Here is a 72,089-nt window from a genome sequence, read left to right as displayed (position 1 = left end):
GAGAAAAGAAGTCAGACACAATTTGGGGACACCGGACCAATAAAGCGGTATGGAAAGACCAAGTCAGGAAAGAACCACATAACACGAAGAGACTTCAGAGCGTGCAAGCTAACCAATATGGTGAGATCACAAAAAGCCAAACACGAAATAACATGAGAGTTTAGCCAGGTATGACTTATCACTCTGATTTTGCGTATGTCCTGTTGACACGTCACATCATGACAACACACACTGAGGCAAGTTGTTTGTTTAGCCAGGGCCTTTCTAGCCATCCATTTTATTCATCGTAAACCCCATGTTAACTTTTAAGCATTATTCATCATAAACCCCATGTTAACTTTTAATCATTCATTTCCTTTTGTGTCATAACTCGGTATGATTGTGTGAATTGCAAGATGTGCAATAAAATTAAGTTTGGGGTGGAAATCTTGAAAGAGAAGGCAAGTGCATAATATGAGATCATACAAAAAGAAAAATGGTATGTTTTTTTCTTTAAAAGAAAAAAAAAGAAAAAAAAAGAGAAAAGAAAAACAAAAGAGAAAAATGCACTTGCCGAGACTTAAGACTCTAACAGATATAAAATGCTCGGAAAATTTGAGTAGAAAAAGAGTCAAAAGAGTGAAATTAACCTCCAGAGTATACGTGATGCACGAGATAAAAAAAGAGAAAGAAAAATCACACAACATGACTACCGAGTTCAAAACCCGTTGTTATCCAATTATTTTTTGTGTATCCCACCGTACCCAAGCCCCGTTACAACCTAAAAAGACCTCAAAAAGTGTGTGGAATCTGCTGTGGTATGACATTAGAATGTATTCAAAGTTAAGAGTTTGGTATTGCATATTGTGCTGTGAGTGTACACACCTAACCTTGAGAGATATTGTGAGTGTGTGAAAAGCTTGCAGGTGAAGAGGTTTCTGATGTGGAAATGTGGTAAACTGCCTGAATCGGAGAGACCTGAAACTCGATTGGAAAGGAAGAACCCAAATGGTGAAAGACTAGGTTGCATTATGGAAAATGAAGTCGGGGGTGACCTTTGTTTGGACTCAATACATCACTTGAGGACAAGCAATCAGACAAGTTTGGGGTTGTGATCGGTCACCATTTCCATTGAATTCCCGCCGTTAATCCGACATATTTTCATCACTTTGGTAAGATTTAAGTTTGTTTTTAGTTGCTTTGGAGTCATTTATCATGTTTTGTTGGTTTGGTATCACATTGCATTCGATTACAAGTTTATGTCAAAAAGATCTCGTTTATGCTTCGTTTGGTAGTGTCATTGTTACAGGCCATTGCACAGGTTTAAAAGCAAAAATGGTGAAGTTATGGATACTCAGAAAGGCAAAAATATGAAGAAACAGCAGGTCAACACGGGCACCCGTGTGCCACAACACTGCTCGTGTTGTTGATCAGGCAGAGCAGAATGGGAGCAGAAAAAAAGAGATCAACACGGGCACCCGTGTGCCACCACACGGCCGTGTTGATTAAAACAGTGCATCAACACAGGCGCCCGTGTGTAGGATCACGGCCCGTGTTGTTGCCTCTGTAGCTGATGCTGAAAATAATTAATTATGGTGATCAACACGGCCACCCGTGTGGTGACACACGGCCGTGTTGATTGGACGCAACATGGAAAACCTAATTTTTGCTTTGTGAACCGATTCCGCTCATTAAGGGTAGTTTGGACCTTTTGCTTGGAAGAAAGTGATCTGAAACTATAAGAAGGCCTGGAAGAGAAAGAGGAAGACACCTTTTTACAGACGAATGAAAGCATTGCATTGGAGAAGATAGCGAATACGACGGATTTGAAGACGGAGAGATTCAAGGGTATCAACCATTGAAGATCAAACTCTCCTAATTTTTTGTAATGTCTAATCTTTACTTTATGAGTTCTTTAAGTACTATGAGAGGCTAAACCCCCTGATGCTAGGGGGTGGTCCTGATGTTATCGCATGCTATGAATTTGAACCAATGATTTCTTGATTACTATGTTACGTACTTCAATTCAATTGTGTGATGTTATAATGCTTTTGTATCGGACAAATACAAATTGATTTATGACTTCCAATAACAGGATTGTGATTGGTAGGGTTTTCACACAATTGGGTTTATGAATGCATCATCTAGGACTAGTAACTTTCGTAAATCACCGTAAACCTTGATATTTTGTATGATTAAAACCAATGATTAATTGAATGGACATTTGAGTAAGAATTGGTAGTTTAATAGTTTCTTCCTTAAGGACTTAAGTAAGAACATTCTGAGGTTAGGTGATTGAATGTTTCATATGTATTAAGGAAATCGGGACTGAATCCATAACCGGTTAACTCAACCACTCACCCTAGCATCTTTTATCTTAATCAATTATTTTTACTATTTTTGTGTTTACTATTATAAATTCCAAAACAACCAAACCGATATCTTTTTGTTCTGATAGAATCAAATTAAAATAAGTATTTCCTACGCAATCCTTGAGATCGATACTTGGAAATAAAACTCCTTATTACTACATCGGTAAAAATAGTACATTGCTATTTTTCCGATCAAGTTTTTGGCGCCGTTGCCGGGGATTGCCAAAATACCTATTTTAATTTTTATTCTATTGAAATTTTGTTGCTCGTCAACCAAAATTTTACATGTGACAATCTTGTTATTCAAGTCTAATATTTGTCTAACTAGTTTATGCGAGGTAAGACCTCAGCGGATTTTTCTTTTGATGCAGATCCAGAAAGAACTCTTCGCGCTAGACTGAGACAAGCCAAGCGAGAAAAACTGGAATTAGCAGAGAAAACAGACGAGGAAGTTATTTCAGTGCATTCAGAGAATTCAGATTCAGACGCGGAAACAGTTCCTGAAATCATGGTTGCAAACCCACCACCACCACCACCAGAGAGACTTCTCGGTGACTATGGTGGAACCAACACTCCGGGTGGTCGTATGACAATTGTAAACCAACCGGTTAATGTCGACCAATTTCAGCTGCATCCCAGCACCATTAATCAACTCGAAAGACGGTCCTTCTCTGGAAGAGTGAATGAAGATGCCAACAAGCATCTGCAAAGATTTTTAACCATGAGCACAACACTGAAAATGCCTGGACATAGTGAAGAAGCAATCCGACTTCGTATGTTCCCATTCACTTTAGCAGATGAGGCTGAAGAGTGGTTCTATTCCTTACTTGCTGGTAGTATCACTACATGGGAGCACATGGAAACAACATTCTTGCAGGAGTATTTTCCCGCATCTGTGTCATTGCAAAAAAGATATGAGATCCTAAACTTCAAACAGAAAGAGGGTGAGTCACTAGGAGATGCCTACAAATGATTCAAGAGAATCCTAGTGGCTTGTCCTACTCACAACATGGAAGAAACTGAACAAATGCAAATGTTTGTCAATGGTCTTCGAATTCAAACAAGACAAATCCTTGATTCAGTAGTTGGTGGCTCAGCCAACTTTGCAACAGCCACCGGTATGAAGAAGATAATTGAAGCTATTGCCTCAAACGAGCATTTAGAGTTATATGACAGGGTATCAAGCAAATCTGCAGTTATTGACTTGAAGCTTGAAACAAATAAACAGGTGAAAATTGAAGAAGCTGTTGCTGCGGAGGTAGAGAAAAGGTTGAAAGCACTAAACATAGGTGCTCAGAAGGTGGCTCAAGTGCAACAGGCACCAAACGATGTGTGTGGCATTTGTAATGGACCACACAATATTGTTCATTGTTTTGCAACACCACAGCAGATAGACGAGATCAAGTTTTTAAAGCAAAACAATCCCTATTCCAACACATATAACCCGGGGTTGAAGAATCATCCCAACTTTGCATGGGGGGATCAGAAAGGGAATGTGCAACAGCAAGTGCAAGGCCAATATCAAAACCAATATCAGCAACAGCAATAACAGGTACCTAAGAAGGCAGATTGGGAGATTGCAATTGAAAAGATGGCAGCTCAAAATATGCAATTTGAAGAAGAGACTAGAAACAATTAGAAAAATACCACCGTCTCCCTAAGGAATCTCGAAGTTCAGCTGGGACAGATAGCACAACAACTGGCAAGTTCTCGAACACCAGGTTCCCTACCAAGTGAAACAGTTCAAAATCCGAGAGGTCAGGAGAATGTTAATACTGTCACGACGACAGAGAAAAAGGCGGCTAAAAAGAAAAAATTATATCACCGAGCGAACCGATTAGAGAAGAAACTACAAAAGGAATTAAACTAGTGATTAAGTTGCCCTACCCTCAGAGAATAACAAAGAAGGAACCTAGTGAATCAGACTTGGAGAAATTCATGACAATGTTTAAAAGGATTGAGGGTCATATGGCCTTGTTTGAAGAACTTGAAAGGATGCCCATGTACAAGAAATTCATGGAAGAGGTAATGGCTGAAAAGAAACCAACCACTGAAGAACAGGTATCCGGTAAGGAACAATATAATGCAAACTCCCTGGAGCAGAACATTCCTAACAAATAGAAGGATCCAGGAACCGTCACAGTACCGTGCACAATCAAAGAAAGAACCTTCAAAAAGGTACTAATAGATTCGGGAGCTAGTGTGAATCTGATGCCATTATCGGTCTATCACAGGCTGGGTATTAAAAATATCAGTGATATAAAGACCAATCTGAAGTTTGCGGATCACTCAAGAAAAGATGCATATGGTATAGCTGAAGATGTGCTGGTAACAATAGCGGACTTGACTTTCCCAGTCGATTTTGTAATCCTAGACATACCTGAAGACAATGAGGCACCCATCATTCTGGGTCGACCTTTCATGAAGACGAGTCGATGCAAGCTCGACATGGATGAGTGCACGTTAACCTTGAAAGTTCACAACAAGGAAATAACATTGAATGCTATTGAAAACCAGGAGACGGAGGAAGATACAAAATCTCAGTATCAAGTAGGCTTAATCAGGACATTGAATACTATCAAAGGCTCACCACTGCCAGTAGCCACCTGAAATGGAAAGATTCCAAACACTGAAAGGATAGTTAAAAAGGAATCGTGGCACAAAGGAGTCCACACTGATAAAAGAGACAACGTTCGTGTTGTAGACAAGAGGTGCAACAAGGTTTTGAACCTGAAATACCCCCCATGATAAGGGAAATGAACCGTCGAGCCATGCGACGTTAAACGAAGCGCTTCGTGGGAGGCAACCCACGCGTTTGATTTCTAATTTATTTCGTTTTTATTTTTATTTGTGTGTGCTAAAATTTTGTGTAGGGGAGGAGGAGAATTAAAAGGGCAAAGTCACAAACACCTCCAAATGGAAGGAAACCACACAAGTGCAGTAAACCAACAGTAGTCGCTGTGAGTCCCCTTTGTATCTGGATTTAAACATTGAGGTCAATGTTTAGTTCAGGTGTGGGAGGGTTTTTCCTTTCATGTTTTATTTCCATCGCTTTTGTTTTTGTTGTCGTCGTATTGTTTTTGTTTGTTTTCGTTGTTTACTTGTGTGTACAGAGTGATGAGAAATGGTTGGACGAATCCGGGATCAATGGTAGTGGATGAAAGACACCCCTCATACTTATTCTGATAAGGCACCCCAGAAGTTGATGCAACCTTGAGAAAAGAAGTCGGACACAATTTGGGGACACCGGACCAATAAAGCGGTATGGAAAGACCAAGTCAGGAAAGAACCACATAACACGAAGAGACTTCAGAGCGTGCAAGCTAACCAACATGGTGAGATCACAAAAAGCCAAACACGAAATATCAACATGAGAGTTCAGCCAGGTATGACTTTATCACTCTGATTTTGCGTATGTCCTATTGACACGTCACAGCATGACAACACACACTGAGGCAAGTTGTTTGTTTAGCCAGGGCCTTTCTAGCCATCCCTATATGTATGTTTCCCTTCGTAAACCCCGTTGAGCCTTAGCCATTTTATTCATCGTAAACCCCATGTTAACTTTTAAGCATTATTCATCATAAACCCCTTGTTAACTTTTAATCATTCATTTCCTTTTGTGTCATAACTCGGTATGATTGTGTGAATTGCAAGATGTGCAATAAAATTAAGTTTGGGGTGGAAATCTTGAAAGAGAAGGCAAGTGCACAATATGAGATCATACAAAAAGAAAAATGGTATGTTTTTTTCTTTAAAAGAAAAAAAAGAAAAAAAAAAGAGAAAAGAAAAACAAAAGAGAAAAATGCACTTGCCGAGACTTAAGACTCTAACAGATATAAAATGCTCGGAAAATTTGAGTAGAAAAAGAGTCAAAAGAGTGAAATTAACCCCCAGAGTATACGTGATGCACGAGATAAAAAAAGAGAAAGAAAAATCACACAACATGACTACCGAGTTCAAAACCCGTTGTTATCCAATTATTTTTTGTGTATCCCACCGTACCCAAGCCCCGTTACAACCTAAAAAGACCTCAAAAAGTGTGTGGAATCTGCTGTGGTATGACATTAGAATGTATTCAAAGTTAAGAGTTTGGTATTGCATACTGTGCTGTGACTGTACACACCTAACCCTGAGAGATATTGTGAGTGTGTGAAAAGCTTGTAGGTGAAGAGGTTTCTGACGTGGAAATGTGGTAAATTGCCTGAATCGGAGAGACCTGAAACTCGGTTGGAAAGGAAGAACCCAAATGGTGAAAGACTAGGTTGCATTGTGGAAAATGAAGTCGGGGGTGACCTTTGTTTGGACTCAATACATCACTTGAGGACAAGCAATCAGACAAGTTTGGGGCTGTGATCGGTCACCATTTCCATTGAAGTCCCGCCGTTAATCCGACATATTTTCATCACTTTGGTAAGATTTAAGTTTGTTTTTAGTTGCTTTGGAGTCATTTATCATGTTTTGTTGGTTTGGTATCGCATTGCATTCGATTACAAGTTTATGTCAAAAAGATCTCGTTTATGCTTCGTTTGGTAGTGTCATTGTTACAGGCCATTGCACAGGTTTAAAAGCAAAAATGGTGAAGTTATGGATACTCAGAAAGGCAAAAATATGAAGAAACAACAGGTCAACACGGGCACCCGTGTGCCACAACACTGCCCGTGTTGTTGATCAGGCAGAGCAGAATGGGAGCAGAAAAACAGAGATCAACACGGGCACCCGTGTGCCACCACACGGCCGTGTTGATTAAAACAGTGCATCAACACGGGCGTGTAGGAACACGGCCCGTGTTGTTGCCTATGTAGCTGATGCTGAAAATAATTAATTATGGTGATCAACACGGCCACCCGTGTGGTGACACACGGCCGTGTTGATTGGACGCAGCATGGAAAACCTAATTTTTGCTTTGTGAACCGATTCCGCTCATTAAGGGTAGTTTGGACCTTTTGCTTGGAAGAAAGTGATCTGAAACTATAAGAAGGCCTGGAAGAGAAAGAGGAAGACACCTTTTTACAGACGAATAAAAGCATTGCATTGGAGAAGATAGCGAATACGACGGATTTGAAGACGGCGAGATTCAAGGGTATCAACCATTGAAGATCAAACTCTCCTAATTCTTTGTAATGTCTAATCTTTACTTTATGAGTTCTTTAAGTACTATGAGAGGCTAAATGTAACACCCTTCTAAAATACCCCAAAAATTAATTAAAATAATAAACATATAATCAGAGTAATAGTGCACCAAGGGTGTCACACAAACATTCCACACCATTTAAACAATATAACAATCATGCTCTTTTATTTAATTTAAATATAAAGTATTTGCACAATTACGCAGCGGATAGAGATCAACTCAATCATGCAAAACATGTAACATCACATGTAATTTAGTTCAACCACAACAACAATAATAATCAAAGTGTTCCCGCCCGATGTTACATCTATCAGAGCATGACCCACTAGGGAGACTACACTAGACTCCAAGCATTTGCTTCTACTCAACTCATTTCTCGTTACCTGAAAAATAGTTGTAAGGGTGAGTTCCTCAATCAATATAATAAGCATTATAAAACAACATGTAATGCCAAGTAATTAACACATCAATCACCCTAATTGCAATACACATTCAGTAATAGCTCATTGGCTTAAACATCATACTCAACATCAATATACAATACCAGTATAATCTCAAATCATACTTAACAACAACACAACACACGTATAATATTGGAACACATCCATTCATATTATACGCCTTACATATTTTTATGCAATGAGACTCTACACATGCGGTACCGACTATCCTTGAACATATAGTTCAAGCTCACCGATCCCTCCGGATACGGCTACTAAGCTCACTAGTCCCACTCATTGAGACCTAATGACTCACTCACTAATTCCTCACCATGGGAATTAGCTACAGCCCCAAAGGCTAGACTATGCAAGCTAATCATCTAGCATGCAAACATCAACAACAATTCACAACGATTCACTCACCAATTCCTCACAATGGGAATTAGCTACAGCCCCACAGGCTATGCCATGCACACTAATCATCTAGCAATGCAGCATCAACAACAACTCACAATGGACACATGCTCACCCTCTAAGCCATACAACAGTCCATTCACAAATACATGCATAATATATACATTCACAACATTTTGCATATCATCATACATCATCAATACATGTATCAACACATCATCAACACATGTATAAAACACTTCCTCAACACATGTATGAAACACCTCAGCAACACATGTATAAACACTTCTTCTGCCTTGCTCGCTAGGCGAGGCAGTGGCGAAGCTCTGGTTTGCTAGGCGAGCTCAAGGCGAACAACTCCAGGAAATTGGTAAATTAATTCGCTAGGCGAGCTCAAGGCGAAGGTAATAGCAAACTCATTCTGTTTTGGTGAAAAACACAGCTAGCACTCACTCGCTAGGCGAAGCTCCAGCGAGTCCACAGCGAACATTACATTAGCAAAACCTCTCAATCTCGTTGGGGCGAGGTTGAGGCGCGTTCCTTCGCTAGGCGAAGGTTATGTTCGCTAGGCGAACATGACAGTTCACCAGACGCGTTTTCTTTGGGCAGGGATCTCATGTGCCCATTCCAGACCCTTCCCACTCAAACTTACTCGTCGCCATTCATCACCAATCTATCGGTTTGATTACACACACAATTATCAATTTGATTACGGTTTTCACTCAACCCATTCATCACAAATTTTCAGCATTCCAAATCCCAATTAGGGTCGATTCAACGGTTTCTCACTACCCATTACATATTATCCCATAATACCCATTAATCGACGATAAACCCCCCTTACCTTAACAATCCGGCGAATCTTTGAGCTTCAAGCCTTTCCGCTCTTCAACCTTTGCTCTTCAGCTCCTTTCTCCTCTTCTCTGCCTTTTTCCTTTTTCACGATCCTCTCTGTTTCTCACGTAGAAACCTTTTTACTCCAAATGGGACTTTTTCCTTAATTCCAACTTATATATTTTCCAATTTATTTTATTCCAATAATAAAATAATCCAATTATTAAATTAAATTAATAATATACTATTAACTTAAATTTAAATAATTATTTTATTTTATTGGGGTGTTACAACTCTCCCCCACTAAAAGAGTTTTCGTCCTCGAAAACGTACCTCAAGTGAACAACTCTGGATAAGACTCCCTCATCTTACTCTCCAGTTCCCAAGTCACATTGCCACCTGCTGGTCCTCCCCAAGCTACCTTCACCAAGGCAATCTCTTTACCCCGCAACTGCTTCAACTCTCGATCCTCGATCCTCATAGGTGATGTCTCAACAGTCAGGTTATCTCTCACCTGTACATCATCTACTTGGACTACATGCGACGGATCATGAATGTACCTCCTCAACTGAGACACATGAAAAACCTCATGCAAATTCGCAAGCGACGGCGGTAAAGCGACACGATAGGCTACCTCCCCTATCCTCTCCAAAATCTGATAAGGACCAATAAATCGAGGTGTCAACTTCTTCGACTTCAAAGCTCGACCAACACCAGTTATCGGAGTAATACGAAGAAACACATGATCTCCCTCTTGGAACTCAAGTGACTTCCTCCTCTTATCATGATAACTCTTCTGACGACTCTGAGCAATTCTCATCTTCTCCTGAATCATCTTAATCTTTTCCGTAGTTTGTTGAACAATCTCCGGTCCAACTACAGCACTCTCACCGGACTCATACCAACACAAAGGTGTCCGACATCTCCTACCATACAAAGCTTCAAACGGTGCCATACCAATGCTCGAATGAAAACTATTGTTGTAGGTAAACTCAATCAAAGGCAAATAACAATCCCAAGCGCCTCTTTTTTCCAAAACACAAGCCCTCAAAAGGTCCTCCAGTGACTGAATCGTCCTCTCAGTCTGACCATCAGTCTGCGGATGATATGCAGAACTCAACCTCAGCTTAGTTCCCAAAGCCCTCTGCAAACCTTCCCAGAACTTCGATGTAAATCTAGGATCTCTGTCCGAAACAATACTAGACGGAATACCATGCAAACTTACAATCTTCTCAATATACAACTCGGCTAATCTCTCTAACGGATAATCCATTCTGATCGGAATGAAATGAGCCGACTTTGTCAATCTGTCAACAATCACCCAAATAGCTTCAAAATTCTTATTTGTCCTCGGCAAACCAGAAACAAAATCCATACTGATACTATCCCACTTCCACTCCGGAATAGCCAACGGTTGCATTAGCCCAGACGGCTTCTGATGCTCAATCTTCGACTTCTGACAAGTCAAACAGGAATAAACAAAACTCGCAATTTCTCTTTTCATTCCCGGCCACCAAAATAACTTCTTCAAATCATGATACATCTTCGTAGCTCCAGGATGAATACTTAAGCCACTACGATGTCCCTCCTCAAGAATACTCTTCTTAAGCTCAATAACATTCGGAATACACACCCGACTACCAAATTTCAAAACACCATTCTCATCAACTCTGAACTCACCACCTCGACCTTGATTCACTAAAGTCAACTTATCAACCAAAAGCATATCGGATTTCTGACCCTCTCTGATCTCCTCCAGAATACCACTCGTTAACTTCAACATTCCCAATTTAACACTGTTGTGAGTACTCTCACACACCAAACTCAAGTCTCTAAACTGCTCAATTAAATCCAATTCCTTAACCATTAACATAGACATATGTAATGATTTCCGACTCAATGCATCAGCCACTACATTTGCTTTACCCGGATGGTAATTCAAACCAAAATCATAATCCTTCAGAAACTCTAACCATCTCCTCTGTCTCATATTCAGCTCTTTCTGATCAAACAAATACTTTAAACTCTTATGGTCACTGAAAACCTCAAATCTTGATCCATACAAGTAATGCCTCCACAACTTCAAAACAAACACTACAGCTGCCAACTCTAAATCGTGCGTCGGATAGTTCCTTTCATGAACCCTCAGCTGTCTCGAAGCATAAGCTATAACCTGCTTATTCTGCATCAACACACCACCCAAACCCAACAATGAAGCATCACAGTAAACTTCAAATGGTTCCGACGAACTCGGTAACGTCAAAATAGGAGCAGTAGTCAACCTTCTCTTTAACTCTTGGAAACCTTCTTCACATTTTGAGTCCCAAACAAGCGCTTGCCCCTTTCTAGTCAACATCGTCAACGGTAACGCCAACTTAGAAAATCCCTCAATGAACTTCCTATAATAACCAGCCAAACCAAGGAAACTTCGAATCTCAGCAACAGACTTCGGAGCTTCCCACTTAGATACCGCTTCTATCTTAGAAGGATCAACAGCAACACCACCTCTTGAAATCACATGACCAAGAAAACTAACTTCTTCTAACCAAAATTCACACTTAGACAGTTTAGCAAATAACTGCTTTTCTCGCAGCACTCCTAAAACCACTCTCAAATGCTCAGCATGCTCTTCTTCAGATTTCGAATACACCAAAATGTCATCGATAAACACCACAACAAACTGATCCAAGTACGGATGGAAAATCCTATTCATGTACTCCATAAATACTCCAGGCGCATTAGTCACACCAAAAGGCATTACAGAATACTCATAATGTCCATACCTTGTTCTGAAAGCAGTCTTCTGAATATCCTCAGTTTTCACACGTATCTGATGATACCCAGATCTCAAATCTATCTTGCTGAACACACTCGCACCAACCAACTGATCCATCAAATCATCAATCCTCGGCAAAGGATACCGATTCTTGATCGTCACTTTATTCAGTTGCCTGTAGTCCACACACAACCTCATAGTACCTTCTTTCTTCTTAACCAACAACACTGGTGCACCCCACGGTGACACACTCGGACGAATAAACTTCTTATCCAACAGATCTTCCAACTGACTCTTCAATTCAGTTAACTCAACAGCAGACATACGGTACGGAGCCATCGATATCGGTCTAGTACCAGGTACCAATTCAATCGAGAACTCAACTTCACGCTCTGGCGGTAACTCATTCACTTCTTCCGGAAACACATCAGGAAAGTCACACACCACTGCTAGATCACGAATCACCAGTTTATCTTTAGCCTCTAAAGTTGCCAACAGCATAAACAACTCTGCCCCATCTGCCACTTCCTCATTCACCTGCCTGGCTGATAGAAACAGACTCTGCCCTTCCTCAATCTCAGGAATTATCACCGTCTTATCAAAACAGTTGATATAAACTCGGTTAAACACCAACCAGTTCATACCCAAGATAACGTCAATCTGCACTAATGGAAGACACACAAGGTCTATCCCAAAATCTCTACCAAAAATATTCAAAGGACAACTCCAACAAACCGAAGTAGTAGTCACTGAACCCTTTGCAGGAGTATCAATCACCATACTTCCACGCATCTCAGATATCTCTAACTTAAGCTTCACAGCACAATCCACAGATATAAAAGAATGAGTAGTACCTGTGTCAATAATAGCTATGAGAGGAAAGCCATTAATATAACACGTACCTCTGATCAAACGATCATCTGCAGAAGTCTCAGAACCTGATAGAGCAAAAACCTTGCCTCCTGACTGATTCTCCTTCTTCGGCTTCGGACACTGGGGACTGATATGACCCAACTCTCCACAGTTGAAACAAGTTACAGTCTTCAATCGGCACTCTGCAGCCAAGTGACCACCTTTCCCACACTTGAAACACTTCATCTCAGCACTGGTACACTCATGAACACGATGTCCAGCCCGACCACATCTATAACACTTAGCAGGAGCACTAGAGTCTCCCCCACTAGGCCTCTTCATCCCACTCTGCTTCTGAAAACCTTTGCCAGCTGCATACGGTTTTCCACGATCCATCTGATTCTTACCCTTCCTATCAACCCTCTGCTGATAGCTTTCTGCTCTAGCCTTGGAATCCTGTTCAAAAATTCTGCAACAGTCAACCAAGTCAGAAAACACCCTGATCCTCTGATATCCAATAGCTTGTTTGATCTCAGGACGCAACCCGTTCTCAAACTTCACACATTTCGAAAATTCTCCAGCAGCCTCATTATAGGGAGTATAGTACTTTGACAGCTCGGTGAACTTCGCAGCATACTCAGTAACCGACCTGTTACCCTGCTTCAATTCCAAAAACTCTATCTCTTTCTTTCCTCTGACATCTTCTGGAAAATACTTTCTCAGGAACCTTTCCCTGAACACAGCCCAAGTGATCTCAGTATTCCCAGCAGATTCCAACTCAGTGCGGGTAGCAACCCACCAATCATCTGCTTCCTCTGACAGCATATGCGTACCGAACCTGACCTTCTGGTTATCGGCACACTCAGTTACTCGGAAGATCCTCTCGATCTCCTTCAACCACTTCTGAGCGCCATCTGGATCGTATGCTCCCTTGAACATTGGAGGATTGTTCTTCTGGAACTCACTCAGTTGACGAGCAGCTCCCATTCCTACAACATTTGGGTTCCCTCCAAGTACTCCAGCCAGCATACCCAGAGCCTCAGCAATCGCAGCATCATCTCTGCCTCTTCCAGCCATCTCTATTCTGAAAACCCAACAAACTAAAACAATAAGTACTGATAGGGTTACACAACTCCTATCCCGTACAGGGAAAACAGAATAATTACGACTCGACACGACCGACTATGCTCTGATACCACTAATGTAACACCCTTCTAAAATACCCCAAAAATTAATTAAAATAATAAACATATAATCAGAGTAATAGTGCACCAAGGGTGTCACACAAACATTCCACACCATTTAAACAATATAACAATCATGCTCTTTTATTTAATTTAAATATAAAGTATTTGCACAATTACGCAGCGGATAGAGATCAACTCAATCATGCAAAACATGTAACATCACATGTAATTTAGTTCAACCACAACAACAATAATAATCAAAGTGTTCCCGCCCGATGTTACATCTATCAGAGCATGACCCACTAGGGAGACTACACTAGACTCCAAGCATTTGCTTCTACTCAACTCATTTCTCGTTACCTGAAAAATAGTTGTAAGGGTGAGTTCCTCAATCAATATAATAAGCATTATAAAACAACATGTAATGCCAAGTAATTAACACATCAATCACCCTAATTGCAATACACATTCAGTAATAGCTCATTGGCTTAAACATCATACTCAACATCAATATACAATACCAGTATAATCTCAAATCATACTTAACAACAACACAACACACGTATAATATTGGAACACATCCATTCATATTATACGCCTTACATATTTTTATGCAATGAGACTCTACACATGCGGTACCGACTATCCTTGAACATATAGTTCAAGCTCACCGATCCCTCCGGATACGGCTACTAAGCTCACTAGTCCCACTCATTGAGACCTAATGACTCACTCACTAATTCCTCACCATGGGAATTAGCTACAGCCCCAAAGGCTAGACTATGCAAGCTAATCATCTAGCATGCAAACATCAACAACAATTCACAACGATTCACTCACCAATTCCTCACAATGGGAATTAGCTACAGCCCCACAGGCTATGCCATGCACACTAATCATCTAGCAATGCAGCATCAACAACAACTCACAATGGACACATGCTCACCCTCTAAGCCATACAACAGTCCATTCACAAATACATGCATAATATATACATTCACAACATTTTGCATATCATCATACATCATCAATACATGTATCAACACATCATCAACACATGTATAAAACACTTCCTCAACACATGTATGAAACACCTCAGCAACACATGTATAAACACTTCTTCTGCCTTGCTCGCTAGGCGAGGCAGTGGCGAAGCTCTGGTTCGCTAGGCGAGCTCAAGGCGAACAGCTCCAGGAAATTGGTAAATTAATTCGCTAGGCGAGCTCAAGGCGAAGGTAATAGCGAACTCATTCTGTTTTGGTGAAAAACACAGCTAGCACTCACTCGCTAGGCGAAGCTCCAGCGAGTCCACAGCGAACATTACAGTAGCAAAACCTCTCAATCTCGCTGGGGCGAGGTTGAGGCGCGTTCCTTCGCTAGGCGAAGGTTATGTTCGCTAGGCGAACATGACAGTTCACCAGACGCGTTTTCTTTGGGCAGGGATCTCATGTGCCCATTCCAGACCCTTCCCACTCAAACTTACTCGTCGCCATTCGTCACCAATCTATCGGTTTGATTACACACACAATTATCAATTCGATTACGGTTTTCACTCAACCCATTCATCACAAATTTTCAGCATTCCAAATCCCAATTAGGGTCGATTCAACGGTTTCTCACTACCCATTACATATTATCCCATAATACCCATTAATCGACGATAAACCCCCCTTACCTTAACAATCCGGCGAATCTTTGAGCTTCAAGCCTTTCCGTTCTTCAACCTTTGCTCTTCAGCTCCTTTCTCCTCTTCTCTGCCTTTTTCCTTTTTCACGATCCTCTCTGTTTCTCACGTAGAAACCTTTTTACTCCAAATGGGACTTTTTCCTTAATTCCAACTTATATATTTTCCAATTTATTTTATTCCAATAATAAAATAATCCAATTATTAAATTAAATTAATAATATACTATTAACTTAAATTTAAATAATTATTTTATTTTATTGGGGTGTTACACTAAACCCCCTGATGCTAGGGGGGTGGTCCTGATGTTATCGCATGCAATGAATTTGAACCAATGATTTCTTGATTACTATGTTACGTACTTCAATTCAATTGTGTGATGTTATTATGCTTTTGTATCGGACAAATACAAATTGATCTATGACTTCCAATAACAGGATTGTGATTGGTAGGGTTTTCACACAATTGGGTTTATGAATGCATCATCTAGGACTAGTAACTTTCGTAAATCACCGTAAACCTTGATATTTTGTATGATTAAAACCAATGATTAATTGAATGGACATTTGAGTAAGAATTGGTAGTTTAATAGTTTCTTCCTTAAGGACTTAAGTAAGAACATTCTGAGGTTAGGTGATTGAATGTTTCATATGTATTAAGGAAATCGGGACTGAATCCATAACCGGTTAACTCAACCACTCACCCTAGCATCTTTTATCTTAATCAATTATTTTTACTATTTTTGTGTATACTATTATAAATTCCAAAACAACCAAACCAATATCTTTTTGTTCTGATAGAATCAAATTAAAATAAGTATTTCCTACGCAATCCTTGAGATCGATACTTGGAAATAAAACTCCTTATTACTACATCGGTAAAAATAGTACACTTGCTATTTTTCCGATCACCTTTTTCCCAATCCATTCATGGCCAATGATTTCTCAAAGATCAAAATTCTAGTTGATTCATCAATGACCTTGTGTCAGATGAATAAACGTGTGCTTGATTGAGATAAGCCCATCCCCTCTTATTTTTGTGTGTTGTATGCTTTAGGAGTTTGGTCTTGATACCTTGTCTTTAGCATGCATTTAAACCAACATTATTATTGCCCAATCTCAGATAGTTGTGACTTCTACATAAGTCCAATTACGATTGCTTAACATAGCGCTAAATTTTTCCCAAAAACAATAACATTTTTTTAAGTGAGATTGTAAGTCTCCCATTCCTCATGGTATTGTGTGAAGATTTTACCTCTTTCCATTTGTGAGAGCTAGTGGCATACTTGTTGATTTTATCCAAATTGGATCCCTTCTCATGAATGATGTCTAGGTTCATATCTTCATGCTTGTGAGTGGATGGTTGAGTGTTCTCCAAAAAATGACTTAAACAAACTTTTCTTCCTTCACTAATATTCACTAACATCTCTTTGTATTGACTTTATTTTTAATGTCATTTACTTTAATGCAATTTAAATTCTCGCACTTTATCATTCATTGTCATTTACATTCATGCAATTTGTTTATGTTTCAGTAATTTTTACTTTGCTCACTTGAGCCATATTTGTGTTTGTGATATATTTGTGCTTGCGATTTTGTTTTGTTTGTGGTCTTAGGACCTTAAAATACTTAATAAAAACAAAAACCCTAAAAAATATATTGTTGGACTGTTGGACCTCTATTTGTGACTTGGTTTGAATCCTTAGACTTAGAGTAGGCAACATCACTGAGCTATGGAAGAACTTGGCCAATGCCATTAATTTGAGATCATTTATTGGCCAATGTCATTCATCTGATACAGGCCTTGAGAGACTCCTTTGTTTTTTTTGTTATACTTTCTCTCTTTTTCTGAGTTTTTATTTTGATCTTATTGATATCATTTGATGCTTTCTCTTTGAGTATGTTTCAAGGGATTTTCATTTGATACATCTAAAGGACATTGAAGACTGCTTGCTTGGATGTTTGATTATCTTTATTTGATACCATTTGGTCTTCTTATTAATTACTTGGATGGTTATGCTTTGTTTCTTGCTTAACAATCCAAAGGAAATGGGTTTCTATCTGACATTATTGTCTTGTAGATGCTACCCATTGGTTAGATCTTTTCAACTCTAAACTTTTAAATCTTGTCTAGGATAGTCCCTTCATCTTCTCCTACTTCTTTAATTTCAAAATCTCTCTCTCATTTAAAAAACTTCTTTACTTGTGTTTTCAACTTAGACTTGTTTTAATGAGTAGAAACCTCGGTCTTAGGTCATTGATTTTCAAAATATTTTCTTAATCAAACTTGTAAATGAACTTAATCATATTGACCTTATTTTCAAAAAGACAAAAAGAACTAACAACCTCATCTAATCATTTTGGCCACTTTGTGCCTTCTTCTTTTAACTTTTTCAAAAGAGAGCATTTAAATTTGAGTTATTTTTGGTTGAGATATAATTCTCCCATTCCATGATATATTGATTGTAAGACTTTCCATTTATCAGGGGTTAGTGGCATACTTGTTGATTGAGTCCAAGTTGGAGCCCTCCCTCTTAAATGTTGTAAAACCCTCATTATCGGTGGATGTTTGGTTGAGTATTCTCGACTGATAACAAAAGATCTTTAAGTTTTAGTTAAAATTAATCCACCCATCTTTGAAATTTTTACCATGAACTACGAGGTTTTGATCCCTCATTTTTACGTTAGTACGTAGGCATAAGGCCGAAGGTCTCGTCAAACACAAAATTATAAATAATGAATTCTTTTCTCATCCCTCAATTCTATTTTTAGCAAACATCTTTTCAACTAAAACACTTGCACACAAAAAAGGGCTCCCTAGGAGTACCTAGGATAATTGGGTGTTAATACCTCCCCTCTGTGTAACCAACCCCCTTACCTGTAATCTCTGAAATTTTATTAGTTTTGATTTGAATACTTCTCATCTTTGGGTTTTGTTCTTACTTTTCCCTTTTCCTTTGGAAACAATAAAAGTGCGGTGACGACTCTTGTTTTATTGACGTTGAGTTAACCAATAACTCAGTGGTCATGAATTTACCGCTACAGAAATAAACCATTTACTATTTTCTACGCATTGCACACTTTTTATCTTGTTAAAAATAAGTCCCCGTGGATTAGATATTTTAGTACTGCGACACTATCAATACATTGTTGACATTTCAACAAGGAAATACTTTGCTTTTTCGTTTACAACATTTTATTTAATTCTTTTTATTTTATTGCATTTTATTTCTGAGAAATACTACTACGTGTATTTGTCTTGTTGGTGAAGTGCAGGTCCCAGGTGTTAACAAGTTTACCATGGCAGAACCAATAACACAAACTATGGGCGACTACTATAGGCCTACTGACATGTCATAGGTTTCTTTGGGTTTCGTTCTAGTAACTCCGTGAATTTAAACATCAAATTCTCTATGCTTTCAGGTCTGAGAGATAAGGAATTTGACGGGAACGCAACCAGTGTCCCATGGGAACATCTATCAAGGTTCTATGAGACAATTTCGATGTGTGAACCAGAGAATATTACATAGGATCAAGTTAAACTGAAGTTATTCAGCTTCTCTTTGGTAGGTAGAGAGAAGGATTGGCTATTATGCTTCCTAATGGAGTAATAAGCACTTGGAGAGAATTGGAAGTCAAATTTCTAGAAAGATTCTTCACTACAACACAATTTACAAAGAGGAAAGTTGAAATTACACACTTCAAACATCAAGAGACTGAATCTCTCTATGATTCTTGGGAGAGGTTTAAATTATTATCACATAGATGCCCTAATCATAATATGAATAATATGGAGAAAATGAATTTTTTTGTCGAAGGCCTCCAAACCCAAGCACAAATGCTTTTAGATGCATCCGTTGGAGGCATAATTAGAACATTGATCAAACCACGGGTAAAAGAGCTGATAGAGAAGATGAGTCTCAATGAGTACAACTTTGCAAATACCAAATGGTTTAAAAAGGTGGAAAGAAAGAATAGGTCTCACAGTGAGTTGACTTTAGGAGGATACGAAGAGCTTCTCGCCAAGTTGGAAGTGCTAAATCACAAGTTGACTGTAGCAAGTACAACTAAGGAAGTTTCAAATGAGGTAATATGTTTATTATGTTCTAACTGTGGGGAAGAACATTATGCAGGAAATTATGCTGAAGAACAACTTATGGGAGAGGTACATGTTATAACCATGAATTCCAATTAGGAAGCACTGCAAACAGATGCAGAAGTCAAGATCTCATCATTGGAAAAAGAAACTTTGACACAATTTATACTGGTAACATAAAACGAATTCTTGAAGATTAACAAATCACATAACTCGTTGAAGGAAAAATACGAGGAGTCAATGAGAAGACTGAAAGGGAAAATGTTTAACTTATCCCAATAAATCACCTCATTAGCACATGAAAGAGGAAACTATTACACAATAGAAATGAGAAATCACACAATTCCTTCAGCGGCCAGTGTAAACAAACAAAGAAAAAAGTGGAACATAGCAAGGAGAAAGATGAGGAACCAAATTTAACACTAACAGTAGATGACGTATCGCATGAGACTCTTAAGAAGGAAGAGACACATGATAAAATCATTGATAAAGACTCACCTTTTCGGACAACAAAAACCAAATCCTAAATGAACTAAATCCTCATTTACTAAAATACATCAAACCACCTTATCTTGTGAATAAAAAGAAACCAAAGAGAGAGATGGAAGTGGGACAGTGTAAAAAATTCATGGAGATTTTCACAACATTACAAGTGAATATTCCGTTTTGTGATGCCTTGGAACAAATGCCCATCTATGAAAAATACATGAAAGAGCTTTTGAATGGTAAAGCAAATTAAAGGATGATGAAAATGTAGCTTTAACGCAAGAATGTAGTGCCATCATTCACGTAAATTACCACCTAAACTAACAAATCTAGGTAGATTTACTATTCCTTGTTCTATAGATTCATTAAAAATTGGCCAGGCACTCTGTGATTTAGGGACAAACATCAATTTGATGTCGTTGTTATGGTGCCAAATAAAGGATGCCCAAGCTCTATTTATTTGGCGCAAATCATTACTGCACAACCTTAGCATTTTCTCATTAACAATAACCCATTGAGACCCATGGTGACAAAATTCAACCAACATTCTCTCCCTCATTCTCTCAGTTAAAGAAATAATTCTCCTATTTTGAACATGACACCTAAGTGGAGGTCGAAGATGAAGAAGAAAATTAAGTCTAGTAGGGTTATAGTTAGTTCTATTACCTCTCTCATAGGATTTGTAATCCTTGACCCGACGATGAGAGGAATTTTCATAAAACTCGATCCCAAATAGATTGGTTTTCTTATAGGAATTAAGCTATTGAATTCGGTCCACCCTCTTTCTTCTACCACGACAACCAACTCCTCACAACCTTCCAAGTTGTCAACTTCAAAAGTAATCTCCTTTGCTACATTATAGTTTCTAACTCTAAGATATTTCTCTTATTGCTTTTCAAAAGCAAACAAATATGTTGAAAAGGCTGGGCGTTTGGTGTAGGTGGGTTGGATAATGAAGCAGTTTGAGTTTTTCGAATTATTTCGGGTGCCATCTAGACAATCTCATACAACAAAAATATCATAAGATTTACGAAGAAAATGAGTATAAAAGAGTAGAAACTAGAAAATATACAAATGAAATTGCAAAAAGTGGCAATTTATAAGCTCTAGTCGTGCTCCATCGCATGCGAGTTGCATGTCATCACGGAGATGGCCAATGGTAGGGCCCCAATGGTCAACCCAACCATTCTTCACTCTTCTTTAATTTTTTCTTATTTTCTCTTTTTCACTTCTTTCTTTTCCCTTTTTGCATTATTTTTCTTCCTATTCAACAACATGCTACACAATGAACACACAATTAAACAAAACAAGATCAAATGAAAATTTAATTGGATAAAATTTTAAATTGCTATGAAATGAAAAATGATGGGTTACCTCCTATTAGGTGCTCGTTTAAGATCAATAGCTTGACTCTTTTGTCTAAGGCTCTTTGAGCATTAAAGAAACTTTCCCTAATGCATTTTTACTTGCTCCGTAGGAACTAAATTTCTCTCCTTTCACAACAAAGATGTATGCATCTCCTGGATTGATTAATTCAATTGCACCATCTACAAAAACTTCATTCACAATAAAAGGACCATAATTTATAGGCTTCCACTTACCAAACAACCTTTTCGATGAGACTTATACAACACAACTTCCTAAAATTCTTTTCTTATCTTATTCTTTCCATCGAGCTTCTACACTATTTTCTTTCACCATGCTCACCTGGTAACACTAAGGATTTTCCTTGTGCTTCTTTCGGTGACTCAAACATGTTAAAGATAACCTTTTCTTCGTTAAACCTGAGTATAATTTCTCCTAGTGCTACATCGATGAGAGCTTTACTTGTTGCCAATAATGGTCTTCCTAACAACAATGGTGTTTCAGAATCTTTAGCCATGTCAAGAATTACGAAATCAACAGAAAACAATAACCCATCAACCCTTACAAGGACATCTTTAAGCACTCTATCGCTACAAGAAAAATACTCGAGCGTCTAAACGCTCGAAATGACACATGGTTGCCTCCGTACTTTATTTATTCCTAAAGAAAAGAGAAATAATGATAAAACCTTAAAAGAGGGGTAAGATTATCATCGCAACAAAATATGGGTTCGTGGGTTGGTTATGCGAGGGTGAAGACATTAACACCCCTCACATCTATTGTACTCAACGAGAACCGTTTAGTTGACTAGGTTTGAATGTGTGCCTAAAGTGTTTTTTACTCGTATGCTTGCTTTTATTTCTAATAAAATGAATTAAAGGAAAAAAGATTAGTTTTTTTTGTTAGTGTGCTCGCTAGGGTTTCAAAACATTGTGTCTATGTATTTTCAGGTGCAATAAGAAAATCAGAGCATCGTAGTTCGATAAAAAATGATTGTGTGTTGATTGGTTTTAGTTTCGACACATAATGGCAGAAAAGATGAAAAAATGTTTCAACACGAGGGGGCGAAAAAAAACCAGTTTGTTGTGTTTGAGGTTGATTTTAAGGTGGAAGATGAACATTCGACTGACCAAGCGATACAGTTTGTATTCAAATGCTCGAAGACTTACAAAGAGATACATCCAATAGATCTTTTTTATCCAATTTTTTATAAAAAAAGAGATTTGTGATTTTTAAATTTTTTTTTTAATGAAAATAAATGTTTTTTTATTTTTTTGCGTTGTTAGTAAAACTAAGTTAATAAACTAGTAAACTAAAATAGAACTTATTTATGTGTTAAAATATATTTTTGTTAATGGAATGAATAAGGCATATTTTTAATATTTTGATGAATAAAATAATTAGATATTTTTAGTATTTTGAACTAAATAAAATAAAATATTTTTGAATTTTGGTATTTTTCATGTTTTACGTTTTTGTATTTTTAATTAGTAAGTTAAAGTTAAATTAAAATTAAATTAAATTATTAACTAAATCAAAATAAATAAAATAAATTAATTAAGCTGGATACAATAGGATATAACGGAAACAAGAGCAGTGTTAGGGTCAAATGGGCCTCAATGCCCACACTAGAAAAACCCTAATCAAATAATAATAATAATTAGAGAAAATAAATAAAACAAAAGTTAAAAAATAATTTTTTACTTTTCCAACTTTTTAGGCATCCACTACACTAAAGACATGTGGCCATTATCTTAAACTAGCGTTCAGACCGACACTCTCTGACAATTTTTTTTCATTTCACTAACGTGTGTATATCTTTTATGATGTTTTTCACATACGTCATGTTAAAAAGAATATTACTTGAACACATTTCATAAAAATAAAATTAAGATGATATATATTCACTTTTAACATGTTTTAGTAAATTATGACTTAAATTTTAGAAATCAACATTAAAAAAGGCGAAACCTCTCTCTCTCTCTCTTATATTGAAAGTAAATATTTATCATCTTAATTATAAATAAATAAATATTCCTATCTTTTCCAACCAATTTTATCTGTTGCATTATTAAATTTCTCTCTATTTTCATTTGATTATTTATTTTTATTTTCTAATTTTTTTCTAAATCTCTTATTTTCCTTTCCTTTCACACTATTGACCAACATTATAAAGAACAACCACAAAAATGTTGCAAATGTAATCGGTATTTAATTCACTTGCAATAGAGTATCAGATGCTACGGTGGCCAATAAATGAATGAAACATCATTAAAAAAAGAAAGTATTTGCATATAATGTTTTGATAATCATGAAAATAAATAAATACTAGTACATATCTAGTGTTATAAGAAAAACACCTGATAGTCAACAAATCCAAAAACTATCATCTTCTGCACCGCCATATCTAGAAAAACTCATATTCTACACCCCATTTCTCGAAAAACATGTCAAAATAAGAAATGATCAAATAAACTTCAACGTCCCAAGTCTTGCTCGACCCTACCAGTCTCAATTGAGAAGCTAACATTAAATTTTTGAAAGACGGTAATAAACTTCTAAGTCACTAAATCCAATACTAAGAACATGCAATTTTTTCTTCTTTTTCCCTTTCATTCTCTCTCTAAATTTTTAATTTTAGTTTTGTTTTTGATGAGTGTGTTGTGTAGGGTACTCATGATAATAGTATTTGTTTTAATTAAATTAAATAAGGAAGTTGAATATTTTGATTGGTAACAGTAATCCATAAATAATGGGTTGGTTGGAATAAAGGTATAATTGGAATGAAAATATATCACTTCAAAATAGCATGTCATAGGTTCTCTGAAATACTTCAGTATTATCAGAGTCTCTTTATTTTTTTATTCAATTAGGGTGTGTATTTCTTGTATGATTTTTGTTTTTACGTATATCCTCCGAAAAGAATATTATTTGGACAATATTATTAGAAATAAAAGTAAGATGATAAAATTTTAAGTTAAAGTCCAAATAAAAACATTGTTCTAGAAACCAATTTAATAATGCAAATGACATATTATAATAAATAAAAATCATATTGTACTTCTAAGTTGTTAAATTCAAAATTATTTTAAATTGTTTCCTATTTTTTTTCTTAGCGTCGTATCTCTCATATTATTTATCTTAATTTATAATCTCTCTCCCCGTCTTTTTAGTATGCACACATGTAAAAATATAAACTATATCAACACAAATTAATATTTTATATTAAAAATTTTACAATTGTTTAAAATTTTCTATCCATAAATCTATTTCGATTTTTAACTAAATAGAAAAGAAAGACGGAAAATTGTATGAATCAGAATCAAATATGAATATGAAGGATTCAACTAGATAGACAGATTATTTTTGTACAATTTTGATATCCAAAGAAAAATACAAATCCAATGTTCTAAAATTTAGAAATCTCCAAAATCTCTCCAAATTTCCACTTCTTCCAAATTCACAAGTCTCTTTTACTAGAGAAACTCTTCAATTCTGTCAGAAATCCATTTTAACCTTGAATTCGTCAACAAAATTAAATCAAAGAAACTCCTAGTTTTCAACTCCATACGGCATAACACAAGTGCCTTTTTTTTAATAAGAGTGTTCTCTTAGGTAAAAACTTATATGTGTTTCTCTTTTATTGTTTTTTATTATATATATATATATATATATATATTAAAAAGATCTTTTATAAAAAAAATAGTGGTAGTTAGTTACTTTATTTTACTACGCTTTTATTCAGAGTGTTGTAACAAGTTAGTACATTAGATAACGGAGTTTTTTCATGCCTTGCCCCACTATTGAAATTTTTTTTTCAATATACTCCATTTTGGAAAAAAAAAATCCCAATCTAATTGTTATATTATTATTAAATAGTAAATAATTATATTTGAAATAGTAAATAATTATAGTTTTTCATTAATTGTTTATTTAATGATAATAAGGAAATATAATTGTTTTTCATTAATTGTTTTTCATTAATTGTTTTTCATTAATTGTTTTTAAATATTAATTCTATATTAATTCTATATTTCATTAAATATTAATTTTATATTTAATGATAATAAGGAAATTGTTATATTATTATTAAATAGTAAATAATTATATTTGAAATAGTAAATAATTATAGTTTTTAATTGATTTAATTATATAATTGTAGTTATAGTTTTTAATTGATTTAATTGATATAATTGTGATAATTATAGTTTTTAATTGATATAATTGTGATAATTTTTAATTGATTTAAATAAATTGTAAATAATTATAGTTTTTACAAGGAAACTCGGTCATTGTAAATAAATTAAAAATAATTTTTTTATTATCAATAAAAACTATAATTATTTACAATTTATTTAAATCAATTAAAAATTATTACAATTATATCAATTAAAAACTATAATTATCACAATTATATCAATTAAATCAATTTAAAACTATAACTACAATTATATAATTAAATCAATTAAAAACTATAATTATTTACTATTTCAAATATAATTATTTACTATTTAATAATAATATCACAATTTCCTTATTATCATTAAATATAGAATTAATATTTAATGAAATATATAATTAATATTTAAAAACAATTAATGATAAACAATTAATGAAAAATATATTTCCTTATAATCATTAAATAAACAATTAATATAGAATTAAAAAAAAATGAAATTCTTCAACACCTCGTCACTTCAAGTGACGAGCCTACAAAGCAAAAAAAATTCAACATCCCCTTGTCACTTCAAGTGACGAGCCCAACTGAAAAATGGGATAGATTGGAATTTTTTTTTAAGAATGGGATATATTGGGAAAAAAAATTCAAAAGAAGGGCATTTCAAGCAAAAACTCTAGATAACGTTTCTATTCAAAGCATTATCAAAGATGTACATGCTTTTAACCCCACTTTATAGATATAAGCATTGTTAAAAGAGTAATATTATTTCATTGTAGTAGTATGATATCTTGAAGTAGTTTGTGTATACATTTTTTTCTAAAACTAATCAATTCTCGAGTATGAAAGGTGAAATGTAAAGTGAGATAAAATAGTACATGAAAACAATAATATTTTCTTCTTATTGATAACGTACCAAAAGAGCAATACAAGTCTCACAACAAAGACATAATAATTAATGAAAGAGAACAGTAAGAAAAGTGTAATAAACAAACATATAAGCAGTAAGAAATGTCTTATTTAGGATATGTGACATACTATACATAGCATGACTCATAAGGCCTTGCTATTAATTATAGTATGTATGACCTGCTTGGTAGGAAGCTAGTGAGCGACCACTCTTTAGTAATCACTTTTAGTAAGGAGTTTTTGAAGGTCTACCTCAAGTGAATATGTGGGGGTTGATGCATTAGCATCCCAAACAAAAACTCCAGCTAGTGATGCACGGTTGATGAGGATTGAGCATCCACCAACAAAGAGATCCTGATTCCTCGTAGTTGGTGGAATACTCATTTCGGTGTTGACTCCTGCCAGGAGTTTATAGGGAGTACCGTAATCAGAAACTAGTTGATAAAAGAGATCTACAAAGTCATCTGTTGATTTAAAAAACTGATTGTAGAACTTGTAGTCAATCCAGTCAATATTGTCTTGGTTGTCGCGATACAATTTGAGGTAGTGGGATCGGAGACGCTCTGTTGGAGCAATGGACACGACATTCATGGATCTGGATGTTGTAATTTATTAAATACAAGTGTATTTCAAAATGACAAATGATTGAAATGAGTTAATGCTAATAAATGCATGAGATAAATCTTCATGAATTTTGAATTTTGAATTTTGAATTTTGAATTTTGAATTCGGAGATTGTAACTCTTCATGAGATGTTGCAAAGGCGAAACCATGCAACTGTTGGTGAAATATGCTGCAGGCCAACCATTATGATTATTGGAAAAGGACATTGCTTCACCAAGGGTCGCTACCTTGTGAAACAATATCAACATGGCCTATAAAAGCACAAATCCGGATTCAGAATACAACACACAAAATCCGAAAAATTCTCTAAATAATTTCAGACGCTCTTCGCTGCATTCGGGTTTTCGCCGGTCTTGCGCAAACTCGATAAGGCTGAATTATCCTGGGTATTCCTGCATCAGAACTCTAAGACAATCGAGAGTGCTTGAAATACTATAAGGAAAGTGTTGCCTTCACGATTCAAGCCGGGATCCCTTTAATCTTTCCGAAATTTCTAACAGTCTTATAGTATCTCAAATCATGGCCACCGACGCTTCAGTTTCAAGCATCAAAAAGAAAAACTCAAGAAAGAACACAAGAATCGGTATTACAAAATCTGATATGATTTTATTATTCTTCATATTAATTAGAGCACCGTGAAAATCATGATATCAAGATCTAAATATAAAAGTGTTCTATCAATTAGGATCAGAGTCAGATTATTGATATTGTGATTTTTTGATAATACCTAATTGATATGATTTTGAATTAGAAAGAAATTTAATAACTATAGTATTACTTAATTTAATAGTTTTCATGATACGAAATCTGAAAAGGCAATATCCGTATCATGATTTTTTATTTGTTGGACAAATTATTACATATTGATGGTTGAATGATATGCATCTGACAATACATGAATAAATCATGATTACGCAATTATATTATACTTGATTTTGTAACCTATTTTCTATATGAATAGAAATTGAAGGGTCTTGGACATAATAGGAAGAAATATGTACATTTCCATATTGGTATTGTAAATAATAGAAAAGTTTTCATTCCAGTATGGGATATGGAATTCATGATATGTAAATTTGTTCCATGATAAAAGTGCATGACAATATGTTGTTTTACTTTAAGAAATAGAGAAACATGTTATGCCCTTTGAAGGAAACGGAATTATATATACAGTTTTAAAAGGTTTTACAATATAAACATATAATGGGTTCTATGTTGTCTTCTTCCGGCATATTGATTGTCATACGGTGTCTTATTTTGGTGAACATATAAATACTACTTATTGTATGTATATTATATGTATGTTGCATAACAATTCAAGTTGGTATGAATTTTTTTTTTTAAAATACAGGATGTTCCTTTGTTTATTTTTAAAATTAATTTGTATAAAGGATAATTTGTGATTCAATAAGGTATATAAAGATCATTCAAAGATGAATCATGACTTATATAAATTTTTGAATTTGAAGTCTAATGTGACTATTGAATTCTAAGATATGAAAATTTTGAAAACCTTATCACAAAGAATAAGGAATTTGATATTCCTACAATGAAGACCCTAGTGAGGAGGGTTCTCCACATATTGTTGAAACACAAACCAGAGTTTCTTCATGGATTGCTGAAACATAATCCTAAATTAGAATAAGAAAGAGAGTCTGAAAGGCTAAGGATCTAGGATCAAACAAAATTGATAATCAATTTATTTCTTTTATCTAATGGAAGGAAATAGTAAGAATTTTGTTCTTAAGATTCTGATTATTCTTCAAGTGGAAGATGATCCTATGACTTATAAGGAAGGAATCAACAACTTCAAGGGACTCATCTTATTTAGAAGGAAGTATCATAGTGTGATGGTACACTAAACACCTATAAGTCTAGATTAATGATCAATGGTGTTTTAAACAAAAAAAAATGTTTTTATCATTTGATACATATGCACTAATAGCAATCACAACAAAATTAGAGCATTGTTTGCATTAGCTTCTTTGCATGACTTTATAGTTCATCAAATGGATGTCAAAATGAAATTTCAATATGGAGATCTTGATGACGAGATTTACATGAATCAACCATAAGGTTATGAATAAATGGTATGAAAGCTTGTCAAATCCTTGTATGAATTAAAACAAGCACTGAAACAATGACATCAAAAGTTTGACAATGTCATAGTAAGATTCACCAATTAATTAGGGGAGACACACAACTTAGGAGGAGACAATATTTTGTCATCATCAAAAGGGGGGAGATTGTGAGGAATAAATCTTATATCTAGTTCAATTTTGATGAAGACAAAGATTATCAAAGGAGAAAAGGTTCAAAAGGTTCATGCACATCAATGATGAAGTTGAATAAGAAGGTTGAACATAGAAATTCAAGTGAAGATTTGAGACAAATGAACATAACTAAGGTACTCGTTGAAATTTATATTATACTAATTTAAATTGCTCATAATTCCATTTCTCACTTCATCTAAAAACCTTCTTATATAATCATGCATGATTATCTAAAAACATTATTCATCTAATTCTTGTTACAAGTGTTTGTACACAAAGTTGTGTGAGAATATTGTGATATTCACTCGTATTCATATTGATTATATGATTGATCATTAGCAACAAGATGAATGAAATTTTAGAAACAAATAGGTTTCAAACTTTCATAATCTTGGACTAGTTGACACACTTTTGGGGATTAAAGTAAAGTGAAATAGTGGGGGTTGTGAACTTAGTGAAACACATTATGTTGAGAAAGTACTTGACAAGTTCAAACACTTACATTTCAAGAAATAAACACTCAATTCGATCCTAGTGTCAAACTTCAAAAGAACAATGGGAGAACTGTGGCACAACTGGAATATGTAAGTGCAATTGGATGTCTAATGTACTTAATGCAATGCACCAGACCTGACATAGCTTTTGCAGTTAGTAAGATGAGTAGATTTACTAGCAATCCAAATGATGAACATTGGAAGGCCATAACTAGGATTTTCGGATATTTGTTAAAGACCAAAAATCTTGGCCTTCATTATGGTAAGTTTTCTGCCGTACTAGAAGGATATACCGACGCAAGTTGGATATCAAGTGTTGGAGATTATAAATCTACAACTGGGTGGATATTCACATTAGTTGGAGGTGCGATTTCTTGGAAAATCAAGAAACAAACATGCATTACTCTCTCAACCATGGAATCAGAGTTTGTGGCTCTTGCGTCTGCTGGACAAGAAGCAGAATGGTTGAGGGACCTCTTATTGGAGGTTCCGTTAGCTAAAGACAATGTTTCAAAAGTATTGATACATTGTGATAGTCAAGCCACCCTGGCTAGAGCGTTCAGTGAAGTGTACAATGGAAAGTCTAGACACATAGGTCTCAGACACTCTCTCGTGAAAAAATGATAAAGGATGGGATCATTTCACTAACATATATACAAACAAGCTATAATTTGACTGATCCATTTACTAAACCACTGGCCAGAGATTTAGTAAAGACTACCTCGAAAGAGTATGGGATTAAAACTCCTTGAATAAGGGTTCCGACAATGATAGCAACCCAATCTGAAGTTAACACATCTTAACCTAAGATTCAATGGGTAACAACAAGTCGTTGATTCGAAAGGTTATGCAACATTCCGCGATAATGTTGACGATTACAAACTGAGGGTTGAGTTTTCAAAGAAACTCTTAATGAAGTTCTATATCAAGGAGGATACGTATCTCAAGAAATAGATACGAATTGAACTTCACCTATATAAACTTCAAGATGGTGCCGTCTTAAGGTAAGAGTTGGAGTTTCTCTCATGAAAAGTTCATGAAAACAGGAAAGCACATGGCCATAAATAGTGCTAGGCGAGATATGTAGGCGAAGAACCTCTAAAAGTGTGTGTATAGCAACGCCGATCTGATCACATGAGATAATGGTTCAAAGCATAGCTACCTAATGTTCCGATTAGGCTTTGCGTTGTCTTTACTAAGGTTAAGTTCAAATTGAAAGATACCTAATTGTATTAACACTTTTTGCTTTCTATATTCTGGAATTGGAATTGTCATTATTAGAACAAGTGGGGGATTGTTGTAATTTATTAAATACAAGTGTGTTCCAAAATGACAAATGATGGAAGTGAGTTAATGCTAATAAATGCATGAGATAAATCTTCATGAATTTTGAATTTTGAATTTTGAATTCGGAGATTGTAACTCTTCATGAGATGTTGCAAAGGCGAAACCATGCAACTGCTGGTGAAATATGTTGCAGGCCAACCATTATGATTATTGGAAAAGGACATTGCTTCACCAAGGGTCGCTACCTTGTGAAACAATATTAACATGGCCTATAAAAGCATAAATCTGGATTCAGAATACAACACACAAAATCCGAAAAATCCTCTAAATAATTCCAGACGCTCTTTGTTGCATTCGGGTTTTCGCCGGTCTTGCGCAAACTCGATAAGGCTGAATTATCCTGGGTATTCCTGCATCAGAACTCTAAGACAATCGAGAGTGCTTGAAATACTATAAGGAAAGTGTTGCGTTCACGATTCAAGCATGGATCCCTTTAATCTTTCCGAAATTTCTAACAGTCTTATAATATCTCAAATCATGGCCACCGACGCTTCAATTTCAAGCATCAAAAAGAAAAACTCAAGAAAGAACACAAGAATCGGTATTACGAAATCTGATATGATTTTATTATTCTTCATATTAATTAGAGCACCATAAAAATCATGATATCAAGATCTAAATATAAAAGTTTTCTATCAATTAGGATCCTCCTTGAGTTGTTTTATGATTTCCCCTATCCAGTTGGAAAAGTCATCCACACTAGAAGAGATGTGTTCATAGTTAATATCAATACCGTCAATTATGTTTTCATCGCTGGTTACTCCGTTCTCGTAGTCTAGGATGAGCTGTTCGATTGACGATTTGGCTTTCTTAATCCAGTCATCTTTGTTTATCGGGTCGAAATCATATCCAAAGCCAAGGCCTCCTATGCTTTTATTTATTAGTCTTCTTAATGTAATGCCTTTTCTATTGCTATGCATTATAATAAACTAGTACACCATTAAACAACACGACTAGACAATAACAAAGTATATGAATAACTCATGTAATATTCTAATAATGACATATTCTTACATATGCATACACTTGCCTATTCTTTTAATTAACTCTTTTTATTTGACAAATTTATTATAATTAGAATGAAGATTCATAAAATAAAAAATACTATATATGTCATCCTTTCCCTACACACTACGGTTGTTAGGGATTCATAAATTGAAATTATATTATGACACTACGCCAAATAAGGGAAAAGAGGATGCTTATTTTGGCCTATAACAGCGCTTTTAAGCGCCCTCTAATCTGGCGCTGGCATAGGTAAAGACAGCGCTTTGTTCTCCTGGAGAAAGCGCTGTCTAAAGTGGCCACATTATAGTGCGCTTTAAGAAAAAAGCGCCCTCTGGAGTGGTCCATACAGGGACACCTTAGAGGGCGCTTTCTGGTAAAAGCGCCCTCTAAAGTTGTCAGTGTAAAGTGTTTAGAGGACGCTTTCAGGAAAAAGCGCCCTCTAATGTTGTCATTGTAAAGTGTTTAGAGGGCGCTTTCAGGAAAAAGCGCCCTCTAAAGTTGTCAATGTAAAGTGTTTAGAGGGCGCTTTCAGGAAAAAGCGCCCTCTAAAGTTGTCATTGTAAAGTGTTTAGAGGGCGCTTTCAGGAAAAAGCGCCCTCTAAAGTTGTCAATGTAAAGTGTTTAGAGGGCGCTTTCAGGAAAAAGCGCCCTCTAAAGTTGTCAATGTAAAGTGTTTAGAGGGCGCTTTCTGGAAAAAGCACTCTCTAAAGTGTTAGTTATTTTAAAAAAATTTGTTTGAAAAACAGTGGATATATATTTAATTGGTAACCTGTTCGCATGCTGCAAAAGTGTAAAATTCATATTGACTTCATCCTTTAATCCAATGTTATACACCATTAATCCATTGATATATACAACATGAATCCATTTATATACAACATTAATCCTCCATATATACAACATTAATATATGATTCTTTGATCAACAATATACAACAACATATTCTCAAAGTACTACAATTAAGAGAATAAAACATAGCAACCAACACCCAGTGACCACTGTATCCAAAAGCTGTCTAGTAGTTCTAACCAATACTAAACAAAAACGCCCATCCACCCATGGTGGCAAACATGTTCTGTATATCCAAAAGCTGTCTAGTAGTTCTATCGCACATCCATACAAAATAAGGCTCAACCAAAACAACAGATGGCAGCATAAGTAGTCCCCTGCAAAAAGAACACGTCCAAATGCAAATAACACAGAACTGTCAAAAGGCGATTGAGCAACAAATAGTAAACAATGACATAAAGTTAAATGACATAGCTAATATTACCTGAATTCCTGCATGGCTGTTAAGGTAAAAATCAAATTCCCTAGGGTGACAAATGTCGGTGTCTACCACGGTTCCTTTGACAATTTAGAACAACAAAATCAGCAAAAAGTGATAAATTCAAATGATAATATATACCAGCTGCGTTGAGAAATATATTGAAAAAACCTGGCATAATTTTTCCACTTCTATCGGTCTCTTTGGGGTTGACAGGAAAGAGACGGGTGTGATGTCTCTTTTGGACCACTACAAAAGTAACTTTAGGTAGATACCCATCCTCTATTGAGACACAAGCCTGATGAAAAAAAATTAAAAATTAAACGCAGAGAATTTAGTGGTGTATTTTATGAACGACAAAGTATCAAGAAATCAACTTTGAGAAGTCCTAAATTCTGCCTACAATACAGGGCTGCAAAGTTGATGCAACAAAAAACATATAACAATATATGGTAAGTACCTGTATCTCCGACCATATTTTTTCTTTGCCAACCTTCAAGTCCGGACTTCTCCAATTATCACATGTAATCGGAATATGTTGTCGAACAAGGAAACCAATGTAACTTGCCAACATTGAACCCTTATCTTTTGAATATAGAATTGATATATGTTTAGATGGACATGTTCCATTGTCGTAGAGGGATACTTTCAAATATCCAGCATCATCTACGTAGAGGGACAATCTTGTGAATTTAGTGCAACCATCATACAAAGGTTTCTCTGCATCACTTACCAACCTCTCAAACATTTCGGGACAATCCTTAAGATCTTCTTCAAGTGCTTCTGCAATCTCTTCAACTCGATCACAATCGTATGTATCTGCGCCACTATAGTTTGAGGCATAGGTCGTACTATCCCCCGGTTCAACATTCTCGTTGCTTTTCTCACCATGCAAATTCCAACATGTATAACTTCGATCAATTCCATGCCTCATTAGATGCGATGTCAACTGAACTGCGTCAACCCGTTTCCCATAACAACAACCCAAGCAAGGACATATCATTCTACTGGGGTCTTCGGCGTGCGCAACGGCAAACTTAACGAATTCTGATACCCCATTCTCGTACTCTCTCGACAATCGATTGGAAGACATCCATGTATTATCCATTACTAATTAGAATAAACAAAAAACAATTTCAGAAGAGTTCAAACACATTCGGACCTAGGTTTCTAATGATATTGGTGTTGACACAAAATCAGATATTCATAGGTCGTATAACCCTAACTACTGGGTAATGTAGTCCCATTGCATGCGCTATCATGGTCACTAAAAACCAACCGTTAATTGCCTAATAAACCCAAACAAACGTAGGGCTTGAAATTTAACGCATGCGCTATCAAATTTAAAATGACTATGAATATTGAAACTATACAGGTTGAAACAAACGTAGCATAGACAACAATAACATAAAACTGAAATGGGGCAAAGCTAAAACAAAGCAAGAAATAGGGCAAAGCTAAAACGAAACAAACGTACCTTTGGTGCCAGAAGGAGGAAACGTCGTAGATCTAACAGAGGTGGAAGGAGAACGCCTTAGAACCCTAACGTGAAAAAGAATGAAAATAACAGAGAGTGAAATAACAAAACGCGCAGTATGTTATAATTTTAATGTTTACTAAAGGGGACCTTAGAGGGCGCTTGTGGAAAAAAAGCGCTCTCTAAGGTGCGCTGTCTATTGCTCCTTATTTTTTCGCTTCACTTTAGACAGCGCTTTTGTAATAAAGCGCCCTCTAAAGTGCGCTGTTGTACATGGACTTAGAGAGCGCTTTCTTAGAAGCGCCCTCTAAGGGTATCCTTAGAGGGCGCTTTCATAAACGCGCCCTCTATTGTTGTCCCTCCATTTCCTCATTATTTTTTCGCTTCACTTTAGAGGGCGCTTTTGTAATAAAGCGCCCTTTAAAGTGCGCTGTTGTACATGGACTTAGAGAGCGCTTTCTTAGAAGCGCCCTCTAAGGGTATCCTGAGAGGGCGCTTTCATAAACGCGCCCTCTATTGTTGTCCCTCCATTTCCTCATTATTTTTTTGCTTCACTTTAGAGGGCGCTTTGTTACAAAAGCGCTCTCTAAAGTGCGCTGTTGTACATGGACTTAGAGAGCGCTTTCTTAGAAGCGCCCTCTAAGGGTATCCTTAGAGGGCGCTTTCATAAACGCGCCCTCTATTGGTGTCCCTCCATTTCCTCATTATTTTTTTGCTTCACTTTAGAGGGCGCTTTGTTTCAAAAGCGCCCTCTAAAGTGCGCTGTCTATTCCTCCTTATTTTTCTCTTCACTTTAGAGTGCGCTTCTTTAAGAAAGCGCCCTCTAAGGTGCGCTGTCTATTCCAGTTTTTGGCGTAGTGTGAAATCGTACTATGATAATTCATGCTGCAATAAGACCTAAACATCCAAGTGTATAATATTTGATTTATTTGTTTTACTAAATAATATCTGATTTATTTATTTATTTAAAGCAAATAGAAAGTATAGAAACTGCAAAGGAATGAGAAAACACCAAAACACAAAGTTCTACATGAAAAGCATAAAAAAATACTCCATCCCAAGAACAAAAGCTTCTCAGACCGCTATTTGTCTAGACATAAGATAGAGTTTTCTAACTAAGCAGTAAAAAGTATAGAGTTGTCAACAAACCTAACAAAATACAATTTTGAAGCTAAGAAAATGCTCTTTCTTCCGCATCCTTCCCGAAAATTCAATTTCATAATATAATTTATCTTAGTTAATAGACTGGATCAAATTCTTATATTGGATAGTATATGATTCGTTTGGTCGAGTTCAACTGAAAATTTTAAGTCAATCGAAAACCGAACTATCAAGCCCAAATAAGTTTTTTATATATATTATATTTAAGAATATTACAAGGACGACCCATTTAAACAAACTTAAACCGTAACACTTTCCATATACATTCCAAACTATTTCTTTCTTCTCTCACTCAGACTCATTATTAGAAACCCTAATTCCCTTCTATCTCACTCTGTCTTCATCCATTTTCACATATCTATGTGGTTGTTTCCTTTACTCACAACCCCTCGTTTCACCTCTGCCACTCTCTCATCGCTACTCACCACCAACTCATCTGCATTGTCAACTCATTTTTATGTTTTATTAATGGAAATATAATATATTAAAAAAATAAGAATAAATATCAGCATAAGGCACAAGTGTGAGGGCAAAGGTTCTTAGTCCTTATTTTAATGATGTCAAACCTTTTAGTAGCTCATACTGTGTACTTTAGACGGTGTCATCATATCGTAAAGTGCATTCATTCTTTAATATGCTCAAAGTATCAATTCAATATGTCTATGCATATAAGAGCATCTCATATATGTCAATATTGCACTTGATCATTGTTGGTACCTTAGATCCATAAGAGAATGGTTTGGATTGATCAAAATACATCTTAAAAACTCATTTTTGACAATTTAAAATCTTTGAGTCGACTCATGCTTTGCAGCGATCGACTCATTCATGCATGTTATTTTCTTTGTAACTCTCAGATCTGAACAGGTAGAGTCTTTGAGTCGACTCATTTCTGAAAAAACAAGATGAGTCGACTCATATCCTGTTTGAGTTGACTCATAACCTATTTTATTTGAATTGTGTTGTTGCGGGTCTGAACAGGTCGAGTCATAGGTCGACTCATTTCTGGAAAAAACAAGATGAGTCGGCTCATCTCCATTGTTTGAGTCGACTCATAACCTATTTTATTTGAATTGTGTTGCTGCGGGTCTGAACAGGTAGAGACCCTAGTGTGAACATGTTGAGTGGTCGCTGATCTCACTCATTTTTCTATTGTGTGTTTATGCTAAAAAATTCAGTTGTGTTTTTCTCTTGGTCCATACATCATATATATATATATATATATATATATATATATATATATATATATATATATATATATATATATATATATATATATATATATATATATATATATATATATATATATATATATATATATATATATATATATATATATATATATATATATATATATTCTTGGGTCTCTTTTTCATAAAATAACAAGAAAAGTGAAAGATATACACTAAAGTTCCTCTTCATCTTTATTCTCCATTGCATGTTTCAACAACTACACATAACAATTTTTGTTGATCATAGTGCATTGTTGTGGTGATAACGTCCAAATAGGATTGTGTATCTTGATTTGGGTAGAGGTTTTTAGTGGATTTTTCTTGAATAAAATTTTAGGATTTTGTCCTTCAAGATTTGGGGTTTTTGCACAAATCTTTATTTCATAGGTTCAACCGAGTGAAAGGTTTGAAGAATGGTGGGTTCATTCGAACGAGTGACGGTAACCAGAGGATTGTGAAGAAAGGTTTGGGTTCAAGCGTGTCACAATTGAAATCAGCCGAGCTAAAGTTTTGGAGAACTTGGAGTTCTTGCAATAAGGTAGCTACAATCGGATGTTTCACGCATATCCAATAGAAATTAGCCGAGTTAGAGTTTTGGAGAACTTGGAATTCTTGGAATAAGGTAACTACAATCGGAGGTTTGTTCGAAATGTTTGAAGTACTTGGTTCAACTACAATCAAGGGGAGAGAAGTGAATAGGATCTACAACAACACTTATGTTTGTTTGGTGGTGTTTATTTCTTCTCTTGTATAAACTTTGCAATTGATAATAAATATCTAAATTCTAGTTTTAGAATTGGGGACAGACGTATCCCAAACGAGGACGAAAGGGGAACTGCCTAGACAAATTTGGTGTTGTTCTCTCTTTCTCTAACTCTTTAATTTCTGTATAAATTGAATCTTGTGTGAAACTAATTGGAAACTTCATCTCGCTTAATTTCTAATTTATGATACATGCTTTGAGTTCTAACAAATGCAATTTTTGTTTTTTTTTTCTTTAAAAGTGTCACTTTTCTTATCATTTAAGATTTTATTTTATTATTAAATATTTTATTCTTTCTGTTTCTCAAATAACTCAGAGGTATGATACATAGATTTTACTATAAAATGATTCTTTCATTAAGTTTTAAACCTATCTCACAAGTTCAACCGCTCCATATTCTTAAACATCGGTCTGTCAGATGGATTGTGAGACATATTTTTTGTTTGTTTTGTGTTGTTTTTCTTCTTACACCAACCTTTAACAAATCATTTTTTTTATTATTGCAATCTATCTCTCGTAATGATGTTGTTGTTGTACTTTTAGTTGTTTACGTCAATGTTTTATGGAATAATTTTCCAATGTCGTTAATCAAAAAAGACTTTTTATAATATATATTTATTTCTTCGATTGACAACATTGAGAAATTTATTCTTAATCATATTGCAACACACACAAAAATTGATGAATGGTAAAAAATCGAAAAAGGAAATAATACATGTTACTTCAATTGTTTTTTATTCACCATTTTTTTTGACAATAGAAGTAATATATCACCTCAGTTCTTTTAGAAACCGTGGTTAAAAGTATCAAATTTCTTGTAACTTTTATTTAAAAAGAAAAACTTTTTATCTCGGGTGTTAAGTCATAACCGAAGGGAAAAAGAATCGTGTTTATTGAGTTTCTTCGCAGTGCTTAAACAAATCTTCGTCGGCTATTTAGTGAGTATCAACGCTTAAGACATTATCATTATTGATCCGCGTGAAATTTAAAAGATATTCATTCAGAAGGCTCATGCCACATTATAAAAACATTATGAATATAAATTTTTTATCACTAAACGTGTAGGTCGAGATCCATGGTCTTTTTAAGATACCTCATAACTCGCTTAATAGCTTGTTAGTGCTCATTACTCGGTCTACTCATAAACCTGCACAACACTCCTACGAGATATGCAATGTCGGGTCTAATACAATCATGTTTTTAGGAGAATAAACAACACTAAAAGGTTGACTTCCTTGTTTTCAGTCAAGGAGATCCTAAAACGATTGATTGAAGTGTCTGTTATGTATTTCTTGTCTCTTGTTCACTTTTCTTTACCCTTCAAACAGTCTCCTATTTACAGGTTCCAATCTTATACTCATTCTCTTTATTTTACTCCTCACATCCTTCATAAATACATCTTTCAGTAACGCCTGCCATCTATAATTTCTATGTATCATCCACGTATTTAATAATTCTAACTCTTCTGTCATAATACATCATCTTATAACCGTCTCTTGTGACCCTTCAAGTGACATTTTAGCCTTGTCATCGGACCTGATTTGTATGATTAAGGTCGTTCTCGACTGATTTTAATATTCCTAATTGGACTCCAATTTATGGATATGACTATCCGACTTGTTAGCCTCATCGTACTCGAATGTCACACCAACTCGCCTTCAAAGAACTGATGTTCACAATAGACTTCGTTGATCTTATACCTCGCCTGATCAAACTAACTTTCCGGGTGTACAATGTGCTTCAAATCATCAAAGGAAATACGTATTTTTTTAACACTGTGAATGATTTTGTGGGAAAAAAGATTTATAGGTGTTAGAGATTAAGCACAAAAGATAGTGAAAAATCATTCTTTTTTCAAGTCCTAAACACTTGTGTTATTTGAGTCAAGTGAAAAAGTAATTTGGAACAAGATATACACTTATGAGAAACCCATTTCAACCATGAGTCAAGTTAAGATAAACCTGTGATTCGAATCATGCAATATTGTGTTTCAAGTCATGAACAAGTCATGTTTCGACTCAAACAAGGCAGGGGCTAACAATTATTTCATGATTTGACTCATGTAAAACTTGTGATACGAGTCACAGAGTTCCATGATTCAAATAATGTCCAACCTGTTATTCGACTCACAGAATCACAAAATTCATATTTCACCTCAATTCCTTTTGATTTAAACCATAGGGTGTGTGATTCGAATCACGTACCTAAAATCTCAATTTTTGCAATTTTTAAAGTTTAATGAGATTCTATATGTGTCATGACTTGATCCAAAAACTCGACTAATTGAGTTAAAGCACAATGTTCATACTCAAACACAAACAATTTGAATCTTGCATGCTAAAATATACGAATCTAAAACTTGATCCTCAAATGGGAAAATTAAAGAGCAGACTAAATGATACAAGACTAAAACTGAAATAAAACTGAAAGGACAAGCAATAAAACCATATAGAAGAGACATGCATAGTGTAACACCCAAAACCCCGGATAAAAGATTTTAAATAAAAATAACAGGAAAAAGATGTTACTCCATCAAAAATACTCCATAAATCATAAAACAACAGATGTTGCACAACGGAAATTTATTTAGAAACACCATGAAACATGTATGAATAGAACTGAATCAATACATCATAATCAAAATCTCATAATAGTTGATTGCAAATAATTCAAAGTAATGCAAACAAACGCCATTATCCCTAGTGTTACATATCAGAGCATTCTTATTCGAAAACTAGAATATACGAAAGATAAAAGTCTGCCGAGAGGCAACAACCATCTCACTGCAACAACGAACCTCAGTCCTGCTAATCACCAGTGCAAAGCATAACACAAAACCAAACAAACAAGAAAGGGGTGAGAATACACTTACATATAGTAATGGTTAAAGTTTCGGAAAATAGTATGATAATCGAGAAATAATAATTCACTCAAAACCTGAATGATAATCATGCAATCACAAACATAAAACATAATATCAAAACAACCATTCGTCATAAGACACATCAATGTATGTGTTAGATACCCAAAAGTGCTTATTTGAGCTATCAAATATGGGTATCTTTCACTCAATTTCCTAGCTAAAGTGTTCGAAACCACCTTTGTTTTAGATGAAATGCAATACAATGATAAACGATCTTGGTACTTTTGATTTGTGTGTTATTGTGCAGGAAGTAGGCATGAAATAATAGAAAATGAAGACACAAGAAATTTGGCAAAGGGATCAAATAAAACAAGCATTCATCAGCTTGCTCGCTAGGCGAGGGATGTGGCGAAGGACTCGCTAGGCGAGCGTCCAGCGAGAGCCCAGCGAAAAGCTCCAGTATTTTACAGTGACAAACATCACCACACTCGCTAGGCGAGCTTCCAGCGAGGTGTGTGGCGAACACGTCCAGACTTGGTGAAAAGCGCAGCCAGCACTCACTCGCTAGGCGAGCCTTTAGCGAGCTCCCAGCGAGTATTCCAGTAGCAAAACCTCTCAAGCTCGCTGGAGCGAAGGTTTTGTTCGCTCAGCGAACATGACAGTCTGGCAATGGTTGTTTCTCTGGGCGCAGGTGCCTCAGGTGCCTCATTTAGGGGCTCGCTAGGCGAGCCATTCTGCTCGCCTAGCGAGCATGACAGCTCAGTAGCAGCTCTATAAGTAGCAAGGGCTACTTTTTGGAGCCATACCTTACCTTCCATACTTTTGTACTTTTTAAGATATTTTCCAGCATTGCTCTAAGGATCTTTTGTGACCTAGAAACCGTTTCTCTTCATCTCTTAACAATCTTTCACAAAAAGAAGGTGGATTCCCATCCAATCTCGATTATTCGACTCGGATGTTGATCAACCTTCTTCCGAAACTTGTTGAACAAGCTACCATGAAAATGAGTAGCTAGGTCCTTCATTTTGTCAAGGTTAGATGTAGATGATCATTAGCTTTGTGTGTAAATGTAAGGATCTTCATTTGTAAACTCTTTAATGGTGAATATATGGTGAAAACTTTGTTCTTATTGAAAACTCTTTGTGTTGGTTTATGATCGAGAGATGTTTACCAACTCTTAACCTAGGTTTTCATCCAATCTTGTTTTTTAGCTAGAGATAGTAATGAATGATTTTGTTCACCATAAGGTTGAACCAAAAAGTTGTCATTTTGATAGATTGTGTTAGAGATAAACAATGGATCAAAATGGGAAAACTCACAATGTGTGTTAGAGATAAACACATTGGGAGGACTTTGTGAAATAGTTTATCATCTAAAGGAGTTTATAATTTTTGTTGATCGAACATATACATGCAAAGTGATCGTCGAACCCTAACTTTGGCAATATTTCTCAAATATTCAAACCAAAACTTTTACCGCATTTTATTACAGTTTTATGCAAGATACCGTGACAAATACCAAAACCCCATTGTTACCTTAAGCTAAGAATTAAAACAACTGTCGAAAGGCGGTGATATCTCATTAATTTTCTAACAAAAAGACTTATTTCAACTAAGGACAAAGATTTTGTTAGTTTTTGCTTTATTTATAAAAATTATTATTATTCACCAAAAAGATTTAAAAAAACTTTGAAATTTATTATAATCAAAAGGTTAATCCTTGTGACATTGTCAAATGTCTTCAAATACATAAAAAAAGAAACTCTAATGAGTTTTATGAACTTTTAATCCTAAACAAAATAAATAAATAAAACAAATAAAACATAAATTGCTAAAATTACAGAAAATAGTGTAACATTTTTTTCAGAACTTAAACGAGCTTAAAGGGCTAAAAAAACGAATGCCTCCCAATGTTGAATTCTTACATCATACAATTCCCAATGACAAATTCCCAAAAGTTATGTTTTTTTCCAAAAGATTAATTTTAGAGTTTTTAGATTTTCTCCAAAAGGGATTACGGTTAATAGAACGATAAAAAAATGACAAAGATTGACCTAATGAGATTATCCCTCAAAACACTTGTGGGATATTATCATGTAGAATTGACTAAAAGGATTTTGGAAAAACACAATTTCATATTATATTGTGATTTAACATAAAAAATATCGTTATTTTAAATAATTCAAAGTAATGGAACATTCATCACTCTGTTGCCTAAACCCCACCCTATAGTAAGTAATCTCCCCCTACCTTATAGATTGAGCTTTCATGGTCTTGATGTTCCTCGTTGTCCAAATAATTGCCTCAAACTCAGATGCGCCGTTTAGCGATATGACTCAAACCTTAATTTTTCCTTCACTCCACTTACGATATATATTATGTTTAATCCAACGTTAAAATTAATTCCCAAATATTTAATCACAAACGAAATATTTATTTAATTTGATAAATAAAATAAAATAAATCTTAAATCAAATAATTATTCAATTAAGCGTTAGACATTTAATATTTATATAAAATATTTATTTGATTTTAAAAGAAAAATATATTTTAAACATAAGGTGTCACACTATATTTAAATAATTAAATAATTATTATTATAATCCTCAAATAATTATTATCATTATTTTAAATATTTAAATAAAATCAACCGCTCTCACTCAAATATTTTAATAATTATTAAATGATTAAAATACACTCGAATACTCTAAAACATCATAAAACACCCAAAAAGACACAAACATTACATAAATAAATTATCAAATAATTCATAAAATGCTACAATTAAATAAAAATAAAATAAATAAAAATAATTTTTCGTTCCAATATTTTAAATGGATACAAATTTTCAATGGTTGGACAAAGATTCTACATTATAGCAATGGTTAATTACACTACTTAATAACTTTTTCCACTTGGTATTTCGATTGGTATAGGACGAAATTAGCCGTTGATATATGTCTTATTTTTACAAATATTTCTTTCCTATAATTTATATTTTTTAATAATCAAATTTTGACAATACTTTCTATATGCACCACACAAAATTTAAAATATCAAAGAAAATTTCAATTATACTTTCAAAATAACAAATCTTACAAGCATATCAAAATAAAAAAGTAATGTTAATTATATAGTAACAACCACCAAAATAGATGTTGCGTCAAAAAAAAACTAAAGCATATCTAAGAGAAAAGAAGTTTCTATTCTTCCTTTCTTTCATCTTCATCAATGCATGGACTTCAAGAATTTGTCCGGTTTAGAAAACAGGAAGCATATGTATTCTATTAAAAACAAAATAAAATAAAATACAAAATCAACTTAATAAATATTTTCATAATATTCAAAATATGAATTTAAAGAATAAAATATAATATATCTGTCTTGCAGCTTGTAACCACTGTTGAATTCAAAATCAGGTGTAAGATATCACAGATATCAACCCCGTATTTAGTGACAAAATTAGTGATCGTTTTTAGTTAATTAAAGAATTTAAAATAAAATCCACAGTTTTGACACATTCAAAAATCAAACAAATGACCTTATGTTTCAAAAGTTCGTGCGAGACCACTAGTCTATTTTATTTTAGTAACTATATTTTCCTTTAAACTTTTATATATTATAAATAAAATTAAAGTTTTAAATATTATTTTAAAAATTTATTACATGTATTTTATTTTATTTTTTAAAAGGAAAATATCCTCTACCAAAAACTTCTACTTATTAAAATCTTTTTTATTTATTTTTTATTTGTGAATCCCTAACAACCATAATGTGAACATTTATAAGGGAAGGATAACATATATATTATTTTTTAATTTGATGAATCTTCCTTCTAACTTAAGTCAAATGAACTTTTGCTTTCGGTTTGAAAAAAACAAGTGAATAGATATTTTATATTCAAAAAATTAAATAAAATAAGACGTTATTTTGATTTTAAATAAAATGTAAAATTAGAGGAGAAGAGAATTGAAACTCAAATTCTGAGCGAGGTATGACAAAAGATAATTTATATTATAATTAAAAAATTAAATAAAATAGGGGTGACATTTTGGTTTTGAATAAAATATAATATTGTAGGAGCTGTGAATTTAAGCTTAAACCCTGAGCGACATTTTTCATTGATTGGATCAAAAATCTAAGTATTAAATTTAATATTTAAATACAATATTTATTTGATTTTAAAAGAAAAAAATATTTTTAATATAAGATGCACACTATATTTAAATAATTAAATAATAATAATTATAACCCTCAAATAATTATTATTGTTATTTTAAATAATTAAATAAAATCTACCGTTCTCACCCAAATATTTTAATAATTATTAAATGATTAAAATACACTCGAATACTCTAAAACATCATAAAACATCTAAAAACATACAAACATCACATAAATAAATTATCAAATAATTTATAAAAAAATACTATAATTAAATAAAAATAATTAAATAAAAATAATTAAACAAGTTAGGGGCGGAGGGGGCGCCAACTATGTAGAAATGCGTGTAGTATGCTTCAGATGTGACACTACAAGAAATTTGACATGTACCAACGATAAAAATCCGTTGGTAAATGTCCAAAAACCGTTGTAAATGTCAAAGAACTTATACGAATAGAGGTTTCGTTAGACAAAGATTCTACATTATAGCAATGACTAATTACACTGCTTAATAACTTTTTCCACTAAGTATTTCCATTGGTATATAACAAAATTAGCTGTTGATATATGTCTTATTTTTGAAAAATATTTCTTTCCTATAATTTATATTTTTTAATAATCAAATTTTGACAATACTTTCTCTATGCACCACACAAAATTTAAAATATCAAAGAAAATTTCAATTATACTTTTCAAATAAAAAATCTTACAAACATATCAAAATAAAAAAGTAACGTCAATTATATAATAACACCCACCAAAATAGATACTACGACAAAAAAAAACTAAAACAAATCTAAGAGAAAAGAAGTTTCTAATCTTCCTTTCTTTTATCTTCATCGGTGCATGGACTTCAAGAATTTGTCCGATTTAGGAAACCAGAAACATATGTATTCTATTAAAAATTAAATAAAATACAAAATCAACTTAATAAATATTTTTATAAGATTCAAAACATGAATTAGAAGAATAAAATATAATATATCTATCTTGCACTTTTTGGCAAAATATCACAGATATTCACTGGTATAAGTCAAAAAATGACAATCATGACTTTTTAAGTTTACTAATTTGATATCTTTCATTGACACAAGTTTATGCACATTTGATCGGTATCCTTGGGGAACGTTGATAACCTGCAAACAATCGCAAAAACTTTTATTCTTTATTAGACAAATTGTGACATATACTAGGGGAAAATATATTTTATTTCCTATTTCTGTTGTAGCTAACTCTTATCGTATACCAATCACTATTATATCTAAACGATACACTACTAAAAATTTCGTATTTAGTGACAAAAAAACTTAAAAATCGGTCACTATAATGTTTAACGACCAATAAAGCGACTATTAATGTTCAGTTGGAGACGTGCTAGTCGCTAACCTGTAGCGACGCATTTAGTGACAAAATTATGGATCAATTATACTGATCGTTTTTAGTTAATTGAAGAACTTAAACTAAAATCCACAGTTTTGACACATTCAAAAATCGAACAAATGACCACTAGGTTATTTTATTTTAGTAGCTATGTTTTCCTTTAAACTTTTATATATTATAAATAAAATTAAAGTTTTAAATATTATTTTAAAAATTTATTAAATTAATTATCATTAAAATTGCATTTTTTTAAATTAATAAATTTATATAGACAAATTATTTATATAAATATATGTTTTATTTGTTAAAATAGTAAAAATGAAAACTTTTCACTAAAAAATAAAAATTAAAAAGGAATTAAAATATTTAAAAGAGGAAAATATGAGGGATATAACTTAATAAAGAAAAAAAATTATTATATCTATTCTATAACAACCATAATATGAACATTTATAAGGAAGGATAACATATATATATATATATATATATATATATATATATATATATATATATATATATATATATATATATATATATATATATATATATATATATATATATATATATATATATATATATATATATATATATATATATATATATATATATATATATATATATATATATATTATTTTTTAATTGATGAATCTTCCTTCTAACTTAAGTCAAATGAGCAACTTTTGCTCTCGGTTTGAAAAAAACAAGTGAATAGATATTTTATATTCAAAAAATTAAATAAAATAAGACCCTATTTTGATTTTAAATAAAATGTAAAATTAGAGGAGAAGAGAATTGAAATTCAAATCCTGAGCGAAATTTCGTATCGGTATGACAAATAGATGATTTATATTATAATTAAAAACTTAAATAAAATAGGGATTTCTCATGCATTTCTCATCGATTGGATCAAAAATTTAAGAAATAAATTTAATTTAGAAAAGTAAGAGGTCATGCTCCTAGGCATTTGAGTTCGGATTTTAATTAGTTAAGGTGAACACTATTTGCTTGAAATGTCGTAAATTCAAACCATTTAAATAGTTTAAAAATAGTTTAAAAATCCTCTACCAAAAACTTGTACTTATTAAAATCTATGTTTTTTATTTTTTATTTTGTGAATCCCTAACAACCATAATGTGAACATTTATAAGGGAAGGATAACGTATATATTATTTTTAATTTGATGAATATTCCTTCTATATTAAATAATTAGAATAATTTGTCAAACAAAAAAAAGTTGATTAAAAGAATAGGCAAGTGTATTTGGAATACACATGTAAGCATATACTTGGTTATTGTCTAGACGTGTTGTTTTATAAATAAAAGGTTCATTAAAAAATAGAAGTTATAGGCTTATAAAAGGGCATGAGAAGTTAGTGATTCCAACCACAAGCAATCAAATCTCATTGCAAAATACAACTAAAGTCACAATGTCAAAAACTGATATCAAACCTGTTGTGAAGCCTACCATTTTCCGAGAGTACATTGGAATGATTGATACTCTTGGAGAAAATATACATGATTTTCCAGCTGCCATAATTGACGACCACATCCCAGAATTCCACTTCATTCTGGGATTTGCCAGAGAGACTTATGTTGGTGGAAAAGGCACAGGATTGTTCAGGAGCACTTGGAACGTTAATGACTTTAGCCCAGCAAAAGTGGTGAAAATAAAAAAAGAGCATAGGAACGTGAAAGTGGTAATAACCATCGGAAGCAATGACGCTGACTATCCATTCAACCCTCAAAATCTAGATAGTTGGATTGGAAATGCAGTAACATCAATCAAAGTGCTCATCCAAGACTATGAAACGAAAATTCATCCATGCGAGGTGGGTAACATAATTGATGGCATTGATATTAACTACGAATACATCAAATCGAAGGAGAATGATTTTTCCTTTTGCATAGGGAAAGTCATAGAACTGCTTAAGAAGGACCTTGATGTTTCGAAATCCATGAAAGTGGTGTCCATTTCTCCCACAAATAATGTCAACCTCCACTACCTCAAATTGTATTCCAACAACCAAGATAATATTGATTGGATTAACTACAAGTTCTATAATGAGGATTTTCCCACAGAGAAAGAGTTTGTAAGTTTTTTTTATAAACTAGCTACTGATTATGGTACACGATCTAAACTCTTGCCAGGAGTTAACACCAATACACATACTCCAACTACATGGAGTCTAAAAGTCTTTGTTGATGGATGCAGAATCCTCATTAACGATGCATCACTAGGTGGAGTTTTTATTTGGAATGCTAATACCTCTGCCCCCACATATTCCATTGAGAAAGAGCTTCTACACCTCTTCTATACTAAAAAGTGATTACTTACTAGGTTCTTACCTACCTGGTAATTTGTTTTTATTTCACGGGTCATACATACTATAATTAATAGCAACGTCTTATGCGTCATGCTATGTATAGTATGTTACATATTCTAAATAAGACCTATGATTGATTGTGTGTTGTTTTTACTGCTTTTACTGCTTCTGTTTTTGTTTACTGCACTGTTTTCTTTCTTTAATTCTTATGTATGTGTCATGAACTATCTGTACTATTTATTAAGCTATTAATAAGAAGAAAATATTATTGTTTTCATTTCTATATATATACTTTCCTCTTATCTCGCTTTATATTACGATGAAATAATAGCACTCTTTTAACAATGCTTATATATCTAAAAAGTGATGTTAAAAACATGTAGCTCTTAGATAACGCTTTGAATAAGAGCATTATCTAATACTCTGAAGAAAAGTGCAGTCTAATATACTAACTTGTTACAACACTTTTTATTTTGATAAAAGCTCTTTTTTATATGTAGTAGAAAATAATCAAAGAGAAAAATATATCCCTCTACCTAAGAGAACGCTTATTAACAAAAAGCACATGTGTTATGCTAATCAGAGTTAAAGACTAGGAGTTTCTTTTATTCAACTTGGTTTAAGAATTCAAGGTTAAAGTGAATTTATTGCAGAATTGAACAATTTCACCCGAAAAAAAATTGTGAATTTTGGAAAAGTGGATTGTGATAAAGATTGAAATACAACACATCTCAGACACAAGGCCACGGAGCCTAGTGAAATTTTGGAGTCTAGAAATTTAGGTATTCTAGTACTTTTCTTATCATTTATGATTTTATTTTATTCCTTCGGTTTCTCAAATAACTAAAGGTATGATATCTAGATTTTACTATAAAATGATTCCTTCACTAAGTTTATCCTAAATCTATCTCACAAAGTTCAGTGGTTTCATATTCTTAAATATCATTATGTCGGATGGATTAAGAGACATAATTTTTTTTTGATTTTGTATTGTTGTTCTTCTTACACCAACCTTTAACACATCATTTTTTTGTTATTGTTATCTCTCTCACGTAATGATGTTGTTGATGTTCTTATTGTTGTTCACGTCAATGTTTAATGGAATAATTTTCCAATGTCGTTAATCAAAAAAACTTTCTATTATATATATTAATTTCTTCGGTTGACAATATTGAGAAATTTAGTTGTAATCATATTGCAACACACAAAGAAATTGATGAATGCTAAAAAATTGAAAAAGGAAACAATACAGGTTACTTAAATTATTTTCCATTCACAATATTTTTGGCAATAGACGTCATCTATTACCTCATTTCTTTTAGAAACAGAGGTTAAAAGTATCAAATTTATTATAATTTTTATTTAAAAAGAATTATTTTATCTCGGGGTTAAGTCATAACCGAAGGGAAAAATAAGTGTATTTATTGAGTTTCTTTGCATTCCTTAAACAAACCTTTGTTGACTATTTAGTGAGTATCAACGCTTAAGACATTGTCATTAGTGATCCGCGTGAAACTTAAAAGACATTCATTCAAAAGGTTCGTGCGACATTATAAAAACATTTTGAATATCAGAATTTTATCATTAAAGTATTTGTCATAAAAACATTGAAATTTGTTTATTTTATAATAAAAGCATTGAAATTATTCTATATGCACTACGCCAAAAATTGGAATAGACAACGCACCTTAGAGGGCGCTTTATTACAAAAGCGCACTCTAAAGTGAAGCGAAAAAATAAGGAGCGAACAACTGGAATAGACAACGCACTTTAGAGGGCGCTTTTGTAATAAAGCGCCCTCTAAGGTGAAGCGAAAAAATAAGGAGGAGATAGAGGGACAACAATACAGGGCGCTTTTTAGAAAGCGCCCTCTAAGGTTACCCTTTGAGGGCGCTTTTAAAAAAGCGCTCTATAAGTCCATGTGCATTTTCAGTTTATAAAGCGCTTTTGGAAAGCCTTAGAGAGCGCTTTCATAAGCGCCCTCTTAGGCCCCCTTTAGAGGACGCTTTTTTTCCACAAGCGCCCTCTAAGGTCCCCTTTAGTAAACATTAAAATTATAACATACTGCGCATTTTGTTATTTCACTCTCTGTTATTTTCGTTCTTTTTCACGTCAGGGTTCTCACTGCTACGATTTTCGCTACTTCTAAGGCGTTCTCCTTCCACCTCTGTTAGATCTACGACGAAGCTGATCATTTACTAGACATGGGATTTCGCAAAGATATTGAGAAGATATTCGCTGCAATCCCTAAACAACGACAGACACTTATGTTTTCTGCAACAATTCCCGACGAGGTTTGTATTTCTTTCTTTTCACTCCTTTCCTTTTTAGCTGTGATGATTCATGCTTTATAAAAGATATGCGCATTGGGCTTATTCTCGTATGATTGTGAAAGTGCGCCAAGTCTGCCATATTGCTATGAAAAGGGATTTTGAATATATTAATACAGTTCAGGAGGGTAGTGAGGATACATATTCACAGGTAATTGTTTATAATTTCATGATAGTAATAACTTGTTAGATACTTACATGTGTATATGCATATACAACCATCATATAACATATTTTTTGGATCTTTATTTATGGTGCTTTGGATCATTTCAGATCCGCCAAATGCATTTAGTTGCACCATTAGACAAGCATTTCCCTTTACTCTATGCTATTCTGAAGGAGCACATTGCAGATGATGTTGACTACAAGGTTTGCTTTCTAATCTGCAACCAACTGTATTTTAATTTTTTCTCTGTCCTTTCACTATGAACTGTTTAGATTAGTATTTTGGATTAGTAAACTGTGATTTGACAACAAAGTTTAACTTTTACAATCATGTTTACATGGATTTGGAGGATATGTAATGTAGCTATTGGTTTATCAGGTTCTTGTTTTCTGCACAACCGCTATGGTCACAAGACTTGTTGCTGATCTCCTTGGGGAGTTGAACTTGAATGTGAGAGAAATACATTCAAGAAAGCCTCAGAGTTATAGAACCAGAGTTTCTGATGAATTCCGGAAGTCAAAGGGTCTCATCTTGGTTACTTCAGATGTATCTGCACGTGGAGTTGATTATCCAGATGTTACTCTTGTTGTACATGTATATTTGGATCTCCTTCCTTGTTTCACTTGTGACTATATTACCAGCATGCTCGTGTCCATATGAATTTCTGTCCTGTTTAACGCATACTCGTAAGGACACTCAATACATACATTTGCTAAAAGTGCAAGCCTTTTTTATTATGATTTGCCAAATTATTTAACGCTTTTATTGATTTCAAATTGTCATGTTTCTTCCATTTCTACAATGAACAGGTTGGTCTACCGGCTGATAGAGAATAATATATACATCGACTAGGTAGAACGGGGCGAAGAGGAAAAGAAGGACAAGGCATACTGCTACTAGCTCCTTGGGAAGAGTTCTTTTTAGCTACTGCAAAAGATTTACCTATTGGGAAAGCTCTGGTCCCTTCAGTTGATCCTGACACTAAGAAAAAGGTATACTTGGATATACAAGGGAGACAGTTATTGATTTTCTTCTAATATTTTAGCTAGTTTTTAGACAAACAAACCAATATGTGGAGCAACGATTAGCTACGAGTTTGGCAGGATCGCGATGTGTCACCATGATTTTGGCAAAAGCTAAATTTTAAAGCTTTAGCAAAATTACAATGCCACCTCAAGTTCATTAAACTCACTGTGATTCCAACGATGCACTTACATTTTAAATTGTTAACAGGTGGAAAGGGCTCTATCCAATGTGGAGATGAAAAATAAAGAAGCAGCATATCAGGCATGGCTTGGTTACTACAACTCTAACAAGAAAGTGGGGAAAGATAAGTATAGGTTAGTGGAGCTTGCAAATGAGTTCAGTCGATGCATGGGGCTTGATAGCCCTCCAGCTATTCCTAAGCTTGTCCTTGGCAAGATGGGTCTTAAAAATATCCCTGGTTTATGTTCCAAATAGGTTTCCATTCAATTTCTGATAACAGTCTTGTGAAAGAGAGAAATGTTCTTGAATTGAAATGCCCCCACTTATAGTTTGATTTTAAGACTTGAAACTTCTAAATTTCAACTATCATAGTAATTTTTTCTGTATATTTTGTACTTCTAGATGAATTATCATTTAACAAGTACTGCAGAAACTTCAGTGCCAGATGAATTTGTACTGTAAATCACTGATGCAAACTGTCTAAAATAGATATTCAATCATTAGTTTATGATTTAAAACATATACCTCGAATTGTTTTATGTTTTGTGTGTTGAAAAATGATAAGAATATATTTTGATGTTTTTGCTTTGGTCATTCCCATTGTTATTTTATAATATTTTGTGTGTTGAAAAATGATAAGAATATACAGTTTTAGGTGTACTGCTTCAATATACAGGTTGTCTAAAATAAATAAATAAATATAGCGCTTTTTAAATTTTTTTTTAAATAACCACCCACTTTAGAGGGCGCTTTCCAAAATAAGCGCCCTCTAAACCCTTTAAATTTCCACTTTAGAGGGCGCTTTCCAGTAAAAGCGCCCTCTAAACCCTTAAAAGTTTCCACTTTAGAGGGCGCTTTCCAGTAAAAGCGCCCTCTAAACCCTTAAAAGTTTCCACTTTAGAGGGCGCTTTCTTTAAAAAGCGCCCTCTAAAGTGGCCCTTAAAGGGCTTAAAGAGCCACTTTAGAGAGCGCTTTCACCAGGAAAAAAAGCGCTGTCTTTACCTATGCCAGCGCCAGATTAGAGGGCGCTTTAAAGCGCTGTTATAGGCCAAAAAAAGCGCCCTCTTTTCCCTTATTTGGCGTAGTGATGATGGATTGCAAAAGAATAAAAATATTTGGGTTAAAGGTTTGTCTTCTTAAATAATCACATAACAAAATATTTATTTTATTTATCTAACCTTTTTTTTATATCATAAACAAATGCATGAAATATCCAACATTTAATCTTCCCCCATGATTAAATGAAATGACTTAATTTTATATTTTATGTAAACAATATAATATTTTGTGTAAATAACGTCATTTGTAAAAAATTTAATTTTATATTTTGTGTAAACAATGTCATTTGTAAATAATTTAATTTTATATTTTGTGTAAATAATGTAATATGTGTTCAAAAAATAATAATTTTTTCATCGTTTTTTATCATAAACCAAGAGGCATGTGGCGCTAGTTTTGAAAATATAAAAATGTTATTGTTGAGGATCGAACCAATAACCATTTCAATGATCACCATATATAATCAGAAATCGAGGACTAAAGTGACAAATTTTAAGGACTCTCTTCGTTATCTCGCTTGTATCACCGAGATGAAACTCCCTTCGTGCCCGAGGTAACATGTGTTTATTAAAGTAGTGTTTATTCAATTAACTTAGATTTAGTTAGATCTAGTAATCGATTTGCCAATTTGTCAATTAACTTGTTGACTTGTAATCTTAGTTGCAGAGTAATATAGTTTGATAAATTCAGACACCTTGAGTGAATCAATGCAAATTAAAATATTAATTATGTTTTATCAATTCATCATGGTTTTGCAATTTCTGTCTTATGTTCGAATTCATTTGAATACACATAGTTTTTTACAAATCTCTAAAGTAATTTTTCTCTTCACTAAACCTTGCATACCTAACTATGGGAGCTTGTTTGAGACCAAAGAAATATTTTTTAAGTTTTTCGACATGATTTGGAAGACACAGATCAATGAACATGTTTAAATGCTCATCAAATACCTTATCAGTCAAGTGTCCATTGAAGAATACACTCTCCATAGAGCTTGGACTTCAAGAGGCAATACACTCCAAGAGACAATATGATGACTTCAAGACGATCAACTCGAGCAAAATTTTCATCAAATTCAACTCCTTCAATTTGAGTATAGCCTTGAGCCACAAGACATACCTTGTTTATACTATCATTCCCATTCTCATTCCCATTCCCATTCCCATTCTATTTAATGCCAATGATATTAGAAGAGTTAAGTCTAGGAACCACTTCTCATACCTCATTTATTTCAAATTAAGCAAGCTCTTCCTATATAATATTGACCTAGTATTCATCATTTAGGGATTCTATCACATTCTTGAGCTCATTGTTAGATACCATTTCTCTATAATTAACATTAACATGTTCTTTTGTTCGAAGAGTGACTCCTTTAGATCCCCAATTATGTTTTCAATGCAATTATTCTTCTAAGCCTACAAAGAAGGTCCTTTATTTTCAGGAGCAATATCTTCAATGTTTAATGTGTAATTATCTTCTACAATAGGTTGTAGGTTGTTAGGTTCATTGATTGGAACAACTTGAATATCATGTTGACATGGAGGGGCTCAAATCTTCGTCTCCAAAAGATATTATTTCGGATTGGACATCATTAACAATGATATTTATTGATTCTAATATAAATTTTGTATGTTTGTTAAACACATGACATTGCTTACTATTAATAGAATACCCCCAAAAGATGCTTTCATCTTTTTTAGGGTCAAGTTTTTGTTTTTGTTCTCTATATGCAAGAATATAACATATACTTACGAATAAGGGTGTTTGCTACGTAGTTTGGATAAGTTTTGAGATAAAACCTCATCCGATAGAATGATAAATTTATTTGTGGTTCTGTTCGATTTTTAATGACCGATTAAAAAATCCAATCTGATCTAATTTAATTTTACGTGGTTTAATTTGTATCTATTTTTTGGAAATCCAAATTATAAATTATATTTCTATTAAGATTATTAAAATGCTAATACATAATATATTTCATATAATATATAGAATATTAAAAATAAAACTAATAAACTAATAAATAGTATTAAAAAGAATATGTATTATTCAATAATAAAGTAACATAACATATTATAGTAATGAAAAATAAATAAATAGTGAATAAGTATAAATACATACAGTTCGGTTTGGTTTCGATTTTTTTAAAAACAAATTTGAAATTCGATCCGAACCGAATGATTTTTTTAAAATGACATCTTAAAACATCCAATAATATTTGATTTTGTATTTTTTGGTTTTTTTGGATTGATTTACGATTTTTATTTGAATCAGTTTGGATTTGAACACCCCTACTAATGAGCATAAGAAAGTATTTCACATTTGGCTTTCCTCCCCCTCCATAGCTCATAATGTGTGGCCTTGATACCTATTTAAATGGTTATTCGATTGTTAATGCGACAAGCAATATTCACAACTTACTACAACATTTTTATTCTATAACAACATCTAATTTTTTGAAGGTAAAAATATTATTCTCGGAGAAAATAATAGGTAACTAATTATATATTATCCTCACAAATCTGATATTGATTGGGTTACCCAGACCCTTTCTTCTTTTGCTTCTTTATCCTAAATCTAAATCTAACTCTAACCATTTATTCTTCATCACAAATCTAACTTTAATCATTTCTTCTTCGCACGAGCTTCTCCTAAGGATCAGTTTCTTTTATCTTTAAAAAAATGGGTTTTTTCTTTATATTTTTGAAAATTGATTTTACAAAAATGTTTTTCAAAATATTATAATTTTTTCTAAATTTTTTATTTATAAATTAAAAGATTGAATTGTTCATTCTATAACATAAATATACATTATTGAAGATCAAAACATAGTTAAAATCACAATTTTTTCAAAAGTTGTATCTTAAAAATGATTTTTATGAAAAACTATTTGAAATAGCTTCAAAATTAAGTGATTTTTTGAAAATTTGATATCCAAAAAAAGTTTCGATAAAATGATGAAATACCTACAATGACGTTTTAATAATAACTATTCAAACCAAATTTTCATTTTAAACTTTTATGAAAAGTTTTTTTGTAAAATGTTTTTACACTAAAATCTATAACACTATAAAAATCATTTAAAAAAAAAAAAGCAAAATAAACCGACCCTAAATCTAACACTAATTGTTTCTTCAGCACGTAAGCTTCTCCTTTTCTCCTGTGTAGGATTTGTTGCCCAGCAAGAGCCCCCTTCAACTATGGCTCTCATTCAACTTGTGAAGGTCTGTAAATGCTCTCTTTTAACTTTATCTTTTCTCTGCAGACAAATCTAATGATTTCTATTTCGTAGGTCTCAATTTTCAAATGTGATACTAACAATGTGCAAGTTTTCAACCATTTGTGAGTTTTCAATTCATCCTTGTAAAACTCTGATACTATATTCTAAATAAAACACGTAATTGTTTCTTAGAAAGTTTAAAGCCCGATGATTAGTATAATTGAAATACTAAAATATTTATGAAGTTTTTTAAATTTTGACTATCAAGTTTTTATATGATTCCGTGAACTAATTGTATGTTTACATAAATATTTTGAATCATGTTTTTAATTTCAAGTTAATTTATTTGTCTTTCATTATGTTTAGATGAGTGTATTAAGACACTACGCCAAATAAGGGAAAAGAGGACGTTTTTTTTGGCCTATAACAGCGCTTTAAAGCGCCCTCTAATCTGGCGCTGGCATAGGTAAAGACAACGCTTTTTTTCCTGGTGAAAGCGCTCTCTAAAGTGGCTCTTTAAGCCCTTTAAAGGCCACTTTAGAGGGCGCCTTTTAAAGAAAGCGCCCTCTAAAGTGAAAACTTTTAAGGGTTTAGAGGGCGCTTTTACTGGAAAGCGCCCTCTAAAGTGGAAACCTTTAAGGGTTTAGAGGGCGCTTTTACTGGAAAGCGCCCTCTAAAATGGAAATTTAAAGGGTTTAGAGGGCGCTTATTTTGGAAAGCGCCCTCTAAAGTGGGTGGTTATTTAACATTTACATGCATCACATGTCTCTGTGACCATATTCTCATTTCAGGTTATGTTGCAGCCACAAGAGGTAACCAGAAGAAAATGGCATACAACTGCTTGTTATAATTCACAAGAGCAACTAAAGGTTCTTTTTATGCTTTTATAATATTAAAATACAAATACTGATATATGCTTATTGTTTATATGATCCTCTTGCTATTTGAAATGTCATGAACCGAAACCACTGCTACTCTAATTGAAATGTATAATAACCACTCTCTTTCATTTATTTATTTATAATCAATCAATTACAACAAAAATGCAAGTATGCTGCTAGATTAGAAAATCACACTGTTTTGGTATTTTTCATATTTAACAAGACCAAAGACCACAAAAATGAATTGAGTTGATTCAGAAAAAAAAATATGAATGTGAATACATGAGTGAACACTAGCTGAAGTGCTACTCGAAAGGAAACTTCATCTGAAAAACTGTTGTATTTCTTCAAGAGTTTTTCCCTTTGTCTCGGGGACCCAAATGACAACAAATCCTGCTGTGAAAACACACACTGCAGTATATATTGTGAAGGTTCCTGATAAAAACATAGGAAGCTTCTGGTTAGAAACAATAGATATTTATAGAAAATTAACATAGGCAATGCACACAAACCTCCCGAACTCCAATCCAAGAGCAAATTTGCTGTTAATGTAACCAACCAGGAAAAGAACCAATTGGCAAGTGTTGCAAAACTTCTAGCTAGGCCTTTGATGTTAATCGGAAGAATCTATTATGTAAAATATATTCAACACATCAACTATCACATTATATTACAACAAAGGTTTGTTCATATAGGGTTGTCATGCATATTATTATTGAAGAAAATTGTACCTCAGACATTATAATCCATGGCATTGCTCCTAATCCCAGAGAGAATGCAATAACCATGACCTGAAAGAAATTGAAAGTTTATAATAATGAAGTTAGGGAAACAAACAATAGAAACCATCATTTGTGTAATAAAGTTGTATTTACACACCACAACTCCAGCCACCGATACGAGGCTCAATGTCGCATATAAATCAGAATCTGGTGATATATATTCCTGAGAGCAAATTCAACATAAAATATATTATCCATATAAAAAACCAAAAATATAAAGAAGAATTTACTGATATATAATCCTGTGAATCTGTGTTACAAATTTCTGAACATTTATGCATGAATGCATGTGTAATATCTAGTTAATGTATTATGTATATATAAAAATAAACAAAAAAAATGTTCAAAAAATATAACAAACAAAAAAATTATTATTACCTTCAAGTAGAATGATATTGAAACAACCAAAAGACTCAAAGCCATTGCAGATGAAGAAACCTGCAATAGGAGATTTTGATTAATCTCTTATTACCCTCCAAACAAATAGTAATGTGAATGCAAAAATTATCGAAAAAGCTCAGACTCACAATAAGTAAAAGCCGGCGACCAGATTTGTCTGCTAACCACAAAGTTAAAATCGTAGCAAGAACCTAAATGACATGTAAATATTGTTCAGATTATGGTCTGATAAATTTGGAACGTTACAAATTTAGTTTCCTTTCGGTCGAACCTGAACAGCACCGACTCCAAATGTTGCTACATCACTCAAAACATGCGTCTAAATCTCGGAATAACAGGAAAATACCACAAGACTTTTGCTGGAGACAACTTGTTCTTATATCGCGAGACACCGCATTTAGGACACTCATTTAACGATGCATACTCATTTCGAAACAAAACTCAATAAATGTATGAACCAAGAAAAATGAAACCAAAAATGAACAATAGCGAACGTCAGAAGAGAAACCAAGTAATATGAAGATTAGAAAAATACCTATGGTGTCAAAATCGAACAGCTAACAACGAATTAATAGAAGGAGGAAACGTCGTAGATCTAACAGAGGTGGAAGGAGAACGCCTTAGAAGTAGCGAAAATCGTAGCAGTGAGAACCCTAACGTGAAAAAGAACGAAAATAACAGAGAGTGAAATAACAAAACGCGCAGTATGTTATAATTTTAATGTTTACTAAAGGGGACCTTAGAGGGCGCTTGTGGAAAAAAAGCGCCCTCTAAAGGAGGCCTAAGAGGGCGCTTATGAAAGCGCTCTCTAAGGCTTTCCAAAAGCGCTTTATAAACTGAAAATGCACATGGACTTATAGAGCGCTTTTTTAAAAGCGCCCTCAAAGGGTAACCTTAGAGGGCGCTTTCTAAAAAGCGCCCTGTATTGTTGTCCCTCTATCTCCTCCTTGTTTTTTCGCTTCATCTTAGAGGGCGCTTTATTACAAAAGCGCCCTCTAAAGTGCGCTGTCTATTCCAGTTGTTCGCTCCTTATTTTTTCGCTTCACTTTAGAATGCGCTTTTGTAATAAAGCGCCCTCTAAGGTGCGCTGTCTATTCCAGTTTTTGGCGTAGTGAGAACTTGGTAAGTGACAACTTGATTTTTATGAAATTTGTGAACATGCTAATAATATGATTATAATTTGTAGTAGAATGTTATTTTTTATGGGAATCTCAAGTTTAGTAAACAAAAGAGGATTTCAGTACATGGTCTTAAAGTAGACATTTTATTGTGAGTGTGCTTTTTCAATGAGAAATTTGGTCTCGCAAATCATCCACACCAACTTTTACGTTTATAGACAAGCAACAAACTATTTTTTTTAATGATTTTAACTTTCTAAGATAGATGGTCTTAAAGTAGACATTTTATTGTGAGTGTGCTTATTCCTTAATGATTTTTTTAATGTGCAAATACTAGATAGACGTTGTGATTCTGAAGGAATGATGTGTGACATCATTAGATTCTGAACCTATTATACTCTGACTCTGAGATGTGTGCTCTACAAGATAATCAAGCTTTGGACTACTCTATTCAATGCTTATGAACATTGTTTATCCAAAGCTTTATGACTCTGAAGCTTCTAACATTGCCAAGCTCTGATATCTTGCGCTCAAACAACTCTGATGAATTGTGTTACCAGACTCTGAAGACCAGGTTCTGATGAACTGGATCAAGACTCTAAAGATCAAGTTTTTGAAGATTCTCTCAACCTGACTCTTATTTTTCTTATATGCATGCTTCATCACCTCTGTACCAAAAACCCCTGAATATTAAGATTAGATCAAAAAGGTTTTACGTGATAAAATAGTACACAATACAAGATCAAATATTCCTTCCACTATACTAATTTTGTTTGATAAGGATTGTATTATTGTACCATTGTGTCTCCTAGTTTCACAAACCGTTATGCAAGGATACAACTAAATTTGTGTATTCCGCTTCCACCCTCCAACGAATCTTTTCATTGCCTATTTAAAGGAGTCTTGGAAGAATGAAACAGTAACAAAGTGCTAAGAATTATAAAAGAATATCATTACATGAATATTGCATACTGTAAATATTTTTGAGAGAAAAGAAACATACACACAAGGAACTTTTGTTCATAATCTTCATAGGATATATTTTATGTGAAACACTTAATAATTCATTTGTGTATTCTACTTTCTTAAAAGTATTTTGTAAACACACTTTGTATCTCAATCTTTGTAATTATATTTTCTTGAATGATTAGGGTTTAATTAGAATTACTCAAGAAGACATTGACATTTGGTTTATTTTGTAATCAAGTTTGGTTATAGTGGATTAAGTCCTTGTGATAAGGAGAAATCACTTTGATGGGTGGAAAGGAGGTAGTTTTGTTAAGAGCGAACTAGAAAAAGAATAATTGTGGTCTTTATTTTTGTTCTTAGTTTTCTATTTGTCTTTTTGGATTGCAAAACTTTTAGTTCTTGAAACCCAATTAAAACTCCCCTTTCATGTGTTTCCATTACCTTCGTGTTGATGACATCATATACAAATCAACAAATAAAGACTTTTGTGAACAATTTTCAAAGATTGTGCAAGGATAATTCTAGATGTCTATGATGGATAAACTGAAGTATTTTCCTGAACTTCATATTAAGAAATCGAATAATGTCATTGTTATCAATCAATTCAAGTATTGCAAAGAATTATTGAAGAAATTGAATATGGAAAATTGCAAGAGATTTGTACTCCAATGGATTCAAACACTTATGTTGATCAAGATGCATCCAATGTTCCCATTGATATAATAAATATTAAGATATGATTGGTTTTTTACTTAACTTAACCGTAAGTCGTCCTAACATTATGTTTAATGTTTGTCTTTGTGATCAATATCAAGCATGTCTAAAGGAATCTCATCTCTCCTTAATGAAAATGATCATGAAGTACTTAAAGGGAACCACAAATGTCAATCTATGGTATCCGAAAGGTAGTGTATGTGATTGAGTTGGATATTCTGACTCAGATTATGCAGGTTGCAAAAAAGACAGAAAAAGCACAAGTGGTACATGTAATATTTTAGGTAATTCTCTTGTTTCATGGTCATGTAAGAAGCAAGCATGCATTCTCTTAGTATGAGTGAAGCAGAATACATTGTAGTTGGAAGTTGTTACGCTTAAATCTTATGGTTAAAACAACAACTTTGCGATCATGGTGTGAATCTTGGATACATTCCCTTAAAATGTGACATACAAGTGTGATCAACCTAACAAAGAATTTGATCAACATATAGACATCAAACATCATTTCCTATAAGGCCATGTTCTTAAAAGACATGTTGAAGTCACAATTGTGGACAAACATGATCAATTTGAAGATACCTTCACAATACCTGTAGAAAAGGAACCTTTATACAAGACAGGGAGAGCACTTTGCACTTTCGATGAAATTGATGTATAAAAGATAACAAAGTCTTCATCAGACATGTCAAGATGATATTTGATTATGATTTTTCAAAAGTTTTTCAAGGTACATGATATTCATCTTGTATTATTATACTTAATCAATTCATAATTCCATTTGTGAATTAATTATGATTGTTCATGTATGTTCATAATCATGTGTTGTTTGTTTGATCTGAAACATTTGTGTTGTATTATAAGTTTATGTTTGATTATTATGTTCACTTATGTATAAAATACGTTACTCTTGCCAAAAATCTTATAAAAATTCAGACAAATTTTAGTCCAACCATGTATACTCTCTCCCCTTTTAAAATAAAAAGAGCCCCACATCCCTTGTGAAACCCTCGTAGCCTTCAATCTCAATCCCTTAAGGAAAGGAAAGTAATGCTCCCAACACTCTCCCTTTCCCATCTTCTCCAAATTTTCTCCAAACTCTATTAGAAGCTTCAAACTTTCTTCATCTTTAACAATGGCATCTCAAAGAAAGGGAAAAGGAAAGGCTTCTTTATCAAGCTCTAAACTTCCAACTATGGGTTTCTCAAGGCTCCTCAGTCCTCACCACCACTCAACAAAGAGAAAGATTCATTGCATTCTTCCATGAAAATAAGCTTATATCTCTAACATATGTTAACCTTCACACTTTTTATTCAAGATGCTTTATTTTTCCTGCATTGTTGAGAAATCGGAAAATAGAAGGATTGATTATGGATGTTGTTTCATTCTATCCCGATTAGTGAAAGTCTTTTATACGACTATTACAAATGTTGAAATGAAATTGTTGTTGGTTGTCAAGAATCAAATTCTAGATGTTATTTCACAATGAAAAATATGTTGGTTTACGTTATGCAAGGATTTTAACAAATATTTTCAAGTACTGCAATGTGGATACTACCATTGAACTTCACTCCAAAGTGTCGTACACAGATTTGTAGACTACAAGAGATATTATCAATAATAAAATGGGAGTTATTTATAACAAGCTTGAAGGAACCTTCTATTACTTAGATGAAGAGTTGGCTGAACCTTGTGCTCCTCCTCGCTCCTCAACCAATGGAAGATGTTGGATCAACCAATCAAATGATTATGGACTACATGGTTTAACAATTTGAGAATATCGGTCAATAATTCGGTAGCATCCATCATGAGTTGGCTGAATTTCGGGTAGGATGGATCGTTTGGAAGTTTTTCAGAGATGAGATGAGAATAATAATGATATGAATGCAGAATGATCTTTGAACAAGATTTTTTGATTTTTAATTTATTTCAGTTTTCTTGTTAAGACATGATTTTGGCTATGTATCAGTTTAGACTTATTTTGTTTTTTCTATGTTATGCATGTTTGGATGTTTGTGGTTAATTTTAATATATTTGGTTTTTAGTATATTTTTTGTGTGCTTGATGAATGGTTATATGTTATGTGTGTATTTTCCTATGCTTGAATTTCTACTATTTCTCCATCTTTCCTTTTTTTTTAATAATATTAAAAGGGGGAGAAGGATGTAAGTTTGTGTTTTTTCCTTGTTCATAGTTCATATAAGGTACTCAATTGATACAAAGATCTAAAATAACTCAAGTATTCATCATTTAAGGGTGAGTCATCAATCTTAGGGGGTCTTTTCAAGAAAATACAAACATCATGTACATATTTTTCATCATTAGATTGTGAAGACAAACTTTTGATATAATAATGTTTTGATGAAGACAAATGTATTTAAAGAATGAAAAGATAGCTCATGATTGAAGAATTCTCAAGAAAAGGATGATCAAGCTCATGTTATAGTTTTTCAAGTGATTGAATCATAAGGTACAAGAAGCAATTCAATTATGTATAAGTTTTAAGGGCTCACAACTATCTAAAGCCTTGTTAAGTTTCCATATCATCGTTGTGTAAGTTTAATTCAAGGTATATAATGAAAAGGTAAAAAAATAAATTGTATTAATGGTGCAATTGATTGAAGTGGGAAGTAAAATCGATAGCACGCAACCATTAACTTTCAAAATTGGTTTTTCATGTATGTGTCAATCGATTGACTTCTACATAAAATTGATTGAAGTGCCTTGAAAATTGACCCCACAATTGATTGTACCATTCCCCACGTTTGATTGATCAGTGCATTTCTTTCAAAAAATTGTAACGTTGAACTTGAAACAATCAGTTGATCCTTGTATACAATGGATTACTTCCTGATGTTGTGTGAAAAATATGAAACATCATAATGTCGCTTTTGTTCATGAAACCTTTTCCAAATCATTTCAGTTAATCAAGGATATTTTCAACCATTGCTACTCATTCAATAGACATCTTGTGATGCATAAAAAAATCAGGTTTTAATTCACCTCTTTCATCATAACTTTCTGACGACTCATTACTATATATTTTTCATACATCAGAGAAAATGTTTCTTCAAACCTTATGAACTTAGAATTTTTATTTACTTAAATTTTTTATTGGAGATAAAAGATATTATAGAATTTTGGAAATCATCCAAATTCACTAATATTCAAAATCATTTATCAGTGTGTTGTAACTTGTTGATCAAGTTTGTGGTAACATGAAAGTTTAAGAGAAAGAAGTATTTTTTCTCTCAGTGTTGTATGAAACGAAGGTGGTTTGATTTTTCATTTTGTTAGAGGGTTGTAAAGGGTCTTGGAGTGAGCTTGTAACAATATCTAACATAGTGAAAATCCTTCACGAGGTGTGAACGGACTAGATGTGCTCTTGAGATTAAGGGGAACTAGTATGATTCTTTTGTCTCATTTACTTTCCTACAATTTATTTTACTACATTCTTGTTATAAGTTCTTCACCGTAGTTACCGAAAAATAAAAAGGAAAGAAACATCTCTTAAGAATGAGAAAAATTCATAAAAACTAACTAAACCCCTATTATGGTGCACTTTATAGTTACACTTGTCAGCAAGACCAAATGAGTTGTTATCAATGTCACGAAGTTAGACATTGAATTCAAAGATAGTTGCATCCTCACTTATTTTTAGGTTTTCAAATTTTGTGTTAAGAAGTTGAAATCTTGAAGACATTCATATCAACTCCATTATATATGGCATTAAAAGCATGACAGTTTGCAAGCGCATCTTCGTTTTCAGCAAGTGACCATTCCTTCCAATGCTTCATGTTTTCAGTGTTGTTTTCAGTTGTGATCTTTGGCAGAGTCATAATTCATACAATCACGTTTTAGTAATTGATAAACATATTCGTTTCCTATGGCATTGTTCATCTTGAAAAGAAAGTATAGAAAACCCTTAAGCTCACCCAACCAAAACATGGCTTATGTTGTATTGACAATTTAAATTTTGTTCGATCTACGAGAAGATGTCACACAGAATGTCAAGACAATGTGTGAGACAATACGATGTACAATAAGCGATGATCAAGTAATTAAAATAAATAACGTAGATAAATGATAATTCAATTCAGTGCAACATTACCTATGTCTTGAGGGTATCAATTAAATAAAATAAAATTCACTAAATGAGTAGTCATTAGCACACAATGATCACATCAAATTTCTCCCGGTTTAATGTCTTTTTCCTTATACTCCCAGTGTTTTTAGAACAAGGCTCCCCATGAATCTAAGACCCCTAATTTTTACTCAAACACTCTCCCAAGTGTTTAAAAACTAACTATATATGATGAGATTCAAATAAGAATTACAGACCAATATACCCTTCTAAAATAAGAAAGATATTCAAGATTAGAGTATTACAATAAAAATATCAGGCAAAATACCATTGGTGGTCCCTAAACTATACATTTGGGTTCATATTGGTCCCTTAATTCACATTGGTCCTTTAACTTTTTAATAGATGCATGAGTCCCTTCCGTTTGTTTTCCACAAACATCCGTTTATTTAAGCTACATAGCAGCTGAGTTTTCATCTTCATTTTCATCGTCCGTTCATTTTCATGGTTTTTTCATTTTCTTTGAAGCATGAAGTCTGACCAACGTTCTTCGTTTCTGAAGTAGAAGAACTCTGAAAGTTGTGAATCCAGTGTATACACAAGCTCGCGATGTGTACCAAAATGTCATTGTGGATTCGTAGGGAAACAACTGATAAGAATTTTGGAAAGAATTTTTGGGGTTGTCCAAATTTTAAGATAAACCCTATTTTATGTTTGATTTATGGCCAAATGTGATAAATTCGTTTTGATACATATATAAAATCTTCATGAATCCTTGCAAAGAGGTTATTTTGGCATAATACAAAAACTCAAAAATATAGAATATGGCTCGCTAAAATCTTCAAAAGGTGAGTCTTCGTATAAGGAAAATCATCTCCTTAAATAACAACAAAGATCCCGCCAAAACTCCCATCGGAGTTTTGTAAAAAATTTACAGAAATCCATAAACCGCAAAAACTCCCATTAGAGTTTTGTCAAAAATCTACTGAATCTATAAACCGCAAGTTCAAACTTCTTTATTAAAATTAAATCTGAAATTTTTATAAAATAAAATCTAATTAAATTTTTTTAAACAGTTATAAGAATTAAGTGAACCTTTACCAAGCTGATTTAAATTAAAAGGCTTTTTCAAATAACTCATTTCTAATCAATTTTTTTGATTAAAAACAAATCGAAAACAAAATACTTAAGCAATATTCAAAAAGACAGAGAGTAACGAGAGTCAACCAGTGATAAGATATCTGACACCAAGTCTAAATATCTTGCTTAATAAATTGTATACAAAAATTATCAAATTAAATCTAATAAATAAGATCATCTTTAAATTTATTAATTATAAAGTTTTTTTTTCATTCATGAGACAACTTATGCCAGAGAATAGTTTTTCTTACATCCATTTTATTATACTCTTTAAAAAGAAAAGAAAAATCCTCAACCATAACTTTTAGCTATTAAAATCTAGATTTTTTTTTAAATCCCTAACAACCATAGCGTGGACATTTATAAGGATAGGATGACACATGTATTTGTATATAGTACTTTTTCAATGTATGAATCTTCCTTCTAACTTGATTAGAATAAATTTGTAAAACAAGAAAATTTAATCAAAAGAATAGGCAAGTGCATGAATACTTTATTTTGAAGTATTTTGAATAAACATCTAAGAAAATACAAGATATTAGATGTTATCCTATATAACTTGAACTACACCATTAAAAATAAGGACATGTTGGATTATAAAAAAGCATCCAGAGTTATCCATTCCAATCAAAACTCATTAAAAATAAAAATTAATTCAGAGTTTCAATGTTGACATAAGAAACACGAGTTGAGTTGTCTAGTTGTGTTGTTTAATACTTACCTATTTCTATTGCTTAGTGATAAAACATTTACCTATCTATATTGCTTAGTGATAAAACATGTGAGGATACATGCTTTCACCAATTATAAAATGGGAAAAAATTGTTTATTTTAGGAATCAATTTTTTTTTAACACCTAATCATTCATATTGTATATTGCGGAAGGATTTTAATGAAAATCAAGAGTTTGGTATCGCTCCAACACCTTTAACCACGAAGGAAGTTTGTAAAGGACAATAACACATTAAAGTTGTCTTTGGACAATAGTTATTCACATGAAGATATGGTGGTGATGGGTATACGACAAGAGTTATCCCCAAAAGTTATAGGAAATAAAACATATTCTCCCCCAGCATGTCACACTCTGTCTAAAAATGAAAAACAAAATTGCGATTGTTTGTCAGGTATCAAAGTTCCCCAAAGGTACTCAGCAAATGTGAAGAAACGTATGTCAATGAATGATCTCAAATTAGTTGGCTTATAATCTCATGATTTCCATGTCTTGATGCAACAACTTCTACTAGTGGCTATTCATGGCATTCTATCAAGAAATGTAATGGTAACTATAATCAAGTTGCGCTTATTATTCAATAATATATGTGGTAAAGTCATTCAACCTAGAAACTTAGATGAGTGGGAACATGAGACTGCAATTAATTTGTGTCAATTAGAGATGTTTTTTCCTCCAGCATTTTTGACATTATGGTTCACTTAGTTGTTCATATAGTAATGGAGATTAGAATTTGTGGTCCAGATTATTTACGGTGGATGTATCTGGTAGAGCGATATTTAAAGGGTATACAAATAATCATACTTGTCTAGAAGCTTTGATCGTTGAACAGTACACCATAGAAGAAGCTATTGAGTTTTGTATAAATTACTTATCATAAGCGAACTCTATAGGAATTCTCGAGTCTCGTCATGGTGGAAGATATGTTGGTAGAGGTATTCAAGGATTAAATGTTAATACATTTTACCGAGATATAGTTATTTAAGCACATTTGTATATATTTAATAACGTTAGTGAAGTTAAACCTTACTTGACCGTTCACAAAAATCTTATCAAGGAAAAATTCCCTCGAGTGAGTGAAAAAATGTTGTTGATAGAGCATAACAAGACTATCATAACTTGGTTTAATGAAATGATTTCTAAAGATAATAGTACATCAGAGAAAATTAAATGGATGTCACATATTCTGATTTGATCATACTAGTTTCCTCAAGTTGTACATCCTTCCTTTGTAACATGTTTGCCACATATTGGAAAACATTTTCCTTATCATATTTGATCATAGGAGTACACCATCCAAGTGAAGTGTATCTTATGTCATAATGAGCCCATACTCAATCACCCTTTGTTAAGCATCTGACATTTTCCTACTTCTCATCCTGGTGTCTGATAACAGATCCTCATTATCTCTTAGGATGACACTGCCAGAGGTTGGATTTAAGAACCAATTCACATCTAATTCAGCATCCACTTGTGGACTAGTCTTTATTATTCTGAGAAGCCATGTCATTCTTTGAAGTACAAACTAGAAGATTTCTTTCATTCTTACGTATTGCTTCATTAACCATACTTTTCACATAATCTAAGGCATGATCACTATCATTACATATGCCACTATCATCCTTAACTTCTTCATGGACATGACTATCAACTTCCTTATGCACTTGAGATTTAGTCAACATGTTGGGTAGAGTCTCTGACACATTGATATGAACATCATGATTTATCAAACCTAAGTTATGGGAATCTTCAACCCAAAGAATTTTCACAGTATCAATCATAATTACCTAACCATCTAGATCATACTTGTATGATACAAACTCTTGTGCACCAACTTTAAATTCATCAAGCACCATGAAATGTTGTTGATTATAACCCTTATCCTCCTTTAGTTGAACATTAGAAGGTTGTTCAAAGCTGGGAGGACCTCTAGCCTAACCATCAGCCTCCCCTTCAATGACATAATCCTCATGAGTTATTTGGACTCCTGAGACAGAAGTTGGATGATGACTTCTTGGGAAGTGTACCGTTACTGTCAAAGTAATAAAAAGATCTAATCAATAGGGACTACCTTCAAGCAAGACAAAATGTGGGAAATATATAGCAAACTAGTAAAAAAAGGGTTTTCGAGTTTTAGTGCGAAAAGCAAATAAACGATTAAACAATGTCATGAAGGTGGTCAGGTTGTGTTCTTGAATCCCATATTCCTCTATTATTGATGTTTGATGCCTTATATGAATGATATTATCACTATAATGCCATTGCAAACTAACAAAACCGTTATAGCATATCCCTCATAAAATAACTCACTAACCACTACTCAGAGTTTTATATCCATAGTCCGCCAGCGTAAGCAGGGTTAGGCGATGTATACAACATTAATTCTCTATGACATTACTGAGAGTCTCCTATTCTTATTAAACTAGTATAAGTACAACAATTTCCCTAAGTCTAACACATAGACTAATGGTCATTATTACCTTTGTGTCCAAGATCAGATTAAAAGAGTATCTCACATAAAAAAACATTAAGAATAATAAGCAATTGATCAAAAGGTTTATACAATAGTCAAATCAATATAGAAATAGGTTCATCATAACACAACCTGGCCTAGGGGAGCTTAGCTACTCATAATGCAATAAAAAATACCACAATTGATATATAAAGATAACAAGTGAAATCCTTTGAAGTAATGACCTCCAATGACTTCAAATACTCTAAAACTCACCACTTGTATTCTCAAAATTGTGCCTTGATCTCCCAATTTCGTAACCCTTGTGAAAGTGAAGAAAATCCTCTTTTAAAGGTGTCAGAATGGATTATAACATGTCAGAAAAGCTCAGAAAATTGCCTATCAGACGCATGATACCTTGCATCGCGCGTGCGGTACAACTTTAATGACCCTATCGTGCACGCGATGCTGCGCAATGGTGTCATATCCCAAAATTTACTTTCCCCTTTTTCCCTTTTTGCATATATCATTTGCATACATCAAATCACATCATGCAAGACCATTGCATTTGGTCATGGAATCACAAGCATGGCCATATTGTGTCTTATATCTTAACATTAGAATTTCATCTTATTTTGCTTATCAACTAACCCTAACTTCATTGAGAGATGGTATTTCTTTATTCTTGTTACTTATATATGTGATCATGCTTCAAATCAAGGCAAGAGAAAGGTCTTTTGGTCAAAGGAAATTCAAGTTTTCTCAATGTGATTCAGAGGTGGTTCATGAGTTTATTTCCATGTCACATCTCTCAATCTTCAAGCTATCTTCAAGATTATTCAAGCCCTAATCAATTTTTCATCAAGGGTTGCTTGTTCTATTATCTTGGTGGCATGAAATGCAAGAAAACAGCAAGTTTGCACAAAGGGGTGCAAGTTGGTTTGACCTAATTTGCAAGTATGTCATGCCTTTGTCCAAACTCCATAACTTCTTTAAGTTTTATCCAAAATGTATAAGGTAATTAAAAGTTATGGCATCATCAACATGGGATCTCAAAATGACCAAACATGCCTCAAACTGCTTGACCAATTGCCTAGCCTAAAAATCAGGTCACAACCTCAATTTCCCAAGTATGTAACTTTCACCTCAAAGCTCCTTTGGACTTGATTCTTTTTGAATTGTGTTTTACTCCATTAAGTGATCACTTGGCTCAAAGAAAATTGGAAAATGCATGAGTGGATTGGATTTGGCCTAAGCATAAACATGGTGACATGAACTCTATGTTGTACCGTGACCTACAATGTGGAAACATGCCAAAATCAACTTGGGACAACTTCTCACACGCGCAAACATGTTTCCCATTACCAAACACATCTGATCATAACACAAAACGACTTGCAAAGCGCCAAAATCACGAGTTTGGTGCCAAATTTTCACACAATTTGGATCTGAAAGTTCTTGGGTTGTTTCACACGATTTGAGATCCATTCCACACGTATTTGAATCACAACACATTCCCTATAAATAGAGGGGTGATTTTCCTTCAGTTCCAAGCTCGAACAACCAAAGAATCTGAAATACTGGTATCAGATATGAGATGTCGAAGGTAATGTCACGACACTAATATCTGAACAATATAAACAGGATAAAAAATAAAGAACAGTAGTACAAGTGACACAAGCAATTATTAACACAGTTCGGTGCAAACTCACCTACGTCTGGGGGCTACCAAGTCAGGAAGGAAATCCACTAAACATAA

General features: G+C 33.6%; 2 protein-coding genes and 1 pseudogene across 2 annotated transcripts; 2 read left to right on the top strand and 1 right to left on the bottom strand.

Moving 5' to 3' along the window:
* Nucleotides 1-26,917: 26,917 nt before the first annotated feature.
* On the bottom strand, nt 26,918-32,362 carry LOC127108069 (uncharacterized). Its single transcript, XM_051045440.1, has 3 exons — nt 32,081-32,362; nt 30,500-30,591; nt 26,918-27,299 (listed from the first exon to the last, which is right to left on the bottom strand). Exons 1-3 carry the CDS (start codon nt 32,360-32,362, stop codon nt 26,918-26,920), a joined length of 756 nt encoding a protein of 251 aa, XP_050901397.1.
* Nucleotides 32,363-48,167: 15,805 nt separating this feature from the next.
* LOC127137722 (chitinase 2) lies at nt 48,168-49,226 on the top strand. The gene is made up of 2 exons (XM_051064153.1): nt 48,168-48,846; nt 48,969-49,226. The coding sequence occupies exons 1-2, from the start codon at nt 48,184-48,186 to the stop codon at nt 48,978-48,980; spliced, it is 675 nt and encodes a 224-aa protein (XP_050920110.1). The 5' UTR covers nt 48,168-48,183; the 3' UTR covers nt 48,981-49,226.
* A 1,070-nt stretch (nt 49,227-50,296) lies between these two features.
* Nucleotides 50,297-53,226, top strand: LOC127108060 (DEAD-box ATP-dependent RNA helicase 31-like; annotated as a pseudogene).
* Nucleotides 53,227-72,089: the final 18,863 nt, after the last annotated feature.

This window comes from Lathyrus oleraceus, chromosome 1 (assembly GCF_024323335.1).
Source record: "Lathyrus oleraceus cultivar Zhongwan6 chromosome 1, CAAS_Psat_ZW6_1.0, whole genome shotgun sequence".
In the NCBI taxonomy this organism is placed as follows: domain Eukaryota; kingdom Viridiplantae; phylum Streptophyta; class Magnoliopsida; order Fabales; family Fabaceae; genus Lathyrus; species Lathyrus oleraceus.
This window is presented reverse-complemented; position numbering and strand designations above follow the sequence as displayed.

What these genes read in the sequence shown, in the direction of transcription:
- LOC127108069 (XM_051045440.1), bottom strand. Translation starts at nt 32,362, where the DNA reads ATGCATAGCAATAGAAAAGGCATTACATTAAGAAGACTAATAAATAAA. An exon ending in AACTCAAGGAGGATCCTAAT is followed by an intron (nt 30,592 to 32,080) that starts TGATAGAAAACT and finishes CATTGTCTTTAG; the next exon opens with CTAACGGAACCTCCAATAAG. An exon ending in CTGATTCCATGGTTGAGAGA is followed by an intron (nt 27,300 to 30,499) that starts GTAATGCATGTT and finishes TACAACATCCAG; the next exon opens with ATCCATGAATGTCGTGTCCA.
- LOC127137722 (XM_051064153.1), top strand. Translation starts at nt 48,184, where the DNA reads ATGTCAAAAACTGATATCAAACCTGTTGTGAAGCCTACCATTTTCCGA.